General features: G+C 37.8%; 3 protein-coding genes across 6 annotated transcripts; all 3 read left to right on the top strand.

Annotated features, from left to right (window-relative positions):
- The first annotated feature begins 17,926 nt into the window (after positions 1 to 17,926).
- LOC118242302 lies at positions 17,927 to 20,545 on the top strand. 2 transcript variants are annotated; one of them, XM_035532407.1, is made up of 6 exons: positions 17,927 to 18,039; positions 18,159 to 18,509; positions 18,731 to 19,066; positions 19,438 to 19,554; positions 19,774 to 19,811; positions 20,088 to 20,545. In XM_035532407.1, exons 1-6 carry the CDS (start codon positions 17,982 to 17,984, stop codon positions 20,220 to 20,222), a joined length of 1,035 nt encoding a protein of 344 aa, XP_035388300.1. In that variant the 5' UTR covers positions 17,927 to 17,981; the 3' UTR covers positions 20,223 to 20,545. The 2 variants fall into 2 exon arrangements, with proteins under 2 accessions (XP_035388300.1, XP_035388299.1); XM_035532406.1 differs by having other exon boundaries at positions 19,774 to 20,545.
- Positions 20,546 to 23,332: 2,787 nt separating this feature from the next.
- Positions 23,333 to 28,023, top strand: LOC113569282. 2 transcript variants are annotated; one of them, XM_035532408.1, is made up of 6 exons: positions 23,333 to 23,445; positions 23,565 to 23,915; positions 24,137 to 24,472; positions 24,844 to 24,960; positions 25,185 to 25,222; positions 27,245 to 28,023. In XM_035532408.1, the coding sequence occupies exons 1-6, from the start codon at positions 23,388 to 23,390 to the stop codon at positions 27,392 to 27,394; spliced, it is 1,050 nt and encodes a 349-aa protein (XP_035388301.1). In that variant the 5' UTR covers positions 23,333 to 23,387; the 3' UTR covers positions 27,395 to 28,023. The 2 variants fall into 2 exon arrangements, with proteins under 2 accessions (XP_035388301.1, XP_026853131.2); XM_026997330.2 differs by lacking the exon at positions 27,245 to 28,023 and having other exon boundaries at positions 25,185 to 25,667.
- Positions 28,024 to 31,881: 3,858 nt separating this feature from the next.
- On the top strand, positions 31,882 to 59,540 carry LOC113568622. 2 transcript variants are annotated; one of them, XM_035532411.1, is made up of 9 exons: positions 31,882 to 32,741; positions 51,246 to 51,283; positions 56,404 to 56,492; positions 56,710 to 57,042; positions 57,340 to 57,687; positions 58,107 to 58,223; positions 58,400 to 58,437; positions 58,572 to 58,737; positions 59,396 to 59,540. In XM_035532411.1, the coding sequence occupies exons 3-8, from the start codon at positions 56,423 to 56,425 to the stop codon at positions 58,704 to 58,706; spliced, it is 1,041 nt and encodes a 346-aa protein (XP_035388304.1). In that variant the 5' UTR covers positions 31,882 to 32,741; positions 51,246 to 51,283; positions 56,404 to 56,422; the 3' UTR covers positions 58,707 to 58,737; positions 59,396 to 59,540. The 2 variants fall into 2 exon arrangements, with proteins under 2 accessions (XP_035388304.1, XP_035388303.1); XM_035532410.1 differs by lacking the exon at positions 59,396 to 59,540 and having other exon boundaries at positions 58,572 to 58,748.
- Positions 59,541 to 72,089: the final 12,549 nt, after the last annotated feature.

The raw sequence follows: 72,089 nt of genomic DNA, 5'->3' as shown, positions 1-72,089 counted from the left end.
AGAACCGCTATAACATTTTGAATGCATCATGAATGTAAGAGTTATCATAATCATACTAATTAAGCATAAACTTTATTGACGTTGTCTCTGTGCAGCAAACAAGCAGGATCTTACTTTACAATCCTCTAATATACTTTGTCTGTGAGAAAGAGATGGACACATATTTCTCAGTGGTATGTGGTGGTTAGCGTTAGCTTGCAAACAACTATGCAAATCAAAGCACAGAATTGTGGGTGACTGGCTGGTCAGAAAAGACATTTGGAATACATTTCGCAATAATGTTTGTACCAGTGTTCATGTTCTCTTTGTTGTTTTTATGTATCTTAACAACATAGAGCAGTTCTCTGATCTTTTGGAAGACTGCTCAATCACTTAATATATTAAACAGTAAGACATGAGAGGTATTCTTGACTGGGTGTATGATCACCTTCTCGCCACCAACGCGCTGGAAATCAGTCATCAGCGTGATGAAAGGGCTACTTTTGTTAAGTCTTGGTGTCTCCAGCAGACATAACATATGTTATAACATATTGGTGTTAGTGTTGCATAAGTCAAAACAGTATCTTATAAGGTTTAAACCTCATGAGTAGGTTCTTTTTGAAGCTTCCTTTTCTTACTGTTGCTTGGGTGGATTTTTTCTCCCTTCCTTCACTGTTAAATGCAGAATGTAGAGAAAGAAAATTCAAAAACAAAAGTGGAGAAAAAAGAAAGAAGTAGACAGAAGACATTTGTTTCTTTTACTTTCCTCATATCTCCTTCTGTTACTGCTCAGTACTGTACTGACAGTGTGACAGACCACACCTCAGCAGACAGCTAGACTGCTCGATTACATGCGAGTATCACCCATTTATTTATTTATTTAACCAATTTATTATTCGTTCCTGTTACTTGTCAATCCGTGACCTTGGTGGTGTTACCGTACCGTATAACACACATCAACAATCCCTCTAGGAAATCTCATCATCAGATCTTCCATCTTAACTTCTAACCACCAGCTGGCACTGTGAGTCCAGCCTTCAGATGTGAATCACAAGAGTGGATACTGAGGATGCAGGAGTCTTCCATGTAGTGAACATGCAGCAATTCCACCTTTGAATTACCTTTGAACTCTGTAATATTAGACCCTTGTTCATGGTTGATAAGCACAAACCACAGGCAAGCAGAATTAACTCTATACTTTATTCTTCCTTTTAACTCACAAAGAACAGTGCCCACATTTTCAAGCTGCATGTGTAAGATAGAGGTTGTGTGGGCTGAGTGGAAATATTTCAGTGCCTGCAAGGACTTTTGTTGAAATTTCTATAACATTTGACGTTGTAGATGCACCATAGCGTTGATGTGTCTCTGTCCATGGTCCTGAAACAGAGCTGTTACTCTACAGAGTTGAGAAGATCGTAAGCTGCATTGCAGAGTAGATGCTGGTTATACTTTTATTTTCTATGTTAACCTCCATTTCACTCAGTTTTATTCTCCTTCTCCTTTATTCTCTTTATTGTTTTATTAAATATGTTTAAACCCAAATTGCACCAGACCTCAGTATAACAAACAGAGGGTAGCGAATGACATCTCTTCAGATCACTCATAAAAAGACTTGCATAATAACTGCAGGTAGGAATAGCAAATGCAGTACTGTTCATGACCACAAGGTGGCATCTAAGCTCCATGTACTTCAACTGATAAGCACTTCTTGATTAACAGTTTCAGAAATGATGTGGCTACTGCTATAAACAAGCTTTGACCTTAAAAACTGTCAACACTTTCAGGAAGTTCAGGCCGAGTTTTGTTCAGCTGCTGTTCCACAGACACACACAGGGTGAAGCCTTACACTCTGAACGTCGTGGACACATGATTTTGCTTCTTTTTTTCTTTGATCTTAGCTGTCATGCACGTGACCAAACTCAACAGAAACATTTAAAAGCAGCACTAACCATCTGCACTAAAGGAACTAATCATTTAAAAAACATTAGAATGTGAGTAAAATATGACCTTGAATAAAAATATGAACTATCCAGCAGAAAAGCATCTTTTAGAACCCAGATGGAGTTTCAGAGTAGGAAGCTTTAACCACTCTGATAATGTACAGGTAGTGCTAAGGAAGATGCTTTCAAAATGTATTTTATATTAGGCTACATTCAAAGCATTAAATTACCTTTACCCTCATTGTATGTTACCTTCTCAAAAAAAGTTTAAATGAAGTCCAAAACTCTCACCCTTTGTGGGGTGTGTGAGAGTCTTCTACATGTATTAGTAGAGCAAAGCCTAGCTGAGGGAGGCTGAGGTGTTGATCTATTCCCTACCGGAGCAGAACACAGAGATATATGTAGACAAATCTCTACATAGTAAATAATAAACAAAACTGTATTTTTAGCAGTATGAATGAATCCATTAAAAGTTTAAAACACACATACGCACGCACGTGCACACACACACACACACACACACACACACACACACACACACACACACACACACACACACATACACATGCACATACACACACACCCACCAACAAACACACACACACACAATGCGTGTGTACATTCAAACAATGACCATTTGATTTGGTGCTAACAGCAGATTGTCAATCATCCTCTGTGCAAGTCATCATTGGTTAGTTTCTTAAAAGTTTCTTTCTAGTGTCAGGAGCATTAGTGCTGCAGTTTTGCGCATGTCAGCATCACAGCTGAGATGAGTGTGGTCCAACATCCACAAACATCCAGAGTACAGCAGTGGCTAGAAACGCACCAATGATGGAGAGAGACAAGCAGCAAATAGATTATACAGTTTATGTATTTAAAAAAAATTCTTAAAAAGTGGGGGGTGACATATTATTAAAATGAGTACAATGATGTGTCATGAGTACAGCGATATCTGGTGAGAAACATTCTCCAAAGATAGAATGACAGTATGGAAATTATCAACAGAAGAAGATCAGAGTGGAACAATGGGTGTGGTTTTTGTTCACTGCAAAAGTGACAAGATCTCGCTGCCACTTTCCTGTTTACCAGACACTCAAGCTGCAGGGTCAACAATGCAGAGGAAAGCAGCAGCAAATATAACTTTTAAATACACACACACACACACACACACACACACACACACACACACACACACACACACACACACACACACACACACACAGTGTGAATATTGATTTGATAAACATGAAACAGGAGATAACTGAAGGAGATGATTGAAACGTCATATTGAAATAATATATGCAAATAATAAATAAATAAAAACTTTATGCATTAAACTATTGGGCTTCATTAATTAAACTACATACATACCTTTAGTGTAACTAACACTTAGATACTAACATACCATGCATCACCTTTCATGAGTTTAGAGTACACTTAACAGAAGCTATTGATGAACTGGAGTAGCTCTGTGTGAGTAAAGTCAATCAGCAATGATCTCTCCTTATCTGCATAGTCTGCACCGAAGGTGTTTTGCATAGACTTACACGAGTGCACTTGTTATCACATATATAAAACAAATCCATAACTAACTAATCCACAATGCACAGGGTCAGTCATGAGGGAGTTAAAGCAAGACATGTCCTTAGATAAAATATCTTAATACATGGTCTGTGCTGGCTCTCAGATGGTGGAAGGAATTTCCACTGGCTGTCCCGACAGCAGAGTCTCTTGCAGTCCTCAAACGCAGACTGAAGATTGTTTGTGGAATATTTAAATGACTGCTAATCCTGTTCCTATGTTGAGTAACTGAAACTCTATTACTCATTGTAATGTATCCCTGTATTTCTACAGTGTTGTTATATTAGTATATTGGACTCTAACCTACTGTACAGTACTAGGATGCATTCTATGAGTAAATGAAAAAGCACTTTTGTAAGTCGCTCTGGATGAGAGCGTCTGCCAAATGCCATACATGTAAATGGTTAGTAAATGTTTTTGTTGCACTATATAACATAATATTCAATGATATTCATTATTTAATATACTTCAATTATCTTTGATTTTTTTTGTATTGCATAATCATTACTAGAAAACCGTTCTTATGTTTCTTTGGTTTTTATATCTGAATAAATCTGTTGTTTCATGTTTATATTTATCGCACCAATATACCAACTGTGTGTGTGTGTGTGTGTGTGTGTATGTGTGTGTCTGTGTGCATTTGTCAGTTATATTTGCTGCTTTCCTCTGTATCATTCACCCTGCAGCTTGTGTGTCTCTGGTCTGGTAAACAGGAAAGAGGCCATGAGACCGTGAGCACTGAGCGAAACAGGTGATGGTGATGCTTCTGTTTTTAAGAAGATCACCATTCAGGTTATAATGTAGTCCCATTTATACTTCTACACAGAACAGCAGTTCATCATCTTGGCATATATAACATTTTATGGGAATCTGGTGAGTGTTCATAAGTTGGCTTCTACAATTGAACTCTAGCATTCAACTGAGTTCTGTATGAAGGCACATATGGCCTTTCTAGTGAGCGAGACACTTGAGAACTTAGGTGTGTGGCAATCATCTTGTAGTTAATACAATCAACACTCTGGTCTATCTGTCTGCTGTTGGAAAGCTTGTTTGCAATTATGTCTGTCTGTTTTTTGAGCCTCTAATGTTTGCTAATTCATCCCAAAAACAGATCCCATGAATGTCCAATTGAAGATTGAGGTAGAAATGATATATTTAAAAAACCTTGCCTGTACTTATTTATGAAAGAGCTTCTGAAAATTGACATGACGTATACAGACTAATGGTGTCACAATACGGCCCCTCCCTCCTCCTCAAACGTCTCTGTGCATGTGTTCATTAGTCTGTAGTGCCACAACCTCTCCTGTGTAATCGTTGAGTGTGTATATATATCTCTCATGTGTCATCATATGTTTGTCGGTGTTTGATGTACTTTAGCATGTGTGCTAAGTGTAGGTGTTTGTCTCAACGTGCCTCGTCCCCACATCCTGCTTTGGCCTCATTCCGTCACAAAAGGTCATGTTTCAGTAGTGAATTATTTTGTACAATTCTAGTTCCAAACTGTGTGTATAATTATCCGTTACCCATCAGCAGTGGGGTATTCAATAATGTACCTTAAGAAACATATGTGCGCACAGACACACACACACACACACACACACACACACACACACACACACACACACACACACACACACGAGAAAATGGTGGTGAAGAGAACAAGTTATCTACCAGTGCCCTGCTGTAATATTTTTTCCGTGTTCATGCACTTCAACTGTTAGCTTGGTGGACTTAAAAGAGATTAAATAATTCTATTTAATCAATTTCATTCTCCCATATGTAAATCTATGTATAGTAATTTGAAATTAGAAATAGGTTGGATAGAAATAAATTGCCCACATTGAATCATGTGTCCCTGAAATAAACTCCCACTCAAACATGAGGAATTAAACTTTTACTTTTGATATTTAATTATATTCTAGCAAATACATTAAACGTTTAACTGAAGTAGGTTCCCACATGATAGATGCTCTCTTTCAACTAAGGGTTAAATGCATAAGAATGAATATATAAAAATAAGATCGCAACAACTTAAATGGAAGTAAAAGATATCTGATGAATTATCAGAAACCTAGCTGATCAAAATACCCAAACATCCAAGTTACTGTGAAGGTTAAAAAAAACTACTTTCACTTTGTTTATTGTAGATCTGCTTAGCATCTGAAATGTTTCTGAAACAAATGACCATTTTAAGAATAGCTCTGTGCATCCTGTGGAAACTTTGACAGGGGAAACATGGGTTGTTGTTCTGAGAAAGTCGTGTGGGGTGGTCAAAGTGGCCTACTGAGTTGAAGCAGAGAAACTGTTTGGTATAGAGGGTGGGTGAGAGAGCAAAGAATAGAGACCAGCACAGAGCTGTGAAACCACCAACTATAGCCTTAACACGTCAGCACACAAACCTGGGGTGACCACTAGCACATCAAAACCTGGGTTTCATATACACGCACATGCAAGCCCACAGCCAACCCCACACAAGGTTTAAAAAAATAAATAAAATAAAATCCACACACAACATTTACTTAATTAAAACCAGATGGAGAATGAAGAAAATATACATTTGAAAGCTTTTAAAAGCCTTTCAACATTTTGAAAACCAGATGTTCTAAATGATTGATATTTAGAAATAATGTACAACCATGTGTGCTCACACACACACACACACACACACACACACACACACACACACACACACACACACACACACACACACACCAACACTATGTACTGAAAAGACATACATTATCAAACACTATTTGGACTGTGATACAACAAAACATTCAATATATTCATAAATATAATACATGCAGAGAATATAGTTTGTGCTATTTATACAGATGTTACTTTTTATATATTTAACATCTATATATTTCCATTGACTAATTGCATTTAGATCAAATGTAAGGAACATTTATGCACAAGTATATTTTTAAAAATAATTTTATTGATCCCCTTAGTGAGTGAGAGAGAGAGAGAGAGAGAGAGAGAGAGAGAGAGAGAGAGAGAGAGAGGGAGAGAGAGAGAGAGAGGAGGGGGCAGTGGGTGGAGATACAGAGTGGAGGAGTGAAAAAGAGAAGAAAATGATATAAAGAGTCTCTTAGCCATCAGTCTCAGTTTAGCAGTGACTCTCCCAGTCTCAACAACTGATCTGGTAAAACACCACCCTGCCTCCCATTCAGGTCACATCTCAGCTCTCACATGGATGAAGGAATCATAAGAGCGGCCCAGTGTGTAATTCCAGCATCAACCCAGAACAAGCCCCATGTCGACTAATAGTACACGGTTATAATGATGTAATAAAGTGCTGATGAACCGAAAAAGTGAGATGAGACCTTAATTACACATTCGGCTCTACTGGAATATGTGGTGGTTGTATTCCATTTGCCTTCTGAACACCTACCACATAAAACCCCCACAAACAATAAATTCTAAACAAATCTACCACTGATTAGGTTAAGTCTGTATGACCTGGTCAGCGTAGTTTGGACAAGGTAAGACTGTGACGTCGCTAATGTGGTGCTAACTTCAGAGGTCTCCGCAACTGCACAAAAACACCAAAGTTCAAAGTTCAAAGAGGTTTTATTGTCATTTCAGCCATATACAAGTACACAACAAAAATGAGACAATGTTCCTCCAGGACCATGGTGCAACACGAAACAACAGTGCAACAGACACCATGCTACACAAGTTCAAACAGTCCAATATAGTGCAAAAATGTAATTAAATAAACATTAAATAAATAATAATAAATACAGGACAGGACAAATGCTAAATGAGTAGACAGTGCAATTATTTAGTCCAGTACACAGTACTGGGCATATGTAAAGCGAGTTGTGCATAGGAATCAGTGACATGCTACCCTGAACATAGTAGTCACCAACAGCAGCCAGAACAGTTCAGAGTACAGTGCTGGTTTAGTACAGTACTCTAGCAGCAAGTAGGATAATGTGCAAGACTGCAACAGGAGTGCATAGTTTATTTGTGTGAGGTTTGACTTCAGCACTAGTCTGATGCAAAACAATGTGTGAGTGTGTGTATAGATATGTATGTATGTACATATGTATGTATGTGTGTGTGTGTGTGTGTGTGTGTGTGTGTGTGTGTGTGTGTGAGACTGTGTATAAGCATGTGTGTATGTGTGTGTGTATAAAATTGCACATTTTGGAATCTGAATTGGAATTGGAGTTAGCCAGAGTTCAGGAGTCTAATGGCTTCTGGGAAGAAACGGTTGCAAAGTCTGGAGGTGCAGGACTGGATGCTGCGGTACCTTCTTCCAGATGGCAAAAGGGTGAACAGTTCATGTGAGCGCTGTGTGAGGTCTTTCACAAGGTTGGTGGCTTTCCGGATGCAGCGTGTTATGTAGATGTTCGTGATGGAGGGAAGAGAGACCCCAATGATCTCCTCAGCTGTTCTCACTATTCTTTGGAGGGTCTTGCGGTCAAAGGCTTGGGTGCAGTTCCCAAACCAGGTAATGATGCAGCTGCTCAGGATGCTCTCTACAGTACCTCCGTAGAGGGTAGTGCGGATGGGTGATGGGAGATGGGCTTCCCTCAGCTTCTGAAGGAAGTAAAGTCGTTGCTGGGCTCTCTTGGTGATGGAACTGGTGTTCAGGGTCCAGGTGAGGTTCTCCGCTAAGTGAACACCAAGGAACTTGATGTTCTTGACAATCTCCACTGAGGAGCCGTTGATAGCAAGCGGGGAGTGATCTTGCCTCGCTCTCCTGAAGTCAACAACCATTTCTTTTGTCTTGTCAACATTCAGATACAGTTTGTTGACAAGACACCAGCTCACCAGTTCTCGCACCTCCTCTCTGTATGCTGACTTGTTGTCTTTGTTGATGAGACCCACCACAGTCGTGTCATCAGCAAACTTGATGTGATTCAAACTGTGCATCTCTGCACAATCATGAGTCAGCAGTGTGAACAGCAGAGGGCTGACTGTGCTGCCCTGGGGAGCACCAATACTCATTGTGGTGGTGCTGCTAATGATCTGGACTGACTGAGGTCTACCAGTCAAGAAATCCAGGATCCAGTTGCAGAGGGAGGTGTTCAAGCCCAGTAAGCTCAACTTTCCAATCAGATGCTGAGGAACAATGGTGTTGAATGCTGAACTGAAGTCTATGAACAGCATTCTTACGTAGGTGCCCTTTTTATCCAAATGTGTGAGTGCCAGATGAAGTGTGGTAGAGATGGCATCATCTGTAGAGTGGTTGGAGCGGTACGCGAACTGCAGGGGGTCCAGAGAAGGGGGAAACTGGGTCTTGATGTGTCTCATGACGAGTCTCTCGAAGCACTTCATGATGATGGATGTGAGTGCGATGGGACGGTAGTCGTTGAGACACGACACCTTGGGCTTCTTAGGCACGGGGACGATGGTGGTGGTCTTGAAGCATATTGGGACTACGGCACAGCTCAGAGAGATATTGAAGATGTCTGTCAGGACATCTGCAAGCTGGTCAGCACATTCTCTGAGCACACGACCCAGGATGTTGTCTGGTCCAGCAGCTTTCCGTGCGTTAACTCCACGCAGAGTATGCCTCACATCAGCTGCAGTCAGGCACAGCACCTGGTCATTTTGCAGAGGGATGGATTTTTCCGCTGCAACGTTGTTCCGTGCATAGATGTCATTCAGTGCATCTGGGAGGATGGCATCACTGTCACAGGATGATGATGTTTTCCTGTAGTTAGTAATGGCCTGAATGCCCTCCCACATGCGCCGTGTGTCACCAGTGTCTTTGAAGTGTCCATGGATCCTCTGTGTGTGTGCATGCTTTGCTTTTCTGATCGCACATGACAGTTTGGCTCTTGTTTTTCTGAGAGCCTCTCTGTCACCTGTTCTGAAGGCTGAGTCACGGGTCCTCAGTAGCATGCGCACCTCAGCAGTCAACCATGGCTTCTGGTTGGGGCGTGTGGTGATGGTCTTGGAGACAGTAACATCATCAATGCACTTGTTGATGTAGTCAGTCACTGATGCTGTATACTCTTCCAGGTTAACAGTGCCACTGTCAGTAACAGCCTTCTTGAACGTGATCCAAGTCGTCTGCTCAAAACAGTCCTGAAGAGCAGAGATGGCTCCTGCAAGCCAGGTTCTCAGCTGCTTCAGAAGCGGTTTTGAGCGTCTGACGATCGGTCTATATGCAGGAATCAACATTACAGACATGTAATCAGACATGTATGCACTGGAAATGTTTGTGTAAACGAGATCCAGAGCGTTTGCTCCTCTCATTGCAAAACCCTCTTCATGCTATTAGTTCTAGTATACTACACTATTGAAAAATTGAGGCAACACTGGGAAAATAATACAAATATGTGCCATACAAAGATGTTTGAACGTTCAAATTCCAAGGAGGAGTCGTCTGTTCACCAAAACTGTGTAATTATGGATTTATGAGAATGTTAGATAGTTAGGATGATTAGATAGTTAGCATGTTTAGATAGATAGCTGTCGATGTTGTCCACTTCTCTGTACCCTCTACTTTTGCACAAATTTTGTGATTGTACTAGAATACTCTCAATATTTAATTAATGCCAGCAAATGGCTAGCAATGTGTTTTACTGATAGTAGGCCTTAATTATCTCACATTCATCACAGATAGGGCAGTCTTAAAATTATTGAGCAAATATTTTGATGGTAAGTCTTTGATCATCAGTATTTCTTATATGTTGATTATTAAATGATAACATAACATGCAATAATGAACTCATTTTTGAAAATGGAAACTCTAACAAAACCTCTGTTTAACTTTCTTCTGTGACAAGTGAGGTAAAATAACTGACTACATGACTAAATATGAAAATTGTGACATTGTGCAAACAGAAACAATGCATAAGAAAAATTCAAATGAGCTGGCTTAATTCAGAGCAACACAATGAAAGTAAAAATAGCAAGAACACAGAGACCTGCTTCAGGTGTTTGGCTGGATGAGCAGGTAATGTGAAGCGTCATGTAGGGGAGGACTTTAAGTATGGGGAGAGGTTTGGAAACAGGTGTGTGTAAGTGATAATCAGTATTCTGATGAAAGTAAACCAGGATGTGATTGGAGGGACTGGTAGGTGTGGGATGATCGAGATCTGGGATTGGTGCTCATGTGGGTGGGGTCTCTGCCCTGTGAGTAGTTGAATGCAAATGAAATGTAATACAATTACAGTAAAATTAAAATGAATCCCCAGTCTCTAAAACATGACTAAAACTAAGGTCTAATAATCAAATTAAATACAATTCAAATTAATTACAAGTTTTAAGAAAACAGACAAACAAACAAAATTGAAAATTACATCTGAAATTAATTCTGAAGTGTGACAGTGCCGGCACAGAGGGAGCAAGAGCTGAAGGTTGCCAGAAAGTGCTCTTTATTCTCCGTGGGTGAAGGCACAATTGTCTGGCAACGAAACTGAAAAACAACAAAGATGAATGTTTGGTTTGGTTTGGCAACTCCTCACACCGTAATCCATTAATGTGCAGAGTCTTCCCTACGGACCTGCAGGTTGAAATAGGTGACTTGAAAGACAAAGAGCAGGTCCACCGAGTTAGTAAGCAGGTGATTGGGAATGAGGTAGGTGAAGTAGAAGTAGACAGGCATAGACTTTCAGTGTTTTAATTTCTTTTTTAGTTTTGATTTACATCGTCATTCTCTGTGATTAGCATAATAGGAATGACACGTCAAAATCTGACAAAACATTGTCAACAAGACTCGGCTTTACATTATAACAGAGAGAGAAAGCAACTGAGTAAATTCGATGCCAGTAGTGGGATAAAGTATGAGACTGGAAACTGGTTGTAGATAGACAATTTTGGGTATTGGACCTACTGCTCAGAGGCAGGACCTTGTGTTGTATTCAGAGGGTGAGCGAAGTTTATTTTATTTAACTAATGATTCCATTTGAGCACAAAATATGAACAAGATGAAATATGCAGATCTGATGACAATTGGCGATCACATAGTATGCCAGTAACGATAAAGACAAGTAGGTCTGTAGTCAAATACTTCCCTGCTGGAGTTTAGCTTAAGAGGCTGCTGGATAAAACTGTACTGTTGGAGTTTTCAGATAGAAAATAGATGGTAGATATGTAGATAAAAGTGCTAGCTGGTTGCTGTGGTTGAAGTTGGGGGTGAAATATAAATGAGTACAGTAGGTTATAGCTGTGTAGAGAGGGACTATAAAGGTGGTGTTAGTTGTAGGAGGTGAACAGTGGTGTTTCTTAATGCATGTATGGTACTGTTGGTGTGTTTTAATGTATGTACAGGGTAAATGAGTTTGAGTGTGAGTAGTGCAGTGATGGAGCCAGGGACACTGAGCATGCATTAACAGTACCAGTGGTGTTTGCTTTGGCCTTAGTCACCAGAGAGACCAAGTCAGATCTGATTTGATTTTCAGCTGTGTTAATTTGGTGGTGTTTGTTTGGCTGTATGATTACAGTAAAACTTACATGTAAAACTATGTGGAACTGGTGACACTGAACATGCAGTATCAGTAGTGCTATATAGTACCAGTTGGTCACCAGGAAGGTCACGATGTAAGCAGTTAATGTTTCATACTTTCTAATATCTAATTGATGAAAGCTTGTGATATGATGGGCTTCAAAGTGAATTTCATTCATGGGTAGTGAAGATAAATGGGGAGAGTTAGGGCATAGGACTTTATGTATTCCCTAAAAATGAGCTGAATCTTTTTCTTTTCTTTTTTTTTTTTTTACTGGAAGTATTGAGAAAGGCTCTCAGTGGAATAATAGTTTGCCACTGTAATATATTTGTATATTTATAATATATTTGTCAGAAATACTAATCTATATTATTATACTAAACTATCCAAGAGCTCTGATCCCATGAATGTGTCAAATAATAAAAAACTTAACTTGAAGAACTGAAACAATATATGACACAAAAAGACGATGTTTTTAAGATGACTGAACAGCATTTTTGTTGCAGTTGTTTATTGTAGGAAAAACACAGGAAGTATGTGATGTAAATAAGTTACGTCAAAAATCTTTGACGTGAAGCTGTTTGACCTTTCAGCAGTTTATCAAGCAAACACAGCATGCAACAGGACCTGGGCATCTGGAGAATGGTCCTGATGTGTCTCACAGTGGTGCTTTCTATTGAAATAGGTGAGTGCCACCTGCTATTGCAATAATCATGCTACATTTTTCAAAGTTTTTCTCTCAACATTATCTACATGTTCAGTAATGTTTTAGGCCCTATTCAGCCAAATGCACATGCATTCCTAAGATGCATGTCTTTTTCATCTGCACAAATAAGTACCTTTGCACATGGTTTTTAGAGTAACCTTTGGCATGAACCAAGGTTTCATTCTATGGGCAAAAGGTGTCAGTCAGCTGAACTCTTTGACTACCACTGCATTTGGAGAGAAAATGACTCTCCAGTGCTTTCTGCTGGAAGAGGACAACACCAATCATCTGGTACCAGCAAAAAACAGGACAGGAGTCTCGTATAATGGCCATGACTCAGAAATCAGTAGAGACTTCCTCTTACTACAGTGAATTTAAACCTCCAATGTTCACTGTTGTGAAGGGAAGAGAGTTCTGTCATTTGAATATTTCTAGCATTGAACCTTCAGATGAGGCCATGTATTACTGTGGCATAAGATGGTTTGAGATTGTGTTTGGAAAAGGAGCATTGTTATCAGTGAAAGTTAAGAAGCTATACCTTCTGGCCACTATAACATTTTTTTTCTTAATGGCCTAATTTTAACACCAAAATAATTCTCAATTAACTTGCACATTTTATGCATTATTATGTTATGACCCAAGAGTATATTTTCTTATATGATATATATTAAAGAATGTTGAAATATCATAGGGTTTGTTGCATGTAAGATATAGACAGTTTACTTTTTATGACTTATGATATTTACAAAGATAGGAAAATCTAAATGTGTATATAGTATAGAGTATATAGCTGTGTCTTAATGTCTATATATTTTAATCTTAACAGGGTATTTAAATAAAATTGATAAATATCAAGAAACAGTGGTCCAAAGTCCAGTGCTGGGGAGGGTTTCCCCAGGAGATTCAGTGTCTCTGCAGTGCACCGTCCTCTCTGAGAGGAGAACAGCAGAACTCCGAGTTCTCTGGTTCAAAGTGCTGCAGGAGACTCCCATCCTGAAATAATTTACACTCATCACAACAGCAGCCATCAGTGTGAGATCAGCTCTTCTCCACACAGATGTGTGTACAACCTCTCCAAAAGCGTCCTCAGCCTCTCTGATACTGGCATTTACTAATGCGCTGTGGCCACCTGTGGCAAAATTCTTCTTGGAAATGGAACGACAGTATATATGTGTAAGTTATATTAATGTATTAATGAATCTATTAATGAGATGATTATCTAGAATTATTTGGACCACCAACCTAAATAGTGCTAAACATTACAGTATTTTGTATGTATCATTATACTGGTTGGTAGCTGACACATTAAAATCCAGACAACTGATGTATGTATTGTGTATGTGTATTACAGGTGCAAATGGTATTACTTCTGGCTTTATATATGTAGAATGTAGATAATTTTGTTCTTTGTCTATTTATTAAATGCATTTATTTATCTCCATATGTAGATATAGTAAATAATGATTGTAATTATTGTTGACACTTGATGATTGTGTTGGTGAGCTCATGCAGCTTCCTGCCTGAATATTTGTGATCTTATACGTGTGCATCTGCTTACAATTTTGTTTATTTTATACCAAAGCCAGTCCTCTGGATTCTGTAGTGATCTTCCTTGGAGCAGGTCTGGGAGTGTGTGTGCTTGTCATTTCTGCTCAAGCAGTTTTAAAAAGGAGACAATGTGAATACTGTAATAGTGAGTATTTATTAACATTGTGTAGCTAAACCTTAAATAACACCTAAAAGCAGAAATATTTAATTCTGAAATTTATCTCTTAAGTAACCAGTGTAGTTACTAAAACAGACTGGAAAGATAAGACTTGGGTCATAAAATTCAAAAAGTTGTAAACTTACTCTTTCTCCCACTACAGTGAGACTTCAACAAGGTGTTATGAAAATGAAAACCACCAGTCAGGTAAACTGAACTCTCTGCAACAGCTGCATGTATATACAGCTGTGCGTGACATAACATCACCTAAGAGTAGGAATCATAATCACAGTTGTAATGCAGCAGCAGTCCTGTGTTATCTTTTAATTTTGCTTCCACAGGACCATGATGCTGTGGAGTTGAATTATTCTGCCTTACATTTCATTGATGGGAAAAGCAGACAAAGCCAGGAAAAGAGAGGACAGAACACAGCGTGTACTCTGAAGTGTTGTACTCTGCTGCTACAAATTAATTTGTGAGGGCTAAGTCAGCTATTTAATTTGGTGAGCATAGTTTAGGAAAATTCTCTGTTTAGTATTTTTTATTATTGCAATAAATCACTAAATAGTATTTTTCAGCATTGCAATCTCACTGTCATTTGGAAACCTTTCTAAGGGAGAATCTTAATGATGAGAAATTCAGCTTTCATTTTGGAAGATTCTAAAAATGGAACTGGTGTTTTTCCAGACTTTCCATCACCCAGAGTTCTTTTAGGTGTTTTGAAACGTTTGAGAACTAACTGAACAATGTACAAATGCAAACATATTAATGACTAAAAAATAATAATTTGATCACATATGAGCTTCTAAAGTTCTCATAAGCAAGAAGTCTTGTGCAGTGTTTTGCACCCCAATCATAATTTTGCACAACAGCATACGCTATGGTTATATTTGGTTGCTCACTAATAAGACAATTAATGCTGGAGACACTCAAATAATGGGATAAACTGAATTATCTGAGGTCTGTGTTTTATCTTACATCAGTAAGCCTTGTGGGTCCAGTACAATACAGTCTTGATGGGATATGGTGTGTGGAGGAATATTGGCATAGCAGCGTTAAGATGGTCAATCCTACCTGGGCTGTGGCCATTACTTTGAGACACACCTATAACATCAGTGATGTGTGCTCACAATACCATAACTTTAATTTCCTCTCATCTCCTCTCCATTCACAGAGCAGTGTGATTCAGAGGAGCTGAATTATGCAGTAATGCACTTCTCTTATAGCAAAACCAAAAAAAAGAAAAGAGAGTGAGGTCAGTTGTAAACCAGCGTGTACTGATATCTGACTGTTACTTAGATTACATTGCTAAGTCGAGTGTCAGGTTTGTTCTTTTTTTCAGTGTTAAAAACTAGTCTGCTTTAATCTGGTTTCCTGTGTGTGTGTCTTTGTGTGTGTTTGTGTTTGTGTTTTTGGAAAGAGGCATCTGCAGGATCTTAGAGGCCAGAGTGGCTGAGATCAGTTTCAGCCTGATGTTGCTTGATATGATGCCATTCAATAGCAGACCACCTGAAAAATGTACTGCTCAATCTCAGCGCAGGTTTTGATACCCTAGACCGTAACATTCTTATTGATAGACCTGAGTAGTGGGTTGGCCTCTTAGAAACAGTTTATAATGAAACAGAGAAATTACTTTGTTGATTAGGAAATAATGTTTTTGTAAGTATCTTGTGCACATCACTAACTAGATGGTCCAAAATATTCTGCAGCTAAATAAAGATTAGACTCAAAACCCATAAACTCTACAGAGTTAGCTCACAGTCTTGGTGTACTAACATACTCTAATCTCAGTTTTAGAAGTCATAGAAAAATCAGTTGCTAAATCAGTATTTTATCACCTTAAGGACATCAATATCAGAAATTTCCTGATAAAGCCAAATCTAGAGAAACTGATCCATCCTTTTATCTCTAGCAGGGTTGATTATTGTAAAGGCCTTCTAATATGACTACCAAAAAAAGACAAACAGCTTAATTTGATTCAAAATGCAGCTGCCAGAGTTCCCATAGGGAGCAAAAGAAGAGAACACATCACCCTGGTTCTTAGATTCTTACTCTGTCTACCAGTATACAACACAATTTATTTTAAGGTATTCTCACTGGTCTATAAATAAATGAACTGTGTAAATCAAGGTAGTGTTTTGTTTTCTCCATTCTTGGTTTTTGTGTTTTTAGGATTGTTTTTGAGTTCATTCCTTTAATAAATAATACCTCCTATAGTAACTGCGTCCTGCTCTCCTCTCAACATTGTGAATAATAACTAACCTACTAAGAATGCAGCGTGAGGACCTTGGTGTGCTTGCTGATGAATTGTCTGCCTGCTAAGCTTGCTAAGGAAGTGACTGCCTGTTAGGCTTGCTGAGGAAGTGACTGCCTGCTAGGCTTGCTGAGGAGGTGTCTGCCTGCTAGGCTTCCTGAGGAAGTGTCTGCCTGCTAGGCTTGCTGAGAATGTGTCTGCCTGCTGGGTGTTGACCGCCTGCTCAGATACTGAACGCTGTAATAAAACCCAGGCAGCATGTTGGCTTATTAAGTCAGACCAAATCTTGGGTCAAGACACTTTTGGTTTGAATGAATGTTGCATAGCCTGAACATAAGGACTGGTGTTGTGGCCCTGATGGACCTGCACAAGGCAGTACAGTATCCAGTCAGTGTATCCCACATTCACCAGGCAAAGGGGTTTGTGAGCAAGGCTCGACCTGACCTGAGAGTCTCCCTGCACCAGCAAGGGTATCACCAATGCAAATGGAGGACGTGCACCAAATGCTGGTTCTCCTGTGGTCCTCTGGACCTTTGCCGCACTGCCCATGGTACTGACCGCCTCTGCCCTGCTGCCCATGGTTACAGCCCTCTGTGGGGGGTGGGGGGGGGGGGGGGGGGGGGTTCATGGATTTTTGAGGTGGAGGCTGTTTGCCCCTGTGTCTGGATCTCTCATGATGCACCAGGCCTCAGCAATACCACGTCTGGGAGGTGCTGAGGGCCTGAGGGAGCATACAAATGTTTTATTGCCTTTGTTTTCCCAAGAAGCTTCTCAGCCCCCTGTTCCCAACAGGGAAGATGCTGCCCAGCCTCTTGTTAGTGTTTGTGTTCCGTGTGTTTTCTTGCTTTGCCATGTTATGCCCAATGAATTCTGTAGTGTTTTGTTTTCTCCATTCTTGGTATTGTTTTTCTCTTTGTGATTTTTGCATTTGCCTTTCAGTTTTTCTATTAATTCTTATAACTGCATCCTTCTCTCCTCTGAGTGTGAGCAATATTATAGCAATATGCTCCATTATTCCATGTCTTCTAAGAAGCAATTTGAACTGTCACTGTGTAGGTCTTGAATCATAATTCCAGTGGATCCAGTTTTTATATGTCTTTAAACAATCTAGATGATTGAAAGATTAAAAATCTGAAAGCTGACAAATACAGTGCAACATACTAAAATCATAAACATATTCAAAATATTCACATTTTTTGTAAAGTTGTAAACTTCCACTCCAGTAGCTTTTCTCTGAAGTAACACCTCCTATAAGATTTCATTGGTTGTCTTAGCACCAATACCACAGAACCAGTTTTTAAAAGGGGCCAGAAAATGTCTGTGGCCAAATTACTTAATGTCAAATGGACTAAAAGGATCTCATAACTTCTTTTTCAACACTCTGCTCCAGAGAAAGATCATGTGTCTTATGAAGATTATCAAATTCTGGATTCTCATTGTCACCTTTTGCAAAACCTGTAAGTTTTACTTTTTTACAGAATAGTTGAAGATGTTACTTTTTCTAATTTAACTACCAATTATTTCAGTTTAACTTTCTACTGTAATGAGTTTGATTTTACTTAAACTAAATTTACAGATCGTGGCCACACTGTGGGCCTTCATCAGAAACCAGCTCTTGTCTCTGCTGTGCTTGGTGAAGCCGTTACGCTTAACTGCACTTTTGAAAAGCACATGAGTGGAGAGCGAATGCTCTGGTATAAGCAAAAATCTGGACGGACATTTCAAGCGGTTGGATTAAAATTCTCACACACACATACCATAATTCTTCCTGAGTTCAACAAATCAGGAATCAAAGTGGAAACAACTGAGACCAGCATTTTACTCCATATTCCAAATGTTTCTAAAGAAGATGAAGGCATGTACTTCTGTGGAATTTATCTAGTGGATATAATGAAGTTTTCCACTGGGACCTTCTTGGTTGTGAGAGGTAATTGCTTTTCTTTCAACTGTTCAAAAATAATACTGATGCTGTTAGTTCTAACACAGCAGTATCTACAAATATAGCTATTAGTTTCTGCTTGTGCTATTTCGAAGTATTGTTTCAGTAATCATACTCTATGCATTATAAAGATGGAATGTGTCTGTGATTTCTTTCCTCAAATTCTTTAAGAGTATGAAATGCTTACAACGTTTAATTCATTCAAAAAGGCAATCCAGGACTAACCATATCAGTGGTCCAAAGTCCAGTGTTGGGGAGGGTTTCCCCAGGAGAGTCAGTGTCTCTGCAGTGCACCGTCCTCTCTGAGAGGAGAACAGCAGAACTCCAAGTGCTCTGGTTCAGAGCTGCTGCAGGAGACACCCATCCTGAAATAATTTACACTCATCACAACAGCAGCTATCAGTGTGAGATCAGCTCTTCTCCACACAGCTGTGTGTACAACCTCTCCAAGAGTCTCCTCAGCCTCTCTGATACTGGCACTTACTACTGCGCTGTGGCCACCTGTGGCAAGATCCTTTTTGGAAATGGGACTACAATAGATTTGCGTGAGCTTCTAAATACTTTTTGTTATTCTACGAAATTCTTAGAATTGTACATTGATTGGTCATGTGATGAAATACAGTCACAGTATTAAATATAAGTAACATTATTGCAGTGTTCTGCAAATTGAACTCGTTACATCCATCATTCTGTTAATTAGCAGCACTGAGCTATTCAATGACACCAAAAACTATTTTGTTCACATTGCTTGAGATTTACAAACAGATTAAAGCTCACATGTGGCCTTTTTGTGTGTTTGCGGTTTATTTGTGGTTAATGTTTTTGAGCTATCTCAGCTTTCTGCCTTGAAGTTTAATAACACTACCACAAAAATATTAACATTTCATGTTGTTTTGTGATCATTCCTCTTCCACAGCCAAGACTGTGAGTCCTGCAGTGATCTGGCTGGGAGCAGCTTTGGGAGCTTGTGTAATTGTGATCTTTGCTCAAGCCATTTTAATTTGTAAATGGAGAAGCTCTCGACCCAGCAGTGGTAAGTGTTTATTAAAATAACTGAATGTGTCTTCTCTATTTGAAAAAAAAATTATATGTGACATTTTAGAATTATGATATGTATTTTAAGAATCATATATTTAAATATGTCATTAAAAAAACAATGTGCAATGTTTTATTCAAGAAGGTAAAACATATATTCACTAGACATAGTGAATCCAGTTAATGTTTTGTTTTTTGTTTTTGTTTTTTCCTGCAGAGAAAGAAGGAACTGCTACAGTGAGAAAAATCAGTCAGGTATATCTTATACATTGTACTTTCGTATTTTGTATAATTTTTGTGGAAATGTGTGCAAATGCTCTGGTCTGCTCTCATCACTTTAAAAGCATTTTGGTTATGACTTCATCACGGTGTTATGAAAATGAAGGCCACCAGTCAGTTAAACTGAGCTCTCTGCAACAGCTGCATGTATATACAGCTGTGCGTGACATAACATCACCTAAGAGTAGGAATCATAATCACAGTTGTAATGCAGCAGCAGTCCTGTGTTATCTTTTAATTTTGCTTCCACAGGACCATGATGCTGTGGAGTTGAATTATTCTGCCTTACATTTCATTGATGGCAAAACCAGGCGAAGGCGGGAGAAGAGAGGACAGACTGAACACAACGTGTACTCTGAAGTGTTGTACTCTGCTGCTACAAATTAATTTGTGAGGGCTAAGTCAGCTATTTAATTTGGTGAGCATAGTTTAGGAAAATTCTCTGTTTAGTATTTTTTATTATTGCAATAAATCACTAAATAGTATTTTTCAGCATTGCAATCTCACTGTCATTTGGAAACCTTTCTAAGGGAGAATCTTAATGATGAGATATTCAGTTTTCATTTTGGAAGATTCTAAAAATGGAACTGGTGTCTTTCCAGACTTTCCATCACCCAGAGTTCTTTTAGGTGTTTTGAAACGTTTGAGAACTAACTGAACAATGTACAAATGCAAACATATTAATGACTAAAAAATAATAATTTGATCACATATGAGCTTCTGAAGTTCTCATAAGCAAGAAGTCTTGTGCAGTGTTTTGCACCCCAATCATAATTTTGCACAACAGCATACGCTAAGGTTATATTTGGTTGCTCACTAATAAGACAATTAATGCTGGAGACACTCAAATAATGGGATAAACTGAATTATCTGAGGTCTGTGTTTTATCTTACATCAGTAAGCCTTGTGGGTCCAGTACAATACAGTCTTGATGGGATATGGTGTGTGGAGGAATATTGGCATAGCAGCGTTAAGATGGTCAATCCTACCTGGGCTGTGGCCATTACTTTGAGACACACCTATAACATCAGTGATGTGTGCTCACAATACCATAACTTTAATTTCCTCTCATCTCCTCTCCATTCACAGAGCAGTGTGATTCATAGGAGCTGAATTATGCAGTAATGCACTTCTCTTATAGCAAAACCAAAAAAAAGAAAAGAGAGTGAGGTCAGTTGTAAACCAGCGTGTACTGATATCTGACTGTTACTTAGATTACATTGCTAAGTCGAGTGTCAGGTTTGTTCTTTTTTTCAGTGTTAAAAACTAGTCTGCTTTAATCTGGTTTCCTGTGTGTGTGTCTTTGTATGTGTTTGTGTTTGTGTTTTTGGAAAGAGGCATCTGCAGGATCTTAGAGGCCAGAGTGGCTGAGATCAGTTTCAGCCTGATGTTGCTTGATATGATGCCATTCAATAGCAGACCACCTGAAAAATGTACTGCTCAATCTCAGCGCAGGTTTTGATACCCTAGACCGTAACATTCTTATTGATAGACCTGAGTAGTGGGTTGGCCTCTTAGAAACAGTTTATAATGAAACAGAGAAATTACTTTGTTGATTAGGAAATAATGTTTTTGTAAGTATCTTGTGCACATCACTAACTAGATGGTCCAAAATATTCTGCAGCTAAATAAAGATTAGACTCAAAACCCATAAACTCTACAGAGTTAGCTCACAGTCTTGGTGTACTAACATACTCTAATCTCAGTTTTAGAAGTCATAGAAAAATCAGTTGCTAAATCAGTATTTTATCACCTTAAGGACATCAATATCAGAAATTTCCTGATAAAGCCAAATCTAGAGAAACTGATCCATCCTTTTATCTCTAGCAGGGTTGATTATTGTAAAGGCCTTCTAATATGACTACCAAAAAAAGACAAACAGCTTAATTTGATTCAAAATGCAGCTGCCAGAGTTCCCATAGGGAGCAAAAGAAGAGAACACATCACCCTGGTTCTTAGATTCTTACTCTGTCTACCAGTATACAACACAATTTATTTTAAGGTATTTCTCACTGGTCTATAAATAAATGAACTTGTGTAAATCAAGGTAGTGTTTTGTTTTCTCCATTCTTGGTTTTTGTGTTTTTAGGATTGTTTTTGAGTTCATTCCTTTAATAAATAATACCTCCTATAGTAACTGCGTCCTGCTCTCCTCTCAACATTGTGAATAATAACTAACCTACTAAGAATGCAGCGTGAGGACCTTGGTGTGCTTGCTGATGAATTGTCTGCCTGCTAAGCTTGCTAAGGAAGTGACTGCCTGTTAGGCTTGCTGAGGAAGTGACTGCCTGCTAGGCTTGCTGAGGAGGTGTCTGCCTGCTAGGCTTCCTGAGGAAGTGTCTGCCTGCTAGGCTTGCTGAGAATGTGTCTGCCTGCTGGGTGTTGACCGCCTGCTCAGATACTGAACGCTGTAATAAAACCCAGGCAGCATGTTGGCTTATTAAGTCAGACCAAATCTTGGGTCAAGACACTTTTGGTTTGAATGAATGTTGCATAGCCTGAACATAAGGACTGGTGTTGTGGCCCTGATGGACCTGCACAAGGCAGTACAGTATCCAGTCAGTGTATCCCACATTTACCAGGCAAAGGGGTTTGTGAGCAAGGCTCGACCTGACCTGAGAGTCTCCCTGCACCAGCAAGGGTATCACCAATGCAAATGGAGGACGTGCACCAAATGCTGGTTCTCCTGTGGTCCTCTGGACCTTTGCCGCACTGCCCATGGTACTGACCGCCTCTGCCCTGCTGCCCATGGTTACAGCCCTCTGTGGGGGGTGGGTTCATGGATTTTTGAGGTAGAGGCTGTTTGCCCCTGGGTCTGGATCTCTCATGATGCACCAGGCCTCAGCAATACCACGTCTGGGAGGTGCTGAGGGTCTGAGGGAGCATACAAATGTTTTATTGCCTTTGTTTTCCCAAGAAGCTTCTCAGCCCCCTGTTCCCAACAGGGAAGATGCTGCCCAGCCTCTTGTTAGTGTTTGTGTTCCGTGTGTTTTCTTGCTTTGCCATGTTATGCCCAATGAATTCTGTAGTGTTTTGTTTTCTCCATTCTTGGTATTGTTTTTCTCTTTGTGATTTTTGCATTTGCCTTTCAGTTTTTCTATTAATTCTTATAACTGCATCCTTCTCTCCTCTGAGTGTGAGCAATATTATAGCAATATGCTTCATTATTCCATGTCTTCTAAGAAGCAATTTGAACTGTCACTGTGTAGGTCTTGAATCATAATTCCAGTGGATCCAGTTTTTATATGTCTTTAAACAATCTAGATGATTGAAAGATTAAAAATCTGAAAGCTGACAAATACAGTGCAACATACTAAAATCATAAACATATTCAAAATATTCACATTTTTTGTAAAGTTGTAAACTTCCACTCCAGTAGCTTTTCTCTGAAGTAACACCTCCTATAAGATTTCATTGGTTGTCTTAGCACCAATACCACAGAACCAGTTTTTAAAAGGGGCCAGAAAATGTCTGTGGCCAAATTACTTAATGTCAAATGGACTAAAAGGATCTCATAACTTCTTTTTCAACACTCTGCTCCAGAGAAAGATCATGTGTCTTATGAAGATTATCAAATTCTGGATTCTCATTGTCACCTTTTGCAAAACCTGTAAGTTTTACTTTTTTACAGAATAGTTGAAGATGTTACTTTTTCTAATTTAACTACCAATTATTTCAGTTTAACTTTCTACTGTAATGAGTTTGATTTTACTTAAACTAAATTTACAGATCGTGGCCACACTGTGGGCCTTCATCAGAAACCAGCTCTTGTCTCTGCTGTGCTTGGTGAAGCCGTTACGCTTAACTGCACTTTTGAAAAGCACATGAGTGGAGAGCGAATGCTCTGGTATAAGCAAAAATCTGGACGGACATTTCAAGCGGTTGGATTAAAATTCTCACACACACATACCATAATTCTTCCTGAGTTCAACAAATCAGGAATCAAAGTGGAAACAACTGAGACCAGCATTTTACTCCATATTCCAAATGTTTCTAAAGAAGATGAAGGCATGTACTTCTGTGGAATTTATCTAGTGGATATAATGAAGTTTTCCACTGGGACCTTCTTGGTTGTGAGAGGTAATTGCTTTTCTTTCAACTGTTCAAAAATAATACTGATGCTGTTAGTTCTAACACAGCAGTATCTACAAATATAGCTATTAGTTTCTGCTTGTGCTATTTCGAAGTATTGTTTCAGTAATCATACTCTATGCATTATAAAGATGGAATGTGTCTGTGATTTCTTTCCTCAAATTCTTTAAGAGTATGAAATGCTTACAACGTTTAATTCATTCAAAAAGGCAATCCAGGACTAACCATATCAGTGGTCCAAAGTCCAGTGTTGGGGAGGGTTTCCCCAGGAGAGTCAGTGTCTCTGCAGTGCACCGTCCTCTCTCAGAGGAGAACAGCAGAACTCCAAGTGCTCTGGTTCAGAGCTGCTGCAGGAGACACCCATCCTGAAATAATTTACATTCATCACAACAGCAGCTATCAGTGTGAGATCAGCTCTTCTCCACACAGCTGTGTGTACAACCTCTCCAAGAGTCTCCTCAGCCTCTCTGATACTGGCACTTACTACTGCGCTGTGGCCACCTGTGGCAAGATCCTTTTTGGAAATGGGACTACAATAGATTTGCGTGAGCTTCTAAATACTTTTTGTTATTCTACGAAATTCTTAGAATTGTACATTGATTGGTCATGTGATGAAATACAGTCACAGTATTAAATATAAGTAACATTATTGCAGTGTTCTGCAAATTGAACTCATTACATCCATCATTCTGTTAATTAGCAGCACTGAGCTATTCAGTGACACCAAAAACTATTTTGTTCACATTGTTTGAGATTTACAAACAGATTAAAGCTCACATGTGGCCTTTTTGTGTGTTTGCGGTTTATTTGTGATTAATGTTTTTGAGCTATCTCAGCTTTCTGCCTTGAAGTTTAACAACACTAACACAAAAATATTAACATTTCATGTTGTTTTGTGATCATTCCTCTTCCACAGCCAAGACTGTGAGTCCTGCAATGATCTGGCTGGGAGCAGCTTTGGGAGCTTGTGTAATTGTGATCTTTGCTCAAGCCATTTTAATTTGTAAATGGAGGAGCTCTCGACCCAGCAGTGGTAAGTGTTTATTAAAATAACTTAATGTGTCTTCTCTATTTAAAAAAAAAAATATATGTGACAATTTAGAATTATGATATGTATTTTAAGAATCATATATTTAAATATGTCATTAAAAAAACAATGTGCAATGTTTTATTCAAGAAGGTAAAACATATATTCACTAGACATAGTGAATCCAGTTAATGTTTTGTTTTTTTTTTGTTTTGTTTTTTTTCCTGCAGAGAAACAAGGAACTGCTACAGTGAGAAAAATCAGTCAGGTATATCTTAAACATTGTACTTTTGTATTTTGTATAATTTTTGTGGAAATGTGTGCAAATGCTCTGGTCTGCTCTCATCACTTTAAAAGCATTTTGGTTATGTTATGCTACGTGCAACTTGCTTTGCTCAAGTTTCAGAAGGTGCATGGAGATAAAAGTGGTATGTCAAAAGTAAGATATTTTTGTGAAATACGTTTCCTAAAAATAGTGACAGGAACTCTGAGGAGCTCAGATCTCTCTGTGCAAGCTCTAATCCCAGACACAATGCATGCTAAAACTGACAGCAACAATTACAGTGAGTAAAGGAAACATGCATTAATAATTGCAGTTACAATATTTGTATGGCAGGAAAACGTTTCAGTGTAGAAATAAATACAGCTGAACTTAATTGTAGTCCTCTTTGTAATAAAACATATACCCTGCCTGGCCAAAAAAAAGGTCACACACTAATATTTCGTTGGACTGCCTTTAGCTTTGATTGCGGCATGCATTTGCTGTGGCATCATTTCCACAAGCTTCTGCAATGTCACAACATTTATTTCTGTCCAGAGTCGCATTAATTTTTTCCCGAGATCTTATATTGATGATGGGAGATTTGGTCCACTGCACAAAGTCTTCTCCAGCACATCCCAAAGATTCTCAACAGGATTCAGGTCTGGACTCTGTGGTGGCCAATCCATGTGTGAAAATGATGTCTCATGCTCCCTGAACCACTCTTTCACAATTTGAGCCCGATGAATCCTAGTATTGTCATCTTGGAATGTGCCCGTTTCATCTGGGAAAAAAAAATCCATTGATGTAATAACCTGGTCGTTCAGTATATTCAGGTAGTCAGCTGCCCTCATTCTTTGGGCACATAACTTTGCTGAACCTAGACCTGACCAACTGCAGCATCCCCAGATCATAGCACTGCCCCCACAGGCTTGTACGGTAGGCACTAGACATGATGGGTGCATCACTTCAATCGCCTCTCTTCTTACCCCGATGCGCCCATCACTCTGGAACAAGATAAATCTGGACTCATCAGACCACATGACCTTCTTCCATTGCTCCAGTGTCCAATCTTTATGCTCCCTAGCAAAATGAAGCTGTTTTTGCCTTAGCTTCACTGACAAGTGGTTTTCTTAAGGCTACACAGCTCTTTAGTCCCAATCCCTTAAGTTCCCTTTGCATTGTGAGTGTGGAAATGCTCTTACTTTCACTATTAAACATATCCCTGAGTTCTACTGTTATTTTTATACAATTTGATTTCACCATACATTTAAGTGATTGCCAATCACAATCATTCAGTATTTTTTTTTCTGACCACATTCCTTCCTCGAAGATAATGTTTCCCCACTGTCCTTCCACTTTTTAATAATGCGTTGGACAGTTCTTAACCTGATTTTAGTAGTTTCAGCAATCTCCTTAGATATTTTCTCTGCTTGAAGCATACCAATAATTTGACCCTTCTGAAACAGATTAACATATTTTCCATGACCACAGGATGTGTCAACATGGTTGTTTAACAAATGAGAAGCTACTCACTGCATCAGTTAGGGTTAAATAACTTGTTGCCAGCTGAAACATAATCACCCATGCAGTAATTATCCAATGGGAGGCTCTTATCTATTTGCTTAGTTAAATCCTGGTGGTAACCTTTTCTTTTTTTCTTTTTTTTTTTGGCCAGGCAGTGTATAACGGTGGTAGGTGCAGTGGAAAGCTCACAACCCTCATGCTCTGTAGCATTCTCAGAGCTTCAAGTAATAATACAACACTCAGATGTACTATTTTTGTGATGCACCATTCGGCTTACTGAGCTGATTAAAGATATTAATGAAGGACCCAGCTATTTCATACAGCTCTTTCACCCAGATCATTTGGCTGCACATGGATGGAAAAGCCTGCTTGTATATGAACAGACCTTTAAATTGACTTGTAGATATGCCCTCCAGACCCTGCGACAGGTAACAGCAAAGACACAGATTGCTGAAATGTCCCAATGAAGGCACAACCTAAGTCTGTTTGTGTTCATTGTAATAGGACCATGATAGTGTGGAGCTGAGTTATGCTGCCCTGCGTTTTAACAAGAGGAAAACCGGAAGAAATCACAGGGAGAAGGAATGGCCTCAAGAGAGCATGTACTCTGAAATCAGATGTCCCACTGTTACTGACCAAAGCTTGTTTGATTAAATCTCTTTGCCCTGCTGATGAGCATAATTTACAAATTTAGCAAGTACTGCCTTTACACAGCACCAGTTCTGCTTCACAGTGTGTAAAATGTTTTAATTTCTATTTGGGAAAATATTGACTAGAAATGTTTAAGTCTCATGTAATGTCCCCATCCATGTCTATAATTTGATAATTTGGTTATTCAACATGCAGACATTGACATGCATATGCATTCCTTTAGTTTATCAGCACAGGCTTTGCAATCACAGTGTTCAGCACAAACTGACCGAGAGTCGGTGCTGGATCCTTAAATGTGAAGCTCTATTTTATGGTGGTGAGATGATGGTGAAGTGGTGACGTGACTGCTTACAGATACCCAAGCTTTCATTGAGACTGCCTAAGCTAACGATGTGCTCTTATTTGTGCTTCTGATCATTTTGTACACTATACTGAAAAATGAATGTACAGATATAAGGGGTGAATGACTGGTCCTAAGAAATATAGATGTACTGTAGAGAGTCAAGATTTGTTATGAGTGGTTTCACAGTGAACCTCTCATGTAGTATCCTCTGAAGGAATCTCAGGGTCCAGAAATCTCTGTTAATTTCTTTTCTGCTTGTATGTTTTGTAGATATTTATGATAATCTCATTCTGAGGCAACACTGTATTAATAAATCTTATCTTGTTTTCAAATGTGGAGGAACTGCCCATGTCACAAAAAATATTATTAGTATTATTATTATTATTATTATTATTATTATTTTCATAGATCTTTTGAATTGTCTGTTGGTTATTCTATTTGGTGGGTGGGTGGTGGGTGTTGCGACCTAGGAGGAAGCTTATGAACCAAAGAAAAAGACAAACAATCTAGACTAGCCTATACTGAGATATTAAACATCTATCCTATCTAGACCGGAACAACAGAAAGAACTCTACCTGCTACCCTTCACTACACTGTCCAAAGCATCCAGGCAGTGGTGTCCACCTATATACTAGACCGTCTTGACAATAAGAATACCTGCTGATGAAATGTAGGTATGTGCACATTCTACCCAGACCTCCCTCCTAGGAGACATAGGGGGAGCTGACACCTCGTTGGGCAACAGACCACAGAAGTACAGTGCAAGGTGAGATACAGTCAGAACTAGAAAGCTGAGTGTATGTTTGGATGGTAACAATACTAGCAAAGTCACAACATTACAATGCTAGCAAAGGTAACAAGGCTAACCAAATGAAAGATGTAACAAAGCTGACATGATTAAACAAAGCTAAACAAAATGCACCAATAATACTGACAAGTGCACAAGCAGAGGTGAAGGGCTGAGTGTCTAAGGAAGGACACTCAAGGTCCCTGACGGAGCCCTCCAGACTGCCGTTAAAGGTGGAGCTCTTCCTTTTTGGTGGTAACTCTGTGTGCCCATTGGCCAGGTGATCTGGGTCATGTCATGACTCTGTGTTCCCATTGGCCAGATGATTTGGGTCATGTCATGTCATGTGATGTCATCATGAGTGATGCTTTAATCCACCTATGAGTAAGGATAGATGGCGATATGAGAAAAGAGAAAGAAGAAAAATAAATACATATGATCTTGAATTATTTTCTACAAATATCATGAGATGTGTTGCTGTAGTATCAGGATTTGGCAGACAAGTAAGAGAGTTTAGAATGGAACATTAATGGCTGTAACACATACAGAAGAAGCCAGACATTACAAACCCAGCCAAGATATTATAGACATTATAAACTCATGTGAACAGGAAAGGCCAGTTATTCTTTTGTATCATTGTAATAAAAATCAAGCATTAAACTAAGCATACTACAGGTCTGTGTGCCGTATGTGGTAGTGCTAGCTAAATGGTTAAGGTACTTGACTTGTCTTTGGAAGGTTGTGGATTCAAGCCCCCCACACTGTTTGGCCCCTGAGCAATGCCCTTAACCTTCAATTGCTCAAGTTGTACTCAGTCATAATTGTAAGTCGCTTGGGATAAACGTGAAAGGACCTAATACTATACTACTATTTTGAAGTCATCAACCATATCATTGTTTCTTATCACCTATTACTGTACTTTAATATACAAAATACAAAATAAATGTGCTTCCCTGCCCATGTTTATAATTATTTTGTCTTTGTTGTGTTGGCATAATAACATTAAATCATATGTAGGTATGCAAAGGAGCCCAGAAATATAAATCACTTTTGTTTTTAGCAAAGGAAAACCAATAGATTTGAGTATGGATTTGAATCCATTATATATTTTCAGCTAGTGTGTCTTATCATTACATTATATTTATGTAATCTATGCCTTTCTTTATTTAATAAACTTAAAACATAATGATTCTATTATTCGTTTGTTTACATCATACCCAAAATAAGCTAAATGTTTGACATTTAAATTATTGTAATGTTCCTACTCCTATTTTACTATTCAGTTCCTAGTTAATTATATATGCATGGTTATGTGGATAATTGGATGGTTTAGTTGAAAACGGTTTAGAGAGTTTTTATGATATTATAGTGCTTTGAATTTTTTGTATCAATACAAATGCAGTTATTTATTCCTGTTACACAGCAAGAGCTATTGATATCCTTATAATCTGCCTGGTAACAGCTTTTGGAGTATGTGTGACTGTTTATCCATACCATTCTATGCTGTAAGAAGAGAAGGCTACATCATTACTTCAGTACTTGAGAGCTGATCGTTCTATCTTCCCTTTCAAGTTCTTTTTTTTTTCTGATGAGCTACTTTTACTTTTATCTGAGCTAATTGAAGTAATGCTGATGTAATGCATTAAGCTAAAGCTTTTACCTGAAATGGTTTCAGACCCCCTCCTCTGGCTCTGTGTAACACTGACCTTGTGAAATGATCCACAAGTGAAAGCTCACAAAATTGAAGATGTTTTTGTTATAATTAATATATAATTTTCTATAAACAGTATTGCATTCTAATTCCTATAATATTACAAAATGCTTTTCCCATCATTGGCTACCTGTTTGGCCTCAGAGGGTTAATCTATAACATAGATGTAACTGGGTAAATGAAACTAACCTCTGGCCACTTCTACATATAACAAATGTTTATGCATAATAACATCACTATTTAACACGGCAGTAGATCAAAACATAATTTTTGCTGAGAAAAGCCTTCAGTTATTGTGTTATATGCATTCCAGTTCAGCTAATTAATATTATAGCAGCATTACTACCACTTTTGGCCATGACTTCTTGTTCAGTTTCCACAGCCTCTCCAGTAAATGTGATCATTAAATGTGTCACACATTTAGCCTAGCTAGAAAAGACGAACAGAGAAATGTTTATATATTCAACAAACCTCTAGACTCTATCTATGTAATATACAGTGAAGACTTGTTTTAGGGTCACTGTCTAGGTCACTGTCTAGATAAAAAATACAAATCAGGGTAGAACATTTACCCCAAAGACAGTCATCTGGTAATCAACAAAATATGTAAGTTAGGGCATGACACACCCTAAACTGTTGAAATTGTGGTGGTGAACTTGTTACTGTGTTAATTTTCTGTTTGTCAGGATTGGGTAATTGCTCTAGAACAATATATTCAGATACACATTCAATGAGACATTGGACTCTAGCCCACATTATAATTTAAAAACACAATTCAACATTTTTTATTTAATATAAACTTTTTTATTCTTTTTTTTTTACTTTTTAAAAATTTTCCTCAAATGGATTCTGATGAGTACATTTTTACAAAAAACCTCAAGTGAGAGAACTCGTATTCTGCATATCTCTATCTAAGCTCTTTTCAACACTGGTCTCTGGTGCCCAAAGAGCATGGAAATGTCACAATGGCATGTGACCTGTGACAGCCAACGGGACGTGTTTTCTGAAGTCAGCAGGCTTCAAATATTTGGAGATTTACTGAAAGCAAAGCAAAAGGACCAAGTAAAAAATCTAAATGGCTCAAGTCTGGATTCTTATTTTATGGCACTTTTTAAGTAAGTTTTCCTGCCTTCTAAAGTAATTTTACTGCCCTTTTAATGTTTTAGATATTCAGCTAATAAACCTTTTCATTGTAGGTTGATTCTAGATTTTCACGTTTAACAAAATTCACAAAAGCTTTTTTGATGTTTAGTTCGGTCTAACTTCAACTCTTTTTCTAGACTTTGCTCAAGCTGTGGATCTTTACCAGAAGCCATCATTTATTTTAGCTAAACTGGGTGAAACTGTTACATTTCATTGTACATTTGCAAAGAAGCACAGTGCAGAATCCATGGTCTGGTACAAACAGCCTGGGGCGCAGATTCTTCAGAACATTGTGGTACAGAGTCCACTCATGGAAGCCATCATTTCATCTGAGTACAATAAGTCACACTTGAAGCTAGAGAGGACTAAGACCAACATTTCCTTCTCTATTCTACATGCTGCTAAAGACGATGGAGGACTTTACTTCTGTGGTGTAGTTGTGATGAAAACCACTGAGTTTTCCACTGGAACATTTTTAGCTGTTTTCATTTAAAGTCAGATGACTCTTGCTGTTTTTAATTCCCTCTTCAGGATTTATTTGACAGAGTGCTATAGTTACTAAAGATATGACACACTGCATTTATTAATACGATTTATTGCTGTCTAGCACAACATGCAGTGTCTGTGCATTGCAGTAATCTCTACGAGAGCTCTTTGGCATCATGGATTAGGGTTAAAGTCCTTTCTTTATAAGGTGTTTTTTAAAGATAGCAGGATTACTTGAGAATCATACATCCTATGTATTATTTACACTGATTTGAAGTTGAGTTGGATTCTCTTTTGTTACACTGTGAACAGCCAGATAGCAACTTTTCTGTATTGAGGCAATGATTTGTTTCACAGCTATGTCTGGACAGCAGTACAAACTGAATAAAGTGTAAAACAAGTAAATAAATTAAGGGCTCCAGAGAGTGCTGCTAGATTGCTTTACTATAAATCAATTTATGGCTCTTACTGTACTGTAACTAGCCAGTTCTAGTATATTAGGTGGGTCTAAGGGATCTTACAGAATCTCTGTTATTTCAAAAAGGCAATCCAGGATTAACCATATTGGTGGTCCAAAGTCCAGTGTTGAGGAGGGTTCCCCCAGGAGAGTCAGTGTCTCTGAAGTGCACCGTCCTCTCTGAGAGGAGAATAGCAGAACTCCAAGTGCTTTGGTTCAGAGCTGCTGCAGGAGACTCCCATCCTGAAATAATTTACAATCATCACAACAGCAGCCGTTAGTGTGAGATCAGCTCTTCTCCACACAGCTGTGTGTACAACTTCTCCAAGAGTGTCCTCAGCCTCTCTGACACTGGCACTTACTACTGCGCTGTGGCCACCTGTGGCAAGATCCTTCTTGGAAATGGAACGACATTGAGTCTGAGTAAGTGTTTAAATATGTTACTAAGATCTATTCACAAGTAACTACAAAGTATGCAACATCAACTAAATGCTTAAATGTAAGAATTACAATTACTGGGGTTATTCACAAAGAAATCAAATTTCTATGGTTATTTCTGATATTTTTAAACTATTATTACATGTGTAGTCTTGAATATTTCAGGCAAATGTTTGATGAATTCTGGATCAAAATTATGTGAATTGTGTACCATCAGCAGACATGATATAATCTCAGACTTCTGCAATAGGATTAACTGTTTGTATCATTTAGAACCAGCTCTTTACAGAGAAATTATGGTATGGAACATCATAGCATGGAACATTAGTATTGATAAGAGGTATTGGTATAGAGGGACGCAGACATTTGATTATGACCGTCATATGACACTTGCTGGTTCATCACAAAGAGCTGTAAATCAGTGCTGCTGGTTTTAGCCTATATGCCCTTCTGTTTGCTGTCATGGACAGTTCTGTAGTGTTCAGTACAAACCATAGAAACACTTCTTATTTAGTGTTGATGATGTTCAATTAAAATGAATTGTCTCCAGGCTGCACAGTCTCTGTTATAAGATTGCATACATATAAAAAAATAAAAATAAAAAAACCTCATTAATTTGATTGCAAAACAATAAACAACATTAAAGGGACATATGGATGGAACTGTAATATTATTATTATTATTATTATTATTATTATTATTATGCAATTCACAATTATTTGACAATTCACAGTCACAACAACAAAAATAAATTAATAATAATAATACTAATTATTATTATTATAATTATTAAATGATAATAATAATAATGATAATTATTATTATTATTCCCTCTAAACAACAGTTCACCCAAATCTGTTGTTCAGGCAACAGTATTTTCAGAATGCATGTCTTGCAGCAAAGCCTGTGGATCCTGTAGTGATCCTATAGTAATTCATTATTGTGATTATTGGTGACACTTGATGATTGTGATGGTGAGGTCGGCCGCACAAAGAGCCTCCTGCATGAACATTTGTGATCTTACACGTGTGCATCTGCTTACAGTTTTGTTCATTTTTATACCAAAGCCAGTCCTCTGGATCCTGTAATGATCTTCCTGGGAGCAGCTCTGGAAGTGTGTGTGCTTGTCATTTCTGCTAAAGCAGTTTTAATATGTAAAAGGAGAAACTGTGAACACTGTAGTGATGAGTCTTTAACGCTGTGTAGCTAAACCTTGAACAACACCTGAAAACAGAAATATGTACTCCTAAATTTTATCTCCAGTTTATCAAGTGTAGTTATTAAACAGACTGGATAGAAAGGATGTGGGAAGTCATAAATTGCTTTGTCCCACTACAGTAATGCTTCAACAAGGTGCTATGAAAAGGAAGTGCACCAGTCAGGTAATGTGAAAACACATGTATGGCTCTACCTGCTATAATTTTACCTATTAAGTGTAGGTATATGTACACCTCCATATTTTGTCGATCAAAATTGAGATGGGTAAATGGGGCTGATTGGCAGGGAAAATGTATTAATTCAAATTATTTTATTAATGATTAGATAAATTCAGTCTCATCTCATAAAAGGCACAAGTTCAACAATGTGATTATTTCTCATTGACCTAAAATTAGACGAAAACTCTTGAATCACCAGCGTTGCTGCGTGAACGATGTGAGCCGATAACAATGTAACAATCTGTCTTTACTTGATCTGCTGAGCTGGATTTCCCGAGCTAGCTCAGTGAGAAGTGGGAGTCTGTCCCAGTGGGTCTGTCAGCTGTTCTTACTTTTGTTGATGATTATAGAATGTTTAATCGTCAGTCACACGATAAAATTTGTCTCAGTCCACACAAGGAAAGACAGGCTTGCTTAATAAAAAAACAGGTTGTAATGAGGGAATTCTGATGAACACAAACTAAAGATAAGAAATTAAACAAAAACAACAACAAACATTATTTAACATTAGATTTTAGACTGTTTTAATCACTTAGTAAGAGGCTTTTAGCTTAGTTTCTAAGGAAAGTTCTGGTTTCTTCGCGTATGTTTTTGCTGGTAACTTACAGACTCAGAGCCACATCACCTTCCTTTTCTGCTTCCCTCCCCGTTACATTTCAACTCTCCACCAAACGGGTCCCGAACGTTAATCACATACATGCAAACAAAGGGGATGCTTTGGTTCCGGTATGTTCAACAGGCTTTGTTATCACAGTAGAAAAAATAAATAAATCTTTTAAGGCATTCAAATAAGGTTCACTAGAAATGTATTAAAATAAAAGAATAAAACAAATAATCATACATTTCTTAAACATTTTTATACCTCATAGTCTTAGACTGAAGCTTTAAAATCTAAGTATCAAACTAAGATCAAGAAGCGACTGGAAAGTCAATTTTATTCCTTTCCTACTTTCTTGAAGTTTCAAACTACTGACTTTAATATAGATTCATATAATATTCATATAAGATCCATATACGATTCCAGTAAAAAACAATTAGGAGTGATTAACAATTTTTTTTACAATAAACAAGAGGTAAGCAACAGTCTTACCTCTTATGATGAATAATGTTAATTTAAAATGAACAATTAATGAAGAGAACAATAAAACAATGGACAATTATCAAATAGTAGAAGCAAAAATCACAATTTGAAGATTATATTAAGATAGCCATAGATTAATGGAGTATTATATTAAGATTAAACCATTTGACATCATCGTAGGCACCAGTAAAAATGTTACGTTATTACTTTGAGAAGCTGTCAGAAAAAACAAACAAACAAAAAACAAAAACATATATATGTGAAATATAATATGTGAAACAACAAAATATGAGAAACATGATATGTGGGATAAAAATAGTTGGTTATTTTCATGCAGCCTGAGCAGTCTAGGTCCTTAGCTGACTACATTACCCATAAACCCTCTGTTAGTGCCTACTCCCCAGATTATTGATTTCACCTGTGTCTTATTTTCCCTAATGTGTCACCCTATTTAACTTCTGTTTGTACTAAGTGTCTTTGAGAAGGATCATTTTGCTTGCCATATATTTCTGAACTGTTGTTATCATGCATAGATTCTCTGGCTGGTTGCTGTCCTTATTTTTACTATTTGGCATCACTCTATTGCCTGTTACCACTCTGGAATTGTTTGCCCATCATGTGTTTAGAGGATGTTGACTTTTGCCTGTTTTTTGACTACACCTTTGGATCACCCTTGTTTCTTTTTAAGGTGTGTTATATTGCATTCAAGTCTGTCTTTGCTCCACAATTCTGACAGTTATCCTGTTAAGTTAGAGTCTGATGGAAGTTAGGGTCATAGTTCCTTGGGGTATACACAGGCTGTTAGAAGACTGATACATTCCCGCATGGATTTATGATTACATAGGGGAGAGTCAGATGGTGAGCCAGGAGTGATAATCCCTGAATCAGGGACATTTTTATGGCTGTTACTATGTGTTGTGGCACCAGAGGGATACTGGATGGTGGGAAGGAGATGAAGATTTCATCAAGCCAAAGTTCTCTCATAGGAACAATCTATCTTCACTACATAACCGTAGGAATCAATCAGTTATCTTACAACAGCAGTCTGGTGGTTTTATCTGTTTTATCTTTTAAATTTACTCCCACAGGACCATGATACTGAAGAGATTAATTATGCTGCCTTACATTTTGTTAATGGGAAAACCAGAAGAGAGGCCAGACTGAGAGAGGCCAGAATACACAGTGTGTATTCTGAAGTACTGAACTCTGCTGCTACACAATTTGTGAGATCTAAATCAATTATATAAAATTCTGTTTGGTAGCCTGTACATTATTATTGGTACATTCAGCATTGCGGATTGACTTTCATTTGGAAACCTGTCTTAAAGAACTTTAAAGAAGCGGTGTACAGCTGAAGGGACAGTGAGTGGGTGTTCCTTCATAAGGCCTGCCCCTCTATAAAGGTTTGACTCTAAAAGAGCTCACAGATCAATGAAATGAGTTTCTCAACACCCTGTGTTCCCACCAAGAGTCTCTAAGAAAAACAATGAATGCAGGTGAACTATACTTTTTTTTTTTTAATAATATATATTACCTTACTTCTCTAGTTTCAGGGTGTCTGCTTAGCTGCATTGTTTTGGTGATGTATCAAGAACTCTTAACTGTGACCTTAAAATGTCTTTAAACTCCATTTGATGCCTGCTATGCCTGCCAAATTTTAAAGATTAACTCAAAATAAATTACACATTCTTACTTAAGCATTACAAAATTACTTACAAATAATGATGAAGAAATTGTAACTCAGAAAAGCCATTTGTTAATAAAAATATGTCTCTTAACTAAAGAAAATAGCACTGTTTATAATCCTAATTTAAGAACAGAACAGGTTAAACTTGAAGCAAGATGGGAATTTATATTCCAGGTGGCCTAGATGCAACACGCCCCAAAGTTATGTTATTGGTTTGATTAAACCATGTCATAAACACTCAAGTCTCGCTATCTACCCACGCTGCCTACATGCATGTTTCTAACTATACTTGCGTTTTCCATCAACATAGAAAAACATGCTTAAGAAGTTAAGGCGAAATGGCTAATGTTTAAACGTAACACCAGTTATATTCATAATGAGGTCCAAATGTATATATGCCATTTTGTGTTGTGACCAACTTGCTGCACTCAGTTTCAATGCCCTCTAATAACTATGCTTGCTAGGGAAACAAACTAACAATGACTCACATGCACAACCCTGTTCATCCCTCATCAGTTTGGCACTCATCACCTTCAACACCGTTCATCACTGCTCGGTCTAGACTGCTAACTGCAAATGGTTTGTCTGGCAGGCCAAATTAAAGTCATGATTTCCACTGAAGCGCTGGTGGTGTGGTTGGTGCCACTGAGCTTTCAGATCTGTGTCTGTGTCACTGAGTGTGCTTACAAATATAAAGCCAATGACATTTATGTAATTAGACACTGACCACTGGGGAAAATCTGGATGAACACTGATACCATATATAGCAAATATGCTACACAGTAAATGCACGTATACAAGGTAGATGTAGTTAATGAATAAATGCATATATTCAATTCACCGTGCCAGGTACTGAGGCCATTGGCCAAGATATTTCTGCAAGTCTTGAAATTTCAAGATAGAATCATAAACTTTAAAATTCCAGTATTTGTAGGTGAGTTATAAGTCAATCAAAACACTGATTTTGAAGACAGTCTAAGGCTTTGCCTGGTGTGTAAACATTGCCTCCTACTGGAGCTGCACTGATGTAAATTAATTTAATCTTTTATTCCTTTGATTTATTTAATGTGAGTCCAGAGTGAGTCCAGGGTGTTTCCTGGGGCACTGTTCCACAGCCTTACCTCATCATGCTCATCAAAATAGACTACATGGGTGGAAATGTTGAATTTTGTAATGTTGTAATTTTCCCCCTGAAATTCCCACTGAAAGAGTGGGGAAGACACCAGTGACTGAAACAGGTCTGGCCTAAGTGAGTGAGTTAGCCTTCCTTTTCAAAATTTAGGACTGTAATAGAAGGTTATGCAGGGGGGCAGGTCAACTTTTTAGGTACACTCCTATTGGCTACAGAAGTAATGTCCACACCCAGAAACAATGCATGAAAAAAACAAAAGAAGCAGAAGTTAATTATGACAATGCAAATACAAAATGATTCCAATGAGTGTAGGCTATTAAGTTTTTATGTTTTAAGAGTGCCCTGAATTAATTTGGCGTAGATGGGTATTGCCATGATCAGTCCCGCCCTGTTTCCGCGTTTCCGTGTTTTTTAGTTCCATTCCGTAGTTTAGTTTTCTCCGGCCCTCGTTTCTAGTCTTATTAAGTTCATGTATTTAAACCATGTCTTGAGCCCAGTGTTTTGCTATTCATTTATGGTTGAAAATGTTTATTTCATTGCATTTGCATGTTTGTTTCGTATGATTATGTTTCTTTGTATTCTGTGCCTGTGTGTTTCCTAGCCTTTGTGTTTCCTACCCCTGAGCTTTCCTAGCATATTGTTTTAGCCTGCTTCCCCTGTTTGCCTTCATTTATCCTAGCCCTTGTCTTGTAATCATGTATCCCCATGCTTTCTGTGTTGGCTCTTTGACCCTGGACTGCCTTAACGACTCTGATTCTGGATTTGCCCTTATTAAATCTCGCTCTTCTCAGCAGATGCATTCGTGCCCTTACCGCTCAATGTTACAGGTATATGGCTAATTTAAATTAAAATTAATAATAAAATAATAACAACAACAACAACAATAATAATAATAGTAATAATAATTAGTATTATATTATTATTTATTATTATTATTATTATTATTATTATTATTATTATTAGTAGTAGTAGTAGTAGTAGTAGAAGTTACATTTATATAGCAACTTTCTGAAACCCAGGGACACTTTACAGACAGAAATCAGCTTGTACAATCAAATCGCTCACACACCAGTGAGAAGTGGCAGCCAGTTTGCACACACCCCTGGGGTAGCACACTGGGTGCAAGGCAAGAGGAGATGGTTAAGACTAGGACAGAGCACAGACTGTCACTGGACACACACACACGCATTCATACATATACGTATATACAGCGCCTGAAAAAAATAAGAGACCACTACAAGATTATTGGTTTTTCTACTTTTACATTTGATGGGTGTGTGTTTGACCAGGCTGAGCAGTTTTGTTTTATTCTATAATGGCAACATTTCTTCCAAATTTCAGATTAAAATATTGTATTTTAGCGTATGTTTTTTTAATGAAAATGACTAATGGTCAAAATATTTCAACTTAGGATAAGTCAAGAAATCAATATTTGATAGAATAACCCTTATTTTTAATTACAGCTTTCATGTGTCTTTCACATTGCTGTTGGGTAACTTTACGCCGCTTCTGCCACAGCAATTCTAGGAGCTCGGCTTTGTTTGATGGCTTGTGACCACCCATCTTCCACTTGATCACATTCCAGAGATTTTCAGAGGGGTTCAGGTTTGGAGATTGGGCTGGCCATGATAGGGTCTTGATCTGCTGGTCCCTCATCCACACTTTGATTGACCTGACTGTGTAACATGGCGCATTGTCCTATTGAAGAAAAAAAAAAAACATCAGAGTTGGGGAACATTGTCAGGAGGAAGCAAGTTTTCTTCCAGCACAGTTTTGTAAGTGGCATGCTCATGTGTCCTTCACAAAGACAAATGTGCCCGATTCCATCCTTGCTGAAACAGCTACAAGCTGGCAGAGGTCAAAAACGACTCTCTACCTACCATGATGATTGCCACCTCATTCGAATGTCAAGTAACAACTGTAAGATGATGTCAAGTGACCTAGAAAAAGAATGGCATGCAGTGGCTGGGGTGAATTGCACAGCGAGGACGGTTCAAAATAGGCTTTTGGAGGCAGGGCTGATGACCAGGTGTTGGACAAAGCTGAAAATTGCACTCATCAGAGAAGATGACCTTGCTCCAGTCCTCTACGGTCCAATCCTTATGGTCTTTAGCAAACTTCAGTCTGGCTCTTTTTTGCTTCTCATTAATGAAGGGCTTTTTTCTATCTTTGCATGACTTCAGCCCTGCTGAAGTGTGTATATATGTGTGTATATATAATCCAGTGTTAAGAAGTTTAAAATAAAACTAAAAAGTTAAAAAAAAATTACCTATTACACTGCCAAAGGTAGCAGAGGAAAAGTGAACCATTGTTGCATTTGGTATTCCACAGAAATTCCTTCATCATGTGTTGTAGCATTTTGTTGTAGCAAGTTCCTTCATCATGTGTTGTAGCATTTTGAATAGTCAGAACTGTTGTGCTATTATTCCATGTGATTGTAAATCTGGAGCTGTTGAATGAAGAATCAAGTATGGCCAGTTTATTTGTTTTCATTCTTCCTACTTGCTGAGGCTTCTGGTTCAGTCTTTGCTTGTACCAAATGTAAACAGCATCACTGGATATTTCTTTCAATGTACAGTTAAGAGTGATATTTTTTTTTTTCCCAGGTACATTTATGACTGCTTGTTTGGCAGAGTTCGTAGTTTGAATAGGACCTAAAAAATTAAAACAAGTCAATAATGAAAAAAATGTGGACAAAAGTTTATCCAAAGCAAATAATGTATATTGATTATTAATCCAACATCATAACATACAGCAACAGATGTATTTATAAACACTGGTAAAGATTTGGAACTGTACATGTCTTGTAGCTCAAAAATATAAGTATCCAGACTGGTATCATCATTGCAGAGTAATGCTCATACCGCAAAGATTTTGGGCATTCATGGGCCTGATGGAACATGATTGGACAATGCTGTACCACAGTGGTGCTCAATAAATATTTTATGGAACAAAATTGAAAAGTGTATGAGAACAGTCAGTGTAGCTTAAAAAGGTTTTAGTTCATTTTATATAGTGTTTTAGTGTGTCTCATTTAATTGTAAAGACACAAAACAGCAAGAGCCATTTTCTTGGATTATGAATTGTGGAAGTCTATGGAATGTCAGTTTTGTTGGTCCTGTTTGCAACATCTCACTGCCACATCTTTGCTTATGCAAATTGTTTTTAGGATTTTTAAACTAAATGTAGCTGTGAAGGAATTATTGGAAGTAGCTGAAAGGACTAGTCAGTGGTTGTGGGTGAGGAGAGTACAGGCTAGACAGGGAAATGCATAATGCAAATGGAACCAGTGCCACTGAACATGTATTAAATGTATTAATGAGGCTGCACAAGGCCTTAGTCACTGTGGAGACCAGCATGGAACTGCTGTGTTGGAGAATACATGGTCGTGTAGTTTATTACATCTATATTGAACAGTCAGCACAGAGTACACATTAACAGTGTCAGTGTGGCTGGGTATGACTTCAATCTCTGCGGAGACCAGTGATGAATTTTATAGGTTATGGAGTAATTGGCTGCATGGGGGCAGTACAGTGTGTAAATGTATGTAGAGTAACTCTGTGTTTGCTGGAGGTTTAGAGTGTAGAGCTCACATGGAACTGGTAGCACTGATCACACATTAATGGTGTCAGTGGGGCTGGGTGTGGCTGAAGAAAATAACTTACATGTGTTGTGGAATTATAACCTAAGGAACCAGGATGAAGCTGGCAGTGAAAAATGAAAAGTTATATCTTGGAAATCAGAATAACTGCTAGGACACAACTAACAAAAGGCCCATTTTATGTTATGTCTCATAAATTAAAATCTCATTGGCCATCAAAACTTGCAAGATCCTGTTCTGTCTTTTTTTTTCCCCCTTATAGTCTGTTTGGCCACCAGAGGTCATTTGGGCTCTGTTAACCTTTGACCACTGAGAAGCCTTTCCTTTTCCATAAAGAGTTTGGACAAATTTGTAGTGTATTTCTCAGTTACTTTTGGTGGCTGTGGCTCCTCCCACATCCTGCCCACTTCCCCTTTTATGCCCCTCCTCCCAAGAAAGAGAAGCTCTATTCTGACTGGGGGACTTTTCCTGGTTTGTTACCGTGCCAGATGAGTTTTAAACACACTTACACTCATCCTACCCAGAGTAGGACTCCTAGAAACGTGGATGAGACTCATGTTACTTACTTATACTTACTTGTATGTTTGTGTGTGTGTGTGTGTGTGTGTGTGTGTGTGTGTGTGTGTGTGTGTGTGAGTAAATGTGCATGACTCTCTTGCTGGGAGCCCTGCACACAGAGCTGTGACAGCTCTGAGGTTTGTGAGCCTGAAGCACTCAAGAGTTAAAAACACATTTGTCAGAAGGAGAGTATAACTGTCCTCACAATGTAATATCTATATTACACAGACAAGATTATTTAGGGGGATTATGTTGTTCTATTTCAATCTCCTTTTAAGTGTACTTACTATGTTTTATTGTTATGGGTATTTAGTGTTTTTGCAGAATTTTTTGGTATCTGTCATTTACAGCCATTTTGGTGTCTGCTAGTAGAAGGTAAATATATGAGCTCCCATGTTACTGGAAATGTATTATTGTAGCACTGTTTTCTTTTTGTATGTATTTCATGACACTAAGCATTAGAATATTTGAATTAAAAAAGTTTCACCACTGTTTTTGCATATAGGAATTGTATTATCAGACACTATCAGTCTAAACTTGTGGGTTTTTTTTCCTATGCCTATATTCATAGTGACCACAAGGTCTGAAAATGTGTTCTCACACCATTCTCTCAGAAAGCAGCTAAACAGGGAAGTAAACTGAGGTTGGCACTGTACTTGAGACAAAGTGATCTGAGTATGGAATAACCCTATTCCTGCACTCTCAGGCTCTGTTTGGTTTAACTCTGGATGCCATGGCCATTATAATTCAGTGTCATCTTTGAGGCATTGATTAATGCATCAATCTGCATTAATCCAGAGATAAATTCTCAGTGGCTGGGGGATGTTTTGAGGTCTTGTCTATCTTATTTGGCCTTGATTGTAAAATCAGAAATTCTACTATAGTGCCCTCTGTTCATGATGACTTCCTGCATTAGTGATCAAAAAACAACTCCAAAAACACTTCATAAAAGAGAATAATCTGAAACATTTTTAAACTGTGAAATCTGTACATATTTTATAGAGGAATAAAAAGATCAAAGTAACTTGATCAAACAAGTACCAGTTATAACCTGAAGCAAAAGTTTTTAAAAAGAATCAATGACAAAGGTTGTGTTAGCCTGTTACATTCACAAGTTAAAAACACATTTTGCAGGAGAAGAGCATGAGTGCCCTTATAACATAATATCTATATTACACAGACAATGTACAATTTGGTATTTTCTACTTAGATGTTAGATGTACATGGAGCAGTGTTCAAACATGACAGACTAAATAATCCAATGCCAAAAACACATACTGGCGAATAAAATTGATTTATTATTATACTCATTATATGTTTGGAAGGTTTATTTAAGTTTTCAGGCAGCACTATGTGAGGTTGAATAAGGTGATAGAACTCAGTGGTTTGAGCTGGGCCCCTCTGGCCAAATATAATCCAACCAGCACCCCTCCACCACTCTGTTTCAGGTGAGAGATCATTATCTGCACTTCTATTTCCTATAGAGTAGCAAGAATAACCAACAGGAAATCAGGCCCCAATCACATTTAAAAGTGGTGCTCACATTTAATGATTAGTATACACATAGTTATGATCCAGTTCAACATTGTTTTTCTTTAATAGTTTATTTTTAGTTGCCCAGAGGTTGTGAATAGTGTACATCATTTTACATTTTACATCATAACATTTTAGTCTCAGTGCTGCCAGAAAAAAGTTACACATGCTGTGATACCTCATATTTGAAAGAATCAGTATTTACTAATGCCAAACTACATAAATCCATTAGTATATAGATACTAATATAAGAACAGTCACCATTAATAATGGCAAGAATGATTGAAGTTCCTGGCTGTTGTTCACAAATTGCATTTATTTTGTTGATTTATGTCAGAATTCTGCCAAGCATATATTCTCCATCACAGACCTTATATTTCTGATTCAATAGCTTTTTGTGCTGTGTTCTATTATTGGTTTTACACCAATTCAAAGCCAGCTGTGTTCATAGATTAAGCTTTTGACTAAACTGGAATGCCAGTGGTGATTCAGGGCAGTGACAGTTTTGTACAGGTGGGGTCTTTAGAGTAAACCGAAACTCACAGTGATGTACAGACCCCAAGCTTTGCTGTCTTCATAGAAAAAAAATGATTACTCCAAGTAAAATGCAAACTAATTTGATCAATTTGTAATTTTTACTTAAAGATTTTTAGTCATAGAACTATCCATTTGACTGATGGTAGCTCAGTGGTTAAGGTACTTGACTAGCAATCAGAAAATTGCAAGTTTAAGTCCCACCACCACCACGTTACCGCTATTGGGCTCCTGAGCAAGACCCTCAAGTTGTGTTCAGTCAGAATTGTTATTAACTTTGGATTAAAGTGTCAGCTAAATGCTCTAAATGTAAATTATGCTGGTCTAAGTGTTTCTTGTGTAATTGATTTTGGTTTTGTAATTGTTCTGGGTTTTAAAAAAGCCTACCTCTACACTTCCTGTGTTCAGTATCACACATCCAGTTGGCTTGTGTTGGCACTTGTATTGTACCACCTGCACATATGTCTGTGTTTGTTGGTGAACTGAGCCATGAGCAGACAGACAGTGTTTTCTCTCTCATAGAGCAGACGGTAGAGTGTGGTGTGTCTGACCAGGGCCTGATTTTGTAGGGTGAATTACAGGTGTCTCCATCTGAGAATTTTGTTTTTGTGAATGATGGTCTTGACTGATTTATCATTGAACCAACTGAGTTTGCCTGTTTTGTGATATAACTGGCCTGTACTCAAACAGGCCAGAATCTCACATGGGTGTATTGATTTTCTTGAAGCCCTGTTTTCTGCTTCTTGTCCTCACAGACCTGTAATGCATCATAACAGAACTCTTTAGTACCAGGATCCTTTTCACACAAACAAGGGAATTTGTGTTGCAACCTCATAGGTAACAAAGAAAAAAAAAAGTACAACTCAACTGGGTGAATTTGGTTCCATTAAAACTGATCCAGGTAAAGTGAAACAAGCATATAGTAGCATACATGATCTTGTGGTCTCTCTCCCTCTTTGATGTTGTCTGACTGAAACGTTTTGCCTTGAAATTCAAGATGGAATCTTACATCATTCTCTTGTAGGTAAACCAACCAATCCAAAGGGAGATAAAACAATAAACACTTTTGGCTCGAATAACATTATTATTAGTTATTAGGGTTATCTTTTTAAGCAAATGGCTTCGAGAATCTGTGTGTGTTGGCATCATTACATCTTTTATGTTCATGCTTAAGGCCAGCTAACATGGCTAGAAAATGACTGTGTTAAATGCGTGGCATTCTGTGTTATGGGCTATGCTTTTGAAGTTATCGAAGGGGCTACCAGTTACTGTCCATCTGGTTTGTAATAAAAATATTACTCTTGATTAGTATTCATTCTTGACTCCTGAAAAAAATACCTATTTGACCACCACTGGCAAAAAAAAAAGTAACTGTCATGAATCACTGTGATTATAATTCCAAACTCTACAAATGAAACATAATGTAAATCTTAATTGTAATCTTAACGTAAAATCCAGGTTCTAATGAAGTCTCCACAGTCCCATGCACATCACACATTGCCACTCGGTAGTTTGACGGAGCAAAATTTATAACACGGGAATATTAAGGCTTATTATTTTGTGGGTATTTCTAATTGCCCTCTGCCACACACACACACACATACACACACACACACACACACACACACACACACACACACACACACACAAAAATAGTCCACTAGTAGTGTTTTAGCACAGCAAATGTGAATACAGAAAATATGTGGTCTAGAACAACTTATTTTAGGTGACATTCAGGCACGTTCAGTACACTAGAATACTGGATTTGATTTTACACAATAACTAGAAGTGGTTAAGTGTGGACTGGGATATGTTACCTTTAATCCCCAAATAATGACATTTTTAATGAAACTACCTTTAATGAATTTCCATGGACCTAATCAAAATTGACTTGTGCAAAAATGAACCTTATTGTTTTTAAATTATTTTTTTATATCCATAAACATGGGCAATATGTTGTTGAAAAGATGAATGACATATGGAGTAAACTGAGGTGCATCTTGAATTCTAGGCTGCAGATGAGGGAGGGTCCTTGCTAACACTGTTTTATGAAGATGAGATAGGGAGGGTCCTTGCTAACACTGTCTTATGAAGATGAGATAGGGAGGGTCCTTGGTAACACTGTCTTATGAAGATGAGATAGGGAGGGTCCTTGCTAACACTGTCTTATGAAGATGAGATAGGGAGGGTCCTTGGTAACACTGTTCTATGAAGATGAGATAGGGAGGGTCCTTGGTAACACTGTTCTATGAAGTTGAGATTGGGAGGGTCCTTGCTAACACTGTCTTATGAAGATGTGTTTGGGAGGGTCCTTGGTAAGATTTCAAATATTTAAAGATTACATTTTCATTCCAAAAATGTCCCCAGCACACATAATATACATTATAGAAGAACCGTTATAACATTTTGAATGCATCATGAATGTAAGAGTTATCATAATCATACTAATTAAGCATAAACTTTATTGACGTTGTCTCTGTGCAGCAAACAAGCAGGATCTTACTTTACAATCCTCTAATATACTTTGTCTGTGAGAAAGAGATGGACACATATTTCTCAGTGGTATGTGGTGGTTAGCGTTAGCTTGCAAACAACTATGCAAATCAAAGCACAGAATTGTGGGTGACTGGCTGGTCAGAAAAGACATTTGGAATACATTTCACAATAATGTTTGTACCAGTGTTCATGTTCTCTTTGTTGTTTTTATGTATCTTAACAACATAGAGCAGTTCTCTGATCTTTTGGAAGACTGCTCAATCACTTAATATATTAAACAGTAAGACATGAGAGGTATTCTTGACTGGGTGTATGATCACCTTCTCGCCACCAACGCGCTGGAAATCAGTCATCAGCGTGATGAAAGGGCTACTTTTGTTAAGTCTTGGTGTATCCAGCAGACATAACATATGTTATAACATATTGGTGTTAGTGTTGCATAAGTCAAAAGAGTATCTTATAAGGTTTAAACCTCATGAGTGCTTTCTTTTTGAAGCTTCCTTTTCTTACTGTTGCTTGGGTGGATTTTTTCTCCCTTCCTTCTCTCTTAAATGCAGAAAGTAGAAAAAGAAAATTCAAAAACAAAAAGTGGAGAAAAAAGAAAGAAGTGGACAGAAGACATTTGTTTCTTTTACTTTCCTCATATCTCCTTCTGTTACTGCTCAGTACTGTACAGACCACACCTCAGCAGATGGCTAGACTGCTCGATTACATGCCAGTATCACCCCATTTATTTATTTATTTAACCAATTTATTATTCATTCCTGTTACTCATCAATCCGTGACCTTGGTGGTGTTACCGTACCGTATAACACATGTCAACAATCCCTCTGGGAATTCTCATCATCAGATCTTCCATCTTAACTTCAGCTGGCACTGTGACTCCAGCCCTCAGATGTGAATCCCAAGAGTGGATACTGAGGATGCAGGAGTCTTCCATGCAATGAACATGCAGCAATTCCACCTTTGAATTACCTTTGAACTCTTTAATATTAGACCCTTGTTCATGGTTGTTAAGCACAGACCACAGGCAAGCAGAATTAACTCTGTACCGCAGTCTTCCTTTTAACTCACAAATAACAGTGCCCACATTTTCAAGCTGAATGTGTAAGATAGAGCTTGTGCAGGCTGAGTGTAAATATTTCAGTGCCTGCAAAGACTTTTGTTGAAATTTCTATAACATTTGACTTTGTAGATGCATCATAGCTTTGGTGTGTCTCTGTCCATGGTGCTGAAACAGACTTGTTACTCTACAGGGTTGAGAAGACCGTGAGCTGCATTGCAGAGTAGATGCTGGTTATACTTTTAGTTTCTATGTTAACCACCATTTCATTCAGTTTTATTCTCCTTCTCCTTTATACTTTTTATTCTTTATTCTTCTATGACTTAAGTGAGTTAAGAAGCTCTAAACACACACATGCACATACAAATAAAAATGCAATTATTAGCCAATACCATCAGAAAGTGTGTTAAACAGGCATGTGGGAGCATTTTAGTCTAGTTTGAAATAGAGAGCTACTAAACTCAGTGAAGGGAGGAAACAGCAAACAGAAAAGGGCTGTGTGCATCCCCATACGGTTCTTCTCCTGTCCATCACCGTAGCCATGGGTGTACAAATACTTGTTATTTCAAGTACTAACTTACTCTAGGATTTCCTTTTTTCTCCAGATGTAATTATGAGATCCAAGAAGACTGAGAGAGGCAATCATACTAATGTCATAATAGGTCAAGGAGCTACATTCTTCACCACTTTCATTATTCAGCTTATTATATAAAAAATAATTACATTTCTTTAACCCAAATTGCACCAGACCTCAGTATAACACACAGAGGGTAGCGAATGACATCTCTTCAGATCACCCATAAAAAGACATAATAACTGTATGTAAGAATAGCAAATGCAGTACTGTTCATGACCACAAGGTGGCATCTAAGCTCCATGTACTTCAACTGATAAGCACTTCTTGATTAACAGTTTCAGAAATGATGTGCCTATTGCTATAAACAAGCTTTGACCTTAAAACCTGTCAACACTTTCAGGAAGTTCAGGCCGAGTTTTGTTCAGCTGCTGTTCCACAGACACACACAGGGTGAGACCTTACACTCTGAACGTTGTGGACACATGATTTTGCTTCTTTTTTTCTTTGATCTTAGCTGTCATGCACGTGACCAAACTCGACAGAAACATTTAAAAGCAGCACTAACCATCTGCACTAAAGCAACTAATCATTTAAAAAGCATTAGAATGTGAGTAAAATATGACCTTGAATAAAAATATAAACTATGCAGCAGAAAAGCATCTTTTAGAACCCAGAACAGGCTCTGGAGTTTCAGAGTAGGAAGCTTTAACCACTCTGATAATGTACAGGTAGTGCTAAGGAAGATGCTTTCAAAATGTATTTTATATTAGGCTACTTTCAAAGCATTAAATTACCTTTATCCTCATTGTATGTTACCTTCTCAAAAAAAGCATCAATGAAGTCCAAAACTCTCACCCTTTGTGGGGTGTGTGAGAGTCTTCTACATGCATTAGTAGAGCAAAGCCTAGCTGAGGGAGGCTGAGGTGTTGATCTATTCCCTACCATGACATGACACGGAGATATATCGAGTCAAATCTCTACATAGTAAATAATAAACAAAACTGTATTTTTAGCAGTATGAATGAATCCATTAAAAGTTTAAAACACACAAACGCTCACATGTGTACACACACACACACACACACACACACACACACACACACACACCAACAAACACACACACACACAATGCGTGTGTACATTCAAACAATGACCATTTGATTTGGTGCTAACAGCAGATTGTCAATCATCCTCTGTGCAAGTCATCATTGGTTAGTTTCTTAAAAGTTTCTTTCTAGTGTCAGGAGCATTAGTGCTGCAGTTTTGCGCATGTCAGCATCACAGCTGAGATGAGTGTGGTCCAACATCCACAAACATCCAGAGTACAGCAGTGGCTAGAAACGCACCACTGATGGAGAGAGACAAGCAGCAAATTTAATATACAGTTTATTTATTTAAAAAAAAAAGTTGACATTATTAACATGAGTACAATGATGTGTCATGAGTACAGCGATATCTGGTGAGAAACACTCTCCAAAGATAGAATGACAGTATGGAAATTATCAACAGAAGAAGATCAGAGTGGAACAATGGGTGTGGTTTTTGTTCACTGCAAAAGTGACAAGATCTCGCTGCCACTTTCCTGTTTACCAGATACTCAAGCTGCAGGGTCAACAATGCAGAGGAAAGCAGCAGCAAATATAACTGTTAAATACACACACACACACACACACACACACACACACACACACACACACAGTGTGAATATTGATTTGATAAACATGAAACAGGAGATAACTGAAGGAGATGATTGAAACATCATATTGAAATAATATTTGCAAATAATAAATAAATAAAAACTTTATGCATTAAACTATTGGGCTTCATTAATTAAACTAAATACATACCTTTAGTGTAACTAACACTTAGATACTAACATACCATGCATCACCTTTCATGAGTTTAGAGTACATTTAACAGAAGCTAGTGATGAACTGGAGTAGCTCTGTGTGAGTAAAGTCAATCAGCAATGATCTCTCCTTATCAGCCTAGTCTGGTCTGAAGGTGTGTTGCATAGACTTTCACGAGTGCACTTGTTATCACATATATAAAACAAATACATAACTAACTAATCCACAATGCAAAGGGTCAGTCATGAGGGAGTTAAAGCAAGACATGTCCTTACATAAAATATCTTAATACATGGTCTGTGCTGGCTCCCAGATGGTGGAAGGAATTTCCACTGGCTGTCTGGACAGCAGAGTCTCTTGCAGTCCTCAAACGCAGACTGAAGATTGTTTGTGGAATATTTACATGACTGCTAATTCTGTTCCTATGTTGAGTAACTGAAACTCTAGTACTCATTGTAATGTATCCCTGTATTTCTACAGTGTTGGTATATTAGTATATTGGACTCTAACCAACTGTACAGTACTAGGATGTATTCTTTGAGTAAATGAAAAAGCACTTTTGTAAGTCGCTCTGGATGAGAGCGTCTGCCAAATGCCATACATGTAAATGGTTAGAAATGTTTTTGTTGCACTATATAACATAATATTCAATAATATTCATTATTTAATATACTTCAATTATCTTTGATATTTTTTTGTATAGCATAATATTCATTACTAGAAAACCATTCTTATGTTTCTTTGGTTTTTATATCTGAATAAATCTGTTGTTTCATGTTTATATTTATCGCACCAATATACCAACTGTGTGTGTGTGTGTGTGTGTGTGTGTGTGTGTGTGTGTATGTGTGTGTGTGTGTGTGTCTGTGTGCATTTGTCAGTTATATTTGCTGCTTTCCTCTGTATCATTCACCCTGCTGTGTCTCTGGTCTGGTAAACAGGAAAGAGGCCATGAGACCGTGAGCACTGAGCGAAACAGGTGATGATGATGCTTCTGTTTTTAAGATCACCATTCAGGTTATAATGTTGCCCCATTTATACTTCTACACAGAACAGCAGTTCATCATCTTGGCATATATAACATTTTATGGGAATCTGGTGAGTGTTCATAAGTTGACTTCTAGAATTGAACTCTAGCATTCAACTGCATTCTGGTTGAAGGCACATATGGCCTTTCTAGTGAGCGAGACACTTGAGAACTTGTGTGTGTGGCAATCATCTTGTAGTCAATCCAATCAACAATCTGGTCTATCTGTCTGCTGTTAGAAACCTTGTTTGCAGTTCTGTCTGTATGTTTTTTGAGCCTCTAATGTTTGCTAATTCATCCCAAAAACAGATCCCATGAATATCCAATGGAAGAATGAGGTAGAAATGAGGAATTATAGCTTTACTTTTGATACTTAATTATATTCTAGCAAATATGTTAAACGTTTAACCCAATTGGGTTTCTGCATTCTAGGTGTTCTCTTTTCAGCTGTATTCATTCTTTCATGCATAAGAATGAATATATAAAAACAAGATCGCAAGAACTTAAATGGAAGTAAAAGATATCTGATGAATTATCAGAAAGCTAGCTGATCAAAATACCCAAACATCCAAGTTACTGTGAAGGTCAAAGCAAAAACTACTTTCACTTAGTTTATTATAGATCTGCTTAGCATCTGAAATGTTTCTGAAACAAATGACCATTTTAAGAATAGCTCTGTGCATCCTGTGGAAATTTTGACGGGGGAAACATGGGTTGTTGTTCTGAGAAAGTCGTGTGGGGTGGTCAAAGTGGCCTACAAAGTTGAAGCAGAGAAACTGTTTGGTATAGAGGGTGGGTGAGGGAGCAAAGAATAGAGACCAGCACAGAGCTGTGAAACCACCAACTACAGCCTGAACACGTCAGCACACAAACCTGGGGTGACCACTAGCACATCAAAGCCTGGGTTTCATATATTATATATATATATATATATATATATATATATATATATATATATATATATGGAGAACCTGCAGTGTACTTTAGTTAAATATGAAGTGGTAGTAAAACTGTAGTGTAGCACACAAGGTTTAAAAAAAAAAAAAAGTTAAATCCACACACAGCATTTACATAATTAAAACCAGATGGAGAATAAAAAAATATATACATTTGAAAGCTTTTAAAAGCCTTTCAACATTTTGAAAACCATACGTTCTAAATTATTCATATTTAGAAATAATGTACAATCATGCATGCTCACACACACACACACACACACACACACACACACACACACACACACCAACACTATGTACTGAAAAGACATACATTATCAAACACTATGTGGACTGTGATATTACAAAAAATTCAATATATTCATAAATATAATACATGCAGAGATTATACATTTTATGCTATTTATACAGATATTATTTTTCATATAATTAACATTTATATATTTCTATTGACTAATTGCATTTAGATCAAATGAAAGGAACATTCATGCACAAGTATAATTTTTCATAATTTTATTGTTCCCCCTAGTGAGAGAGAGAGAGAGAGAGAGAGAGAGAGAGAGAGAGAGAGAGAGAGAGAGAGAGAGAGGAGGGGGGGCAGTGGAGGAGTGAAAAAGAGAAGAAAATTATACAAAGAGTCTCTTAGCCATCAGTCTCAGTTTAGCTGTGACTCTCCCAGTCTCAACAACTGATCTGGTAAAACACCACCCTGCCTCCCATTCAGGTCACATCTCAGCTCTCACATGGATGAAGGAATCATGAGAGCGGCCCAGTGTGTAATTCCAGCATCAACCCAGAACAAGCCGCATGTCGACTAATAGTGCACGGTTATAATAATGATGTAATAAAATGCTGATGACCCGAAAAAGTGAGATGAGACCTTAATTACACATTCGTGTACTGGAATATGTGGTGGTTGTATTCCTTTTGCCTTCTGAACACCTACCACAAAAAACCCCCACAAACAATACATTCTAAACAAATGTACCACTGATTAGGTTAACTCTGTATGACCTGGTCAGCACAATTTGGACAAGGTAAGACTGTGACGTCGCTAATGTGGTGCTAACTTCAGAGGTCTCGGCGATTGCACAAAAACGCAAAAACCCTCTTCGTGCTATTAGTTCTAGTGTACTACACTATTGAAAAATTGAGGCAACACTAGGAAAATAATACAAATATGTACCATACAAAGATGTTTCAACCTTAGACTGACTTGAATTCCAAGGAGGAGTCGTCTGTTCACCAAAACTGTGTAATTATTGATTTATGAGAATGTTAGATAGTTAGGATGTTTAGATAGATAGCTGTCGATGTTGTCCACTTCTCTGTACCTTCTGCTTTTGCACAAATTTTGTTATTGTACTAGAATACTCTCAATATTTAATTAATGCCAGCAAATGGCTAGCAATGTGTTTTACTGATAGTAGGCCTTAATTATCTCACATTCATCACAGATAGGGCAGTCTTAAAATTATTGAGCAAATATTTTGATGGCAAGTCTTTGATCATCAGTATTTCTTATATGTTGATTATTAAATGATAACATAACATGCAATAATGAACTCATTTTTGAAAACGGAAACTCTAACAAAACCTCTGTTTAACTTTCTTCTGTGAAAAGTGAGGTAAAATAATTGACTACATGACTAAATATGAAAATTGTGACATTGTGCAAACAGAAACAAGGCATGAGCAAAATTCAAATGAGCTGGCTTAATTCAGAGCAACACAATGCAAGCAAAAATAACAAGAACACAGAGACCTGCTTCAGGTGTTTGGCTGGATGAGCAGGTAATGTGAAGCGTCATGTAGGGGAGGACTTTAAGTATGGGGAGAGGTTTGGAAACAGGTGTGTGTAAGTGATAATCAGTATTCTGATGAAAGTAAACCAGGATGTGATTGGAGGGACTGGTAGGTGTGGGATGATCGAGATCTGGGATTGGTGCTCATGTGGGTGGGGTCTCTGCCCTGTGAGTAGTTGAATGCAAATGAAATGTAATACAATTACAGTAAAATTAAAATGAATCTCCAGTCTCTAAAACATGACTAAAACTAAGGTTTAATGATCAAATTAAATACAATTCAAATTAATTACAAGTTTTAAGAAAACAGACAAACAAACAAAATTGAAAATTACATCTGAAATTAATTCTGAAGTGTGACAGATCCGGCACAGAGGGAGCAAGAGCCGAAGGTTGCCAGAAAGTGCTCTTTATTCTCCGTGGGTGAAGGCACAATTGTCTGGCAACGAAACTGAAAAAAAACAAAAAATGAATGTTTGGTTTGGTTTGGCAACTCCTCACACGGTAATCCGTTAATGCGCAGAGTCTTCCCTACCGACCTGCGGGTTGAAATAGGTGACTTGAAAGACAAAGAGCAGGTCCACCGAGTTAGTAAGCAGGTGATTGGGAATGAGGTAGGTGAAGTAGAAGTAGACAGGCATACACTTTCAGTCTTTTAATTTCTTTTATAGTTTTGATTTACATCGTCATTCTCTGTGATTAGCACAATAGGAGTGACACGTCAAAATCTGACAAAACATTGTCAACAAGACTCGGCTTTACATTATTACAGAGAGAAAGCAACTGAGTAAATTCAGTTACTCGATTGTTTATTCAAATGCAGGAGTAAAAGTGTGAAGAAGCTCTATCAGGTTTGTGAGAGAAAGAAAGAGGATTAGTGTGTAGCTACAAGTTAGTAGTGCTAGTATTGGGATAAAGTATGAGACTGGAAACTGGTTGTAGATAAACAATTTACTGCTCCAAGGCAGGACATGGTGTTGTATTCAGAGGGTGAGCGAAGTTTATTTTATTGAACTAATGATTCCATTTGAGCACAAAATATGAACAAGATGAAATGCAGATCTGATGACGATTGGCGATCACAAAGTATGCCAGTAACGATAAAGACAAGTAGGTCTGTAGTCAAGTACTTCCCTGCTGGAGTTTAGCTTAAGAGGCTACTGGATAAAACTGTACTGTTGGAGTTTTCAGATGAAAATAGATGGTAGATATGTAGATAAAAGTGCTAGCTGGTTGCTGTGGTTGAAGTTGGGGGTGAAATATAAATGAGTACAGTAGGTTATAGCTGTGTAGAGAGGGACTATAAAGGTGGTGTTAGCTGCAGGAGGTCAACAGTGGTGTTGCTTAATGCATGTATGGTACTGTTGGTGTGTTTTAATGTATGTACAGGGTAAATGAGTTTGAGTGTGAGTAGTGGAGTGATGGAGCCAGGGACACTGAGCATGCATTAACAGTACCAGTGGTGTTTGCTCTGGCCTTAGTCACCAGAGAGACCAAGTCAGATCTGATTTGATTTTCAGCTGTGTTAGTTTGGCTGTGTTTGTTTGGCTGTATGATTACAGTAAAGCTTACATGTAAAACTATGTGGAACTGGTGACACTGAACATGCAGTATCAGTAGTGCTATATAGTACCAGTAGTGCTATATAGTATCAGTAGTGCTATATAGTACCAGTTGGTCACCAGGAAGGTCACTATGGTGGCAGTTAATGTTTCATACTTTCTAATGTCTAATTGATGAAAGCTTGTGATGTGATGGGCTTCAAAGTGAGTTTCATTCATGTGTAGTGAAGATAAATGGGGAGAGTTAGGGGATAGGACTTTAAGGAATCCCTAAAGTTCTGGGACATGTGATTAATATGTTATGCATATTTTACCCATTGCATTTCTTTCTAATTAGCGTATTGGACCATAATAGGTTAAAGCCATTTTTGTGATATTGAAAAAAATTAGCTGAATCTTTTTCTTTCTTCTTTTTTTTTTTTTTTACTGGAAGTCTTGAGAAAGGCTCTGTTTTCAGTGGAATATTGACAGTTTGCCACTGTATAATAAATTTGTCCGAAATACCAATCTATATTATTATACTAAGCTATCCAAGAGCACCTATCCCACAAATGTGTCAAATAATAAAAAACCTAACTTGAAGAACTGAATACATTTGAAACAACATATGACACAAAAAAGACAATGTTTTTAAATGACTTTACAGCATTTTTGTTGCAGTTTCTTATTGGAGGAAAACACAGGAAGTATGTGATGTAATTTACTTACGTCAAAAATCTTTGAGTTGAAGCTGTTTGACCTTTCGGCAGTTTATCAAGCAAACACACCATGCAACAGGACCTGGGCATCTGGAGAATGGTCCTGATGTGTCTCACAGCAGTGCTTTCTAGTGAAATAGGTGAGTGCAACCATCTTTTGCAGTAATCATGCTACATTTTTCAAAGTTTTTCTCTCAACATTATCTACATGTTCAGTAATGTTTTAGGCCCTATTCAGCCAAATGCACATGCATTCCTAAGATGCACGTCTTTTTCATCTGCACAAATAAGTACCTTTGCACATGGTTTTTAGAGTAACCTTTGGCATGAACCAAGGTTTCATTCTTTGGGCAAAAGGTGTCAATCAGCTGAACTCTGTGACCACCGCTGCATTTGGAGAGAATGTGACTCTCCAGTGCTTTCTGCTTGAAGAGGACAACACCGATCTCATTGTCTGGTACCAGCAAAAAACAGGACAGGAGCCTCGTATAATGGCCATGACTCAGAAATCAGTAGAGACTTCCTCTTACTACAGTGAATTTAAACCTCCAAAGTTCACTGTTGTGAAGGGAAGAGTGTTCTGTCATTTGAATATTTCTAGCATTGAACCTTCAGATGAAGCCATGTATTACTGTGGCATTAGAAGGTTTGAGATTGTGTTTGGAAAGGGAGCATTGTTATCAGTGAAAGGTAAGAAGTTATACCTTTTGGCCACTATAACTTTTTTTTCTTAATGGCCTAGTTAATTTTAATAATTCTCAAATAACTTGCACGTTTTGTGCATTATTATGTTATGACCCAAGTGTATATTTTTCTGTATGAAATATGTTAAAGAATGTTGAAATATGTTAGGGATTGCTGCATGTAAGACATAGACAGTTTACTTTTTATGACTTATGATGTTTACAAAGGTAGGAAAATCTAAATGTGTATATAGTATAGAGTATATAAGTGTATGTTAATGTCTATATATTTTATTCTTAACAGGGTATTTAAATAAAAATGATAAATATCAAGTATCAGTGGTCCAAAGTCCACTGCTGGGTGTGGTTTCCCCAGGAGAGTCAGTGTCTCTGCAGTGCACCGTCGTCTCTGAGAGGAGAACAGCAGAACTCCAAGTGCTCTGGTTCAGAGCTGCTGCAGGAGACTCCCATCCTGAAATAATTTACACTCATCACAACAGCAGCCGTCAGTGTGAGATCAGCTCTTCTCCACACAGCTGTGTGTACAACCTCTCCAAGAGTGTCCTCAGCCTCTCTGATACTGGCACTTACTACTGCGCTGTGGCCACCTGTGGCAAGATCCTTCTTGGAAATGGAACAACAGTATATATGTGTAAGTTATATTAATGTATTAATTCATCTATTAATGAGATGATTATTTACTGTTATTTGGACAACCAACCTAAATAGTGCTAAACATTACAGTATTTTGTATGTATCATTATACTGTTTGGTAGCTGACACATTAAAATCCAGACTACTGATGTATGTATTGTGTATGCGTATTACAGGTGCAGACGGTATTACTTCTGGCTTTATATATGGAGAATGTAGATCATTTTGTCCTTTGTCAATTTATTAAATGCATTTATTTATCTCCATATGTAAATATAATAACTAATGATTTTGATTATTGGTGACACTTGATGATTGTGATGGTGAGGTCAGCAGCACAAAGAGCTTCCTGCATGAACATTTGTGATCTTCCCACATGTGCATCTGCTTACAGTTTTGTTCATTTTTATACCCAAGCCAGTCCTCTGGATCCTGTAGTGATCTTCCTGGGAGCAGCTCTGGGAGTGTGTGTGCTTGTCATTTCTGCTCAAGCAGTTTTAAACTGTAAAAGGATAAACTATAAACACTGTAGTGGTGAGTGTTTATTAATGTTGTGTAGCTAAACCTTAAACAACACCTAAAAGCAGAATTATCTACTCCTGAAATGTATCTCTTAAGTTAACCAGTGTAGTTACTTAAACAGACTGGAAATATAAGACTTGCATCATAAAACTGATAAAGTTGTAAAATTGCTGTTTGTCCCACTACAGTGAGACATGGTGCTATGAAAATGAAGACCACCAGTCAGGTAAACTGAACTCTCTGCAACAGCTGCATTTATATACAGCTGTGCATGACATAACATCACCTAAGAGTAGGAATCATAATCACAGTTGTAATGCAGTAGCAGTCCTGTGTTATCTTTTAATTTTACTTGCACAGGACCATGGTGCTGTGGAGTTGAATTATTCTGCCTTACATTTCATTGATGGGAAAACCAGACGAAGGCGGGAGAAGAGAGGACAGACTGAAGACAACGTGTACTCTGAAGTGTTGTACTCTGCTGCTACAGATTAATTTGTGATGTCTAAGTCAGCTATTTAATTTGGTGAGCATAGTTTAGGAAAATTCTTTGTTTAGTATTTATTATTATTGTAGTAAATAAATAAATAGTAGTTTTCAGCATTGCAGTCTCACTGTCATTTGGAAACCTTTCTAAGGGAGAATCTTAATGATGAGAAATTCAGTTTTCATTTTGGAAGATTCTAAAAATGGAACTGGTGTCTTTCTAGACTTTCCATCACCCAGATGGGTGTTTTGAAACGTTTGAGAAGTAACTCAACAGTGTTCAAATGCAAACATATTAGTGACCAAAAAATAATTATTTGATCACATATGAGCTTCTGAAGTTCTCATAAGCAAGAAGTCTTGTGCAGTGTTTTGTACCCCAATCATAATTTTGCACAGCAGCTTTCACTAATGTTATAATTGGCTACTTACTAATAAGACTAATAATGCTGGTGACACTTAAAAATGGGTTAAACTGAACTCTCTGAGGTCTGTGTTTTAGCTTACATCAATAAGCCCTGTGGGTCCACTAAAATACAGTCTCGATGAGTGAAGTTGTGTGGAGGATTATTGGCAGTGTTAAGATGGTCACTCCTACCTGAGCTGTGGCCTTTACTTTGAGACACACCTATAACATCAGGGATGTGAGCTCACAATACCATAACTTTCGTTTCCTCTCATTTCCTCTCCATTCACAGAGCAGTGTGATTCAGAGGAGCTGAAATATGCAGTAATGGACTTCTCTTATAGCAAAACCAAAAGAAAGAAATGAGGGTGAGGTCATTTGTAAACCAGCATGTACTTGCATCTGACTGTTACTTAGATTACATCGTTAAATCGAGTGTCAGGTTTGTTCTTTTTTCAGTGTTAAAAACTAGTCTGCTTTAATCTGGGTACCTCTGTGTGTGTGTGTGTGTGTGTGTTTGTGTGTGTGTGTGTGTGTGTGTGTGTGTGTGTGTGTGTGTGTGTGTGTGTGTGTGTGTGTGTGTGTGTGTGTTTGTGTGTGTGTGTGTGCGTGTGCATGCATGTGTGTGTGTGTGTTTTTGGAAAGACGTATCTGCAGGATCTTAGAGGCCAGAGTGGCTGAGATCAGTTTCAGGCTGATGTGGCTTGATATGATGTCACTCAAAAGCAAACCACCTAAAAACTGTACTGCTCAATCTCAGCGCAGCTTTTGATACCCTATAACATAACATTCTTATTGATAGAGCTGAGTAGTGGGTTGGACTCTTAGAAACAGTTTATACTGAAACATAGAAATTACTTTGTTGATTAGGAAATAATGTTTCTGAAATAGTGCCGTGACTTATGGTGTCACCCAGGCTCCGAGTCTAGGGCCACCCTTTTTTAAATTATGCATGCTTCTTCTTGGCTAAATCTTATACGTTTTTGGGCTATCTTGCCACACCTATGCAGACAACACTCAGATTTACTTAGCCATCTCCCCAAACAACTATGGTTCCCTTGACTGTCTTTGTAAGTATCTTGCGCACATCACTAACTAGATGGGCCAAAACATTCTGCAGCTAAATAAATTTTAGACTCAAAACTGCTAAACTCTACAGAGCTAGTTCATAATCTTGCTGTTCTAATATACTCTAATCTTAGTTTAGAAGTCACAGAAAAATCAGTTACTAAATCAACATTTTATCAACTTAAAAACATCAACAAGATCAGAAAGTCCCTGACAAAGTTTCCATCCTTTTATCTCTAGGAGGGATGATTTTTGTAAAGGCCTTCTAATATGACTACCAAAAAAGACAAACATCTTAATTTGATTCAAAATGCTGCTGCCAGAGATCCCATAAAGAGCAAAAGAAGAGAACTCATCACCCTGGTTCTTAGATCCTTACTCTGCCTACCAGTATACAACACAATTAACTAAGGTGTTCTCACTGGTCTATAAATAAATGAATTGTGTAAATCAACTTAGTGTTTTCTTTTCTCTGTTCTTGTTTTTTGTGTTTTTTGGGTTTGTTTTTGAGTTCATTCCTTTAATAAATGATACCTCCTCTAGCAACTGCGTCCTGCTCCCCTCTAAACATTTTGAATGTCACAAAATAACTAACCTACCAAAAATGCAGCATGAGGACCTTGTTGTGCTTGTTGAGGAAGTGTCTGCCTGCTAGGCTTGCTGAGGATATGTCTGCCTGCTTGGTGTTGACCGCCTGTTCAGACACTGAACACTGTAGTAAAACCCAGGCAGCATGATGGCTTATTAAGTTGGACCAAATCTTGGGTCAAGACACTTTTAGTTTGAATGAATACTGCATATCCTGTACATAAGGGCTGGTGTTGCAGTCATTATGGACCTGCACAAGGCAGTAATCTATCCAGTCAGTGTAGCTCCCTTTCACCAGGCAAATGGGGTTTGTAAACAAGGCTCCACCCGACCTGAGAGTCTCCCTGCACCAACAAGGGTTTTTCACCAACGCAACTGGAGGACATGTCCATCAAATCCTGGTCCTCCCATGCCCCCGTGGACCTCTGCCTCACTGTCCGTGGTCATGGCCGCCTCTGCCCCACTGCCCAATGGTCGCAGCCACCTGTGGGGGGCTTTCATGGATTTTTGAGGTAGAGGCTGTTTGCCCTTGGCTTTAGCTCTCTCTTGATCCACCAGGCCTCACCAATACCACGTGTAGGAGGGTCTGAGGGCCTGAGGGAGCATACAGAGGTTTTCTTGCCTGTGTTTTCCCAAGAAGCTTCCCAGCCTCCTGTTCCCAACATAGAAGATGCTGTCCTGCCTCTTGTTAGTGTTGGTTTTCCATGTATTTGCTTATTTTGCCATGTTATGCCCAATGAGTTCTGTAGTGTTTTGCTTTCTTCATTCTTGGTATTGTTTTTCGCTTTGTGTTTTTTGTGTTTGCTTTTGAGTTTTTCTATTAATTATTCTAACTGCAGCCTCTCTCCTCTGAGTGTGAGCAATATTATAGCAATATGCTTCAATATTCCATGTCTTCTAAGAAGCACTTTCAATTGTCACTGTATATGTCTTGTATCATATTTCCAGTGTTTACATGTCTTTAAACAGTCTAGATGATTGAAAGATGAAAAATCTGAACGGTGACAAATACAATGCAACATACTAAAAGCATAAACATATTCAAAATATTCACATTTTTTGTGACATTGTAAGCATACATTTTACTTTCACTCCAGTAACTTTTCTCTGAAGTAACACCTCCTATAAGATTTCATTGGTTGTTTTAGCACCAATACCAATGAACCAGTTTTTAAAAGGGGCCAGAGAATGTTTGCGGCCAAATTAATGTCAAATGGACTAAAAGGATCTCATATCTTCTCTTCCAACACTCTGCTCCAGAGAAAGAGCATGTGCCTTCTGAAGATTACCCAATTTTGGATTCTCATTGTAACTTTTTGCAAAACATGTAAGTTTTACTTTTTTACACAATAGTTGAAGATGTTACTTTTTCTAATTTAACTACCAGTTATTTCAGTTTTACTTTCTACTGTAATGGGTTTGATTTTACTTAAACTAAATTTACAGATCATGGCCACAATGTGGGCCTTCATCAGAAACCAGCCCTTGTCTCTGCTCTGCCTGGTGAAGCCGAACAGCAGCCATCAGTGTGAGATCAGCTCTTCTCCACACAGCTGTGTGTACAACTTCTCCAAGAGTGTCCTCAGCCTCTCTGATACTGGCACTTACTACTGAGCTGTGACCACCTGTGGCAAGATCCTATTTGGAAATGGGACGACAGTATATTTGAGTAAGCATCTAAATACTTTTTGTTATTCTATGAAATTCTTAAAATTCTATATTCATTGGTCATGTGATGAAATACAGTCACAGTATTAAATATAAAGCTAACATTATTGCAGTGTTGTGCAAACTGAACTCGTTAAATCCATCATTCTGTTAATTAGCAGCACTGAGCTGTTCAGTGACTGTAACGCTGCCCAGGTACAGCAGGGCGTGTGGCTGCAAACAGGAGTGAACCCCCCTACACATGGCAGGCTGTGCCACATGACTGGGGGGGGGGGGGAGCGGCCCGTGACGGTGACAACAAAGACATTGTTTGATCACATTGTTTGATATTTTCAAACATATTAAAGCTCACATGTGGACTATTTGTGTGTATGCGGTTTATTTGTGGTTAATGTGTTCGAGCTATTGCAGCTTTTTGCCTTGAAGTTTAATGACACTACCACAAGAATAGTAACACTTCATGTTGTTTTGTGATCATTCCTTTTCTACAGCCAAGCCTGTGGGTCCTGCAGTGATCTGGCTGGGAGCAGCTTTGGGAGCTTCTGTAATTGTGATCTTTGCTCAAGCCATTTTAATTTGTAAATGGAGAAACTATCGACCCAGCAGTGGTAAGTGTTCATTAAAATAACTGAACGTGCCTTCTCCATTTGAAAAAAAAAAATTATATGTTAGATTTTAGAATTATTATATGTATTTCAAGAATCATATGTTTAAATATGTCAATAAAAAACAATGTGTAATGTTTTATACATTGTAATTTCATATTTTTTATATTTTTTTGTGGAAATGTGTGTAAATGCTCTGGTCTGCTCTTATCACTTTAAAAGCATTTCAGTAATGTTATGCTATGTGTAACTTGTTTTGCTCAAGTTTCAGAAGTAGCACGGAGATAAAAGTGGTAGGTCAAAAGTGAGATATTTTTGTGAAATACGAGTCCTAAAAATAGTGACAGGAACCTTGAGGAGCTCAACTCCACTCTGCAAGTTCTAATCCTAGAAAAACACAATGCATGCTCAAACTGACAGCAACAATTACAGTGAGTAAAGGAACAATGCATTAATAATTACAGTTACGATATGTGTATGGCAGGAAAACGTTTCAGTGTAGAAATAAATTCTTTATAGTACAACTGAATTTAATTGTAGTCCCCTTTGTAATGAGGGAATATATATAAGAGTGTTAGGTGAAGTGAAAACCTTACAACCCTCACACTCTGTAGCATTCTCAGAGCATGCAAGAAATAATACAACAGACATATGTGCCATTTTTGTGATGCACCATTCTGCTTACTGAGCTGATTAAAGATATTAATGAAGGACAACACCCAGCTATTTCATCTAGCTCTTTCACCCAGATCATATGGCTGGAGTGCACATGGATGGATAAGCCTGCTTGTATGTGATCAGACCTTTAAAATGACTTGTAGATATGCCCTCCAGACCCTGTGACAGGTAACAGCAAGGGCATGGATTGGTGAAACGTCCCGATGAAGGCACAACCTATGTCTGTTTTTGTTCATTGCAATAGGACCATGATAGTGTGGAGATGAGTTATGCTGCCCTGCGTTTTAACGAGAGGAAAACCGGAAGAAATCACAGGGAGAAGGAATGGCCTCAAGACTGCATGTACTCTGACATCAGATGTCCCACTGTTACTGACCAAAGCTTGTTTGATTAAATCTCTTTGCCCTGCTGATGAACATAATTTACAAATTTAGCAAGTACTGCCTTTACACAGCACCAGTTCTGCTTCACAGTGTGTAAAATGTTTTAATTTATATTTGGGAAAATGTTGACTACAAATGTTTGTCTCATTTAATGTCCCCATTCACGTCTATATTTGATAATTTGGTTATTCAGCATGCAGACATCAACGACATGCATATGCATTCCTTTCCTTTATCACCACAGGCTTTTTCAATCACAGTGTTCAGCCCAAACAGACTGAGAGTCGGTTCTGGATCCTTAAATATGAAGCTCTATTTTAAGGTTGTGAGATGATGGTGAAGTAGTGACGTGACTGCTTACAGATGCCCGAGCTTTCAGTGATCTTAAGCTAATGATGTGCTCTTATCTGTGCTTCTGATCCTTCTGCACACTATACTGAAAAATGAATGTACATATATAAGGGGTGAATGACTGGTCCTAAGAAATATAGATGTACTGTAGAGAGTCAAGATTTGTTATGAGTGGTTTCAGATTGAACCTCTCATGTAGTAGGAAGGAATCTCAGGATCCAAAAATCTAATTGTTCTCTATTAATTCCTTTTCTGCTTGTACATTTTGTAGATATTTATGATAATCTCACCCTGAAGCAACATTGTATTAATAAATGTTATCTTGTTTTCAAACATGGAGGAACTGCTCATGTCACAAATGTATTATTATTATTATTTTTTAATTATTATTATTTTTTTTTAATTTCATAGATCTTTTGAATTGCCTGTTTGATATTCTATTTGGTGGGTGGATGGTGGATGTTGCATACCTAGGAGGAAGGTTATGAACCAAAGAAAAAAACAAACAGTCTAGGCTAGCCTATACTGAGATATTAAACAGCTATCCTAACTAGACTGGAACAACAGAAAGAAATCTACCCGCTACCCTTCACTACACTGTCCAAAGCATCCAGGCTGTGGTGTCCACCTATATAATAGACCATCTTGACAATAAGAATACCTGCTGATGAAAATGTAGGTATGTGCACATTCTACCCAGACCTCCCTCCTAGGAGACACAGGGGGAGCTGACACCTCGCCGGGCAACAGACCACAGGAGTACAGTGCAAGGTGAGAGATTAGAAACCAGAGTGTATGCTTGGACGGTAACAATACTAGCAAAGTCACAACACTGCAATGCTAGCAAAGGTAACAAGGTTAACCAAATGACAGATGTAACAAAGCTGACATGAATAAACAAAGCTAAACAAAATACACCAATAATACTGACAAGTGGACAGTGAGCAGAGGTGAAGGCCTAGGGTCTAAGGAAGGACACTCAAGGCCCCTGACGGAGCCCTCCAGACTGCCGTTAAAGGTGGAGCTCTTCGTTTTGGTGGTAACTCTGTGTGCCCATTGGCCAGGTGATCTGGGTCATGTCATAAGTCTGTGCCCATTGGCCAGATGATTCGGGTCATGTGCTGTCATCATGAGTGATGCTTTAATCCACCTATGAGTAAGGATAGATGGAGATATGAGAAAAGAGAAAGAAGAAAAAGAAATACATGTGTGGGCATGGAGATGTTACAGTAACGCACTGGTTTTGGCAACCCAGCAGTAAAATTTAACCAGGGCCTACTCATAGTGGACTGCTTATAATCCACACCATGTCTTCATATGTGTGAATAAACAGGCTGTACAAATACACCAAGCTGACAGAGGAAATGGAAGAAAAGCTGTATTCTGACTAGAATGTATGTAGGCTTTAGATAGAATGGTTCTGTGGTTTCTACCCATGGAGTTCCAGGACTCCACTTCATCCAGTGACCTGAGGAGAGCAGAACAAAGCATACCTCTTACTAAAGCAGCTGAAACAAATTGAACCTTAGGACTGCAAAGTGGATTAATTATGATAGCAGAGTCTTGAAACATACTTGTAAAATTATAATTGACCCCTCTCCCACTAGGCACTGACATGAAAAAAACTCATGCCATCAAATCCAGTATAACTAAACACAAGACAAACAGCTATTTTTCTCAATTGTTCTAAAGTGCTGCTTTTCATAGGGATTAAACAGATGTCATGATACGGCCCCTTCTCCCAATGTTTCCCCGTGTGTTTTTTTGTTTGTGTGTGTGTATGTGTGTGTGTGTGTGTGTGTGTGTACAACCTCCCTGTGTTCCACACCTGACCCTTGTTGTGTCATTTGTATACGTGTATAAAATCTGCTGTTTATGTGTGACAAGTGTCTGTGTTTCACCATGATAACCTGTGTGCTACATCTTTGGCGGTTTGTATGGTAATAAACGTATGTCTATACTTTATGAAACTTGTCCCCACATCCTACTTTACCTACCCTCGTTACAACAGACCACTATACTCAAATGGAATAACTGAAATAAAAGTATAATAGTATTGTAACAGTATAATTTAGTAGACAAGTGAGTGAAATAGACAAAAATAATTTCATAATCAAGGTGAATTTGCTTATGCTCATTAGATATTAGGCTGGAGATTTAAACAAGCAATTTCTAGCAATTTGTCAGCTGGTTAAATCTGTGCATTTTGCTTTGAGCAGCCATCGATTCTCCCACATTTATGACCCAAGTCTGGAATCCTATTTTTGGCTTTCCACAACATATGTAAGTTTTACAAACCTTTCACAGAAAAAGATTGCAAATATTTTGTTGCTAGAAGCTTTTAGAGTTACTATTAGATATGTTTCTTTGAGATTTGTCATGTTTGCTCAGCTAAGTCAGGTCAAACCCCATTTTCAGGTTGGTAAGAAGTGCTGAAACTTTATCAGCCTCCATATGTCTCAGCTAAGCCTGGGGAATCTGTCACACTGTAGTGCACATTTGCAGAAAAAAAAAAGCAAAAAAAAAAAAAAAGCCAGTGGGGAAGATATGCTTTGGTACAAGCAAACACCAGGACAAATGCCTCAGGATATTAGAATGCAGGGAGCATGGATGGATGCCACTATTATTTTCCCTGCGTTCAAAAAATTTGGCTTTAAAGTGGAAAGGACAAAGAGGAGTATTTTTCTGCATATTCCAAATGCTACTACAGATGATGAAGGATCATACTACTATGGAATGCTTCTGTCTAACAAAATTACATTTTCCACTGGAACATTTTTGACTGTATCAGGTAATAAAGCAAAATAAATTTTATCCAAAATACTATTAGATGCTTGTCTTATGGGATCATTTTTACATTTGTAATAATACTTTGTACAATAAAAAGAATTGTGAATCCTTATCAGAGGTAATTATAGACCCCTTTTTGCAAATATGATTTGCAGAAAAGAAACAGCTTCTTTTATGTTTCCATGTTCATTAGGACAATACATATTTAATTATAAACATTTAATATATTGGGGAGGGTTTCCCCAGGAGAGGACAACAGCAGAACTCGGAGTGCTCTGGTTCAGAGCTGCTGCAGGAGACTCCCATCCTGAAATCATTTACACTCATCACAACAGCAGCCGTTAGTGTGAGATCCGCTTTTCTCCACACAGCTGTGTGTACAACCTCTCCAAGAGTGTCCTCAACCTCTCTGATACTGGCACTTACTACTGCACTGTGGCCACCTGTGCCAAGATCCTTCTTGGAAATGGAACAACAGTGAGTCTGAGTAAGTGTTTAAATATGTTAGTGAGTCACATTTATTACCACAAATATCATCAGATGTGTTGTTGTAGTATCAGGATTTGGCAGTAAGACAAGCTGCTGGAATCATTAAGAGATTTTAGAACAGCGCATCAGTAAATGAAACATTAATGTCAATAACAGGTACAGAAGAAGCCAGAGATTACAAACACAACCCAGGCATTATAGACACGTGTGAACAGACAAAACCAGTTATTCTGTTGTTTTACTGTATAAAAAATTGAGAATTCCTTAGATAAAATATACAGCTCCTTTATTTGCCAGTTAAACTACATGTACAACAGGGCCAAGCATTATAAGCATTATCAAGATAACACTTGATAAGTGTTATCAAGCCACATTTATTGCTGACATGTGAATTATTGAATTATTTTCTACAAATATCATCAGATGTGTTGCTGTATTCTCAGGATTTTGCAGTGAGACAAGTAAGAGAGTTTAGAACAGAGCATCAGTAAATGGAACATTAATGACCATAACACATACAGAAGAAACATTACAAACACAGCCAGGGTATTATAGACTCATGTGCACCGAAAAGACCAGTTATTCTGTTGCATCATTGTAATAAAAATAAAGTATTAAACTAAGTGTACTAGAGGGCCTTTTTCTGTATGTGGTAGCTAAATGGTTAAAGCCCTTGGCTTGTGTTTGGAAGGGTGTGGGTTCAAGCTCTACTGCTGTTGGGCCCCTGAGCAATGCCTTTAACCCTCCAGTTGTAGTCAGTCATAATTGTAATTTGCTTGGGATAAAAGTGTCAGTTAAATGCTATTTGTGAAAGGACATTATTCTCCCAATGCTATACTACTATTTTTAAAGTCATCAACCATATCATTGTTTCTTATCACCTATTAATGTACTTTATTATACAAAATACAAACTAAATGTGCTTCCCTGTCCATGTTTATAATTTTTTTGTCTTTGTTGTGTTGGCATAACAACATTAAATCATATGTAGGAGTGCAGAGGAGCCCAGAAATATGAATCACATGTGAACACATTTTGTGAACACTTTTGTTTTTAGCAAAGGAAAACCAATAGATTTCAGTATGGATTTGAATCCATTATATATTTTCAGCTAGTGTGTCTTATCATGTCATTATATTTATGTAATCTATGCCTTTAGTTATTTAATAAACTTAAAAAAACTATATTATTCATTTGTTTACATCATACCCAAAATAAACTAAATGTTTGGTATTTAAATTATTGTAATGTTCCTATTCCTGTTTTACTATTCAGTACCTGGTTAATTATATGTGCATGATTATGTGGATAATTGGATGGTTTAGTTGAAAAGTTTTAGAGATTTTTTATGATATTATAGTGCTTTGATTTATTTTATTTTATTTTATTTTTTTTGTATCAATGCAAATGCAGTTCTTATTTATTCCTGTTACACAGCAAGAGCTATTGATCTCCTTATAATCTGCCTGGTAACAGCTTTTGGAGTCTGTGTGACTGTTATCTTTGTCCATACCATTCTAAGCTGTAAGAAGAGAAGGTGTAAACATTGCTCTAGTAAGGTGCTGTTCAATAACTAAATTAACAGATGTGAAGTATTCTATAACAAGACTCATTCACGTTGACTGACAAGGAGTCTTGTCAGTCAGTGGTAAAAACTGAATCATATGTATCAATAAAGATATTCTCAGTTTCAGTAAGACTTCCAGAAGATACCATGGTAACAAATTCAGCCTATGAAGTACCATTATTTATCTCAAATATATTTTACATCATTGGTAGATGTTTTAGCATCAGGATTGTGGCTGCAGAGTCACACTGTGGTGCAATAACTGTCCTACAGTTCAGAAAATTTTGTCTAAAATAAGCCGTCCTGCTATCGTCCACAGAACAGGGATGTCCTGGAGCTGAACTTTGTTGCCTTACTGTTTGGTGAGAGGCAAACCAATAAGAAAAGAAAGCATGGAGAGAAGGAACAACTTCAAAAGAGCTTGTACTCTCAAATAGTGACGAGTTCCACTGTTAAGTAGCATCGCCGATTTCATTAACTTACATTTCCCATGTGTTTTCTCACTCATTATGTACACTCAATTTCTGGAAACACTTGGTAAAAAGCTGACTAAATAAGGATTACTTATATAAGAAATAAGCATTTTTTATAAATAAATAAGGATGACAATTTAGGAAATTACTATTTGCCTGTACAGTGTGTAATCAGAATTTAAGTAATAATTGATCATACATTATGGGTTTAGTAGATTAATCTGTTAAGATTTTATTATAGCAATTTTACATTTAGCTGCCTTACCTACTAGATAAGCAAGAAAGCAAACAAGATAGAAAAATTAGCAAGTAGCTGTCATGATAGTCCCCTACCGGGGGGGACACGCCTCTGTCAGACCAGGACCGTGCCACTTGCCTCCCCCGGTCGCAATCAGCTGTGTTCTGACAGGAGACACCTGAGTCTCATTAACCCTGCGCACATTAACCCTGCGCACATTAACCCTGCGCACATTAACCCTGCGCACATTAACCCTGCGCACATTAACCCTGCGCACTATTTATACACCCACACGTTTGGACGGACAGTGCTGCTACGTTATTGAAAATGGAAAATAAAGAATCTGTTAGTTTAACTTCTCCTCTCACTTCCTCCATGCCGACCATGTCACAGTGACTGACTTAGAAAGCTAAACATTTCATTTGTACTTTCCTAAGTATTTTCAAATCCTAATATTTTTACTGATACTGAAGTATATTTTTAAGGAAAAGAAAGTATGTGTGTGTGTGTGTGTGTGTGTGTGTGTGTGTGTGTGTGTGTGTAATCTTAATTTCATCATATTCTGTTGGGGACATCATGTGGATTGCGGTTTGGAGTTATTCCTTTTATTTTGTAGTGATATTTTATTTTAGATCAAACACGTCACAAAAAAAGAGTAGAACAGCATTTTTAAAAAAATTCAGCTCTTATGCAGGTGGGTGCCATCTTGGCTAAAACATTACAATACATTAACGTGGGCTACATCAGTACTTCAGTACGTGAGAGCTGATCGTTCTATCCTCCCTTTCAAGTTATTTTTCTGATGAGCTACTTTTACATTTATCTGAGCTAATTGAAGAAATGCTGATGTAATGCATTCAGCTAAAGCTTTTACCTGAAATGGTTTCAGACCTCCTCCTCTGGGTCTGTCGAACACTGACCCCATGAAATGAGACCCAAGTGAAAGCTCACAAGATTCAAGATGTTTTTGTTGTAATTAATATATAATTTTTTATATACAGTATTACATTCTAATTCAAATAATATTACAGTATGCTTTTCCCATGATTAGCTGCCTGTTTGGCCTCAGAGGGTTAATCTATAACATACATGTAACTGCGTAAATGAAAGTAACTTCTGACCACTTCTGCATATAACAAATATTTATGCATAACAACATCGCTATGTAGCACAGCAGTGGATCAAAACATCATTTTTGCTGAGAAAAGCCTTCAGTTACTGTGTTATATGCATTCCAGTTCAGCTAACTAATATTATAGCAGCATTACTAACACTTTTGGCCATGACTTCTTGTTCACTTTCTATAGCCTCTCCAGTAAATATGATCATTAAATGTGTCACACATGTAGCTTAGCTAGAAAATATGAACAGATAAATGTTTAGATGTATTCAACAAACCTCTGGACTGTATGAAATATAAAGTGAAGACTTGTTTTAGGGTCACATATACTGTCTAGATGGGGAATACCTATCAGGATAAAACATTTACTCTAAAGATAGTCATCTGGTAATCAACAAAATATGTAAGTTAGGGCATGACACACACTAAATTGTTGAAATCGTGGTGGTGAAATTGTTATTCTGTTCATTTTCTGTTTGTCAGAATTGGGTAATTGCTCTAGAACAATATATTCAGATACACAGTCAGTGGGACATTGGACTCTAGCCCACATTATAATTTAAAAACACAATTCAACATTTTAAATTTAAAATATACATTTTTATTCTTACTTTTTAAAATTCTTCCTTAAATGGATTCTGATGAGTACATTTTTACAAAAACTTCAACTAAGAGAACTCTGCAGATGTCTTTCTAAGCTCTTTTCAGCACTTGTCTCAAAGAGCATGGAAATGTGACATTGGCATGTGACCTCTGACAGCCAATGGGACGTGTTTTCTGAGGGCAGCAGGCTTCAAATATTTGGAGATTTACTTAAAGCAAAACAGAAGGACCAAGTAAAAAATCTAAATGGCTAAAGTCTGGATTCTTATTTTATGGCACTTTTTAAGTAAGTTTTACTGCCCTTCTAAAGTAAATTTTTATTGCTCTTTTAATGTTTTAGATGTTCAGCTGATAGACCTTTTCAT

The sequence above is a fragment of the Electrophorus electricus genome, chromosome 12, assembly GCF_013358815.1.
Source record: "Electrophorus electricus isolate fEleEle1 chromosome 12, fEleEle1.pri, whole genome shotgun sequence".
Classification (NCBI taxonomy): Eukaryota; Metazoa; Chordata; class Actinopteri; order Gymnotiformes; family Gymnotidae; genus Electrophorus; species Electrophorus electricus.
This window is presented reverse-complemented; position numbering and strand designations above follow the sequence as displayed.

Excerpts from the sequence above, each read along its gene's own strand:
- LOC118242302 (XM_035532406.1), top strand. The coding sequence starts at position 17,982 with ATGTGTCTTATGAAGATTATCAAATTCTGGATTCTCATTGTCACCTTT. Across the intron at positions 18,040-18,158 it reads TGTCACCTTTTGCAAAACCT|ATCGTGGCCACACTGTGGGC; the intron begins GTAAGTTTTACT and ends CTAAATTTACAG. Across the intron at positions 19,555-19,773 it reads AAGCTCTCGACCCAGCAGTG|AGAAAGAAGGAACTGCTACA; the intron begins GTAAGTGTTTAT and ends TTTTTCCTGCAG.
- LOC113569282 (XM_026997330.2), top strand. The coding sequence starts at position 23,388 with ATGTGTCTTATGAAGATTATCAAATTCTGGATTCTCATTGTCACCTTT. Across the intron at positions 24,473-24,843 it reads TGGGACTACAATAGATTTGC|CCAAGACTGTGAGTCCTGCA; the intron begins GTGAGCTTCTAA and ends CCTCTTCCACAG. Across the intron at positions 24,961-25,184 it reads GAGCTCTCGACCCAGCAGTG|AGAAACAAGGAACTGCTACA; the intron begins GTAAGTGTTTAT and ends TTTTTCCTGCAG.
- LOC113568622 (XM_035532411.1), top strand. The coding sequence starts at position 56,423 with ATGCAACAGGACCTGGGCATCTGGAGAATGGTCCTGATGTGTCTCACA. Across the intron at positions 57,043-57,339 it reads AGCATTGTTATCAGTGAAAG|GGTATTTAAATAAAAATGAT; the intron begins GTAAGAAGTTAT and ends TATTCTTAACAG. Across the intron at positions 58,224-58,399 it reads AAACTATAAACACTGTAGTG|TGAGACATGGTGCTATGAAA; the intron begins GTGAGTGTTTAT and ends GTCCCACTACAG.